The 69468-nt window shown below is 47.3% G+C and overlaps 2 protein-coding genes and 1 long non-coding RNA gene across 5 annotated transcripts in view; 1 reads left to right on the forward strand and 2 right to left on the reverse strand.

The window, feature by feature from the left end:
• Nucleotides 1–15205: 15205 nt before the first annotated feature.
• Nucleotides 15206–18465, reverse strand: FAM170B (family with sequence similarity 170 member B). The gene is made up of 2 exons (XM_040486946.1): nt 18143–18465; nt 15206–16410 (listed from the first exon to the last, which is right to left on the reverse strand). The coding sequence occupies exons 1-2, from the start codon at nt 18402–18404 to the stop codon at nt 15671–15673; spliced, it is 1002 nt and encodes a 333-aa protein (XP_040342880.1). The 5' UTR covers nt 18405–18465; the 3' UTR covers nt 15206–15670.
• LOC121037524 (uncharacterized) lies at nt 18415–20130 on the forward strand. Its single transcript, XR_005793805.1, has 3 exons — nt 18415–18495; nt 19121–19312; nt 19815–20130. It is a non-coding gene; the product is annotated as an uncharacterized LOC121037524 (long non-coding RNA).
• Nucleotides 20131–38745: 18615 nt separating this feature from the next.
• The window catches only part of TMEM273 (transmembrane protein 273), a 34975-nt gene continuing 4252 nt past the window's right edge, over nt 38746–69468 (reverse strand). The window contains exons 1-5 of one of the 3 annotated variants that reach the window (XM_040485705.1): nt 51805–51928; nt 50744–50788; nt 49740–49880; nt 48506–48536; nt 38746–39942 (exon numbers count right to left, since the gene is read on the reverse strand). In XM_040485705.1, the coding sequence (XP_040341639.1) occupies nt 39918–39942; nt 48506–48536; nt 49740–49880; nt 50744–50788; nt 51805–51835 (273 nt within the window). In that variant the 5' untranslated portion in view covers nt 51836–51928 and the 3' untranslated portion in view covers nt 38746–39917. Of the gene's footprint in view, nt 39943–48488; nt 48537–49739; nt 49881–50743; nt 50789–51804; nt 51929–69468 lie in introns of those variants that run through there. The other 2 variants (XM_040485706.1, XM_040485704.1) reach the window with 2 other exon arrangements.

The following is a 69468-nucleotide window of genomic DNA, read 5'->3' on the forward strand; positions in this document are numbered from 1 at the left end:
CCCCAGCCTGGCCCGCCCCTCCCGCGGCCCGCCCGCGCTGGCCCCGGGGCTGCTGGGTGCCGCGTGCCGCACAGGGCAAGGGTGGTGGGGGGCGGGGACCCCGCGATGGGCTCGCCCAGCGACCCGTGAGCGGCTCACGTCGCCACCCCCATTTCACAGATGGGAAAACTGAGGTTCTGAGAGGGGATCGCGGGACACCGGGAGTGCACGACCGCCGTGGGATTCACGGTCTTTTTGCTTCACAGAGGGTCATTGCTAGGGGGAAGGCCGCTTGGAGTTTGGGGCTGTTGGGGTGAGGGGGAACCACAGTGGGACCTGAGGCTAACCCGCTGCCCAGCAGAGCCCTGCCGTCTCTCCACAGGGAACTTTGTGAGCCAAGGAGCAGCTGAGGGAGAAAAAGCCCTCTCTGCCTGACCTGAACTGGGTACAGGGGATGTCAGGGGTGAGCTGGAAGGTCTTGGAAAACTGGGAGGGTCCACAGAGACAAGTTCAGTGTGTGTGTGGATTCCATTAACACCAAGGATCACTCAGGGTGCCCTCAGCCACAGCCTGGGCTAGGTACTTTGCACCACGTTACTGAATCCTGGCACTGTGAGACCCTGGGACAGTTCCTTAATCCCCCCCTACCTCAGTTTGCTCCATCTGTACAATGGGGAAGTAGGCACATCCATCATGGGGTGTTTAAGATTGAGACAGTTCCAGTGAATGCATGGACCCTGGCCCTATGAATGTCAGCTATCATTACGATTATATTATAAATAAGGAAGGGGAAGCAGGAACACGAAGGGGCTGACTGGGTCACACAGTGAGGGAGTGAGCCAAAGCCACTCATCCCAGGTCACTTTGAGCCAATACTGGCCTCTTCACCATGTTTCTAAACTTGGAGCCTGACTGATGTGTTAGTCCAGGATCTCTAGAGCAGAAACAGTATATGTTAGTGATGTTCGTGTGTGTCTGTCAGGAGAGGTCTTTATGGGGAAAAGGTGGGTCCTGCAAAAGGAGAAGAGCAGGGTCCCCACCTCTTTCCCATTAAGGGCAGAGGAGGGGTGGGGAAGGCATGGAGAGAGAGATGGTGGTGCCCCCTGGTGCTGAGTCACAGGGCCTCTCCAGGAGGGACCATCCGCCCCTGCAGCCCGCATCAGTGGATGCAAGCCTTCGTGATCTCTCCAAATCCCAGGTGTTTCCCAGGGTCCCTAGTCCCCATAGGGCATCTCTAAATGGGAGACCCATTTAGAGCAGGCCCGTGCAGTGACTGGGCTGACCATCAAGGCAGCCTGACTGGGGGGAGCAGCCTCATACCTCATCCAGGCTGCTGAAAGGACCCAAGGAGTCGGTGGGGAGCTGGCTGCTGGTGAGCTGGTAAGCCTCACACCCCAGCCCTGTGGGGACCCAGGCTCCAGTTTTTAGAATAGCAAACTCAGGTTCAAAGAGGACCCCGGACCTGTCCGGGTTCTGTGGGTCCCAGCGTGTCTGACCTGAAAACTTGGACTCAGGCCAGAAGAAGAGCATTGATTCTGGGCAGTGTAACCCCTCTGAACTTCATTCTCCAGAAGGTGAGATCTGTAAAATGGCATGTCAACATGACTGCACGTGGACAGGGAGCTAAGGAGTTGGCAGGACCGTTTGGTGTCTGCGATGACCTCACTTCACACTTTGTGCTTGCAATTTACTCTTCTAGTTGGTGGAAGGTAGAAGGGGCACATGCTGGCCACACTTAGGAGGAGCTAATTCCTTCTTTGATCATTGTATCTTTTCTAAATATCAGTCTCTCCCAGAAGGACCGAGCAGACATTCAACCCAGCATTAGGCCTCAATGCCCGCCCTTTGCTTTGCTTCCTCTGGTGCTGTGCTGGAGATTTGGGGCTGGAAAGTGCTTTTCTTGTGGTTCTGTGATACCGCACTTTGTTCTGTTTTCAGCTGTGTGTTCTCTCAGTAGTTTTCAGTTTCCCAAATAATCTACCAGACCATCTTGGTAAGACCTTTGCTGCATGACCCAGGAGTGGGGAAATACATCCACTCCCCAAAGGAGAAACAGCCAGTGGCCCAGATGAGACTCGATATTTAGTTTGCTCTGGACTGCGATCTCAAAGGCCTTCACCCTGCCACCTGCCCACTCACTCACAAGCTTAGGACCATTTGAAAATCCTCCACTGACTTATTTGTCCATCCGCTGGCTCTATCAGGTCTGACTGTGTTCTGAATTAGAAGAATAATACAAGCCGATTATTTTTTTTTTATTACTTCTTTTAAAGATCCCTGTCTGCAGTTTCTGGACAAGGGTTCAGACTGTTCTAAAGTTGATCCAGATCAACATGTGGACACTAAGCTATGTGGAAGTCCTGCTCAACTAATCTGGATTCCATCAGTCACCACTGAAAGAATCTAGAAATCTGAGTTCCCTCAAAATAACCGCATTCTGCGACGTTGTGGCAGGCTGGGGAGTAGAGGTCTCCTTTCCTCTTTCATTTTGCAGTTGTTTGCTAAAACCTGGGTCTGAGGTCAGAGTACAGGCAGGGTTCAGTAATCAGCTTGATTTTGTGTACAGCCAATATATCCCTAAACTAAAAATACCAAGGAAAAGTAAACCCTCTTCTAACGTGCTTGGCAGATTTCTAGGTTGCTTTTTCAGTCTGGATTTATACAAGCAATTGTTGAGATTTCTTCCATTCTGCTCACAAGCATTTTATCACCAAAAGCAGTCAGTTGCCCTCTTGAATTGTCACGGAAAGGGAGTGAACAAAGCATAAACTCTGGGTGCATCTGGGTGGCTCAGTCGGTTAAACTTCTGACTCTTCATTTTGGCTCAGGTCATGACCTCATGTTCGCGGGATCCAGCCTTGAATTGGGCTCTCCACTGACAGTCTCTCTCTCTCTCTCTCTCTCTCTCTCTCTCTCTCTGTCTCCCTCTCTCTGTCTCTCCACCAATGAAGCACACATTCGTGTGCACACTCTCTCTCTTTTCTCTCTCAAAATAAGTAAATAAACTTTAAAAAACTATAAAAAAGAGGGGACTCTGGGTAAAAAGGGTTTCAGCTCTCACTAATGGGGGGGAGGGGAGGATGTGAAGGCAGAGATCATGGTTACAGAGGCTATGTCCATCTAAGCAGAAGGAAAAGCCATGAGCTATCCATGGTGGAATTGCCATGAGGCCTGCAGCATCTGTCCCCTGCACAACTGGGGAAGGGGCGTGAAGTGCACTGCCCGAGAATAGTAGATCTAGAGAGAAATAGCTTCTCCAAACCAACCTCACCGGTGACCCTGATAAATTGGGATGATCCAGGCCCTTCACAGTGATCATGAGCTCTGTGCTAGGGACTCTGCAGCCTGGGTGGTTGCAGAAATATAAGGCCCCCAGATTCCAGAAAGCCCCAGAAGGAAAAGACTAGAGTGAGGGAAGGATAAGAAATTAGACAGGTTGTCTACATCACTCACCACAGTGCAGGCCGTGCCCACTTCCTCTTCCTAGTCATGTTGGAAACATGTACCGTGAAGGTAGCCCTTGAAGTCAACCTTAAAAGACACTGGGGCGTCCTGAACGAAGAGGGTGAGGGGCTTGTTCTAGGCCAGGGAGCAACGTGTGACAAAGCACAGAGGCTAAAGGACATAGGACTTCCAAGTTTCACAGGTGGCTTCTGGGGGCCTAGAAGACCAGTTTTGTCTGGGAAGTGAAATGTAATAGAGAAACAGGCAGGAACAAAGCCCTTAGAGCGCCCCGCCCCCCAGTGTCAGACCTAGGAGTTTGTGCTTCATCTCAACAATAGTGGGTGCTGCTGAAGGAAGAAGGATGTCACAAGGGTCCCCTAGAAATCACAGAGCAAGAGATGACTAAGGGAAAAGCAGGTTTGGAGGAAGAGGCTATATGGAGCCTAATATATCCAATACCATTGACCGAAGGTCTAATGTTGAGTTTTAGGGTCTGTAACTCACAGTGAAGGGAGAGCTAGAGAAAGAAAATCGATTCATTCTCAAGCCTAGGTGGGATGCCTTGGGAATGAATGCCACTGACCAGGATCAGTTCTCTGAGTTGAGGGGAGGGTTGAGTACTGAGTCCTTAGAAAGCCAGTCCTACGCATTGCCCAGCATATGGTAAGTCATCGATCAGTATGTCCGGGATGCATCAGTGAATCAGTAAATAGAAAGGAAGATAGATCCGTTTGCTTGGGCCACCATAAAAAGATACCACAGACTGGGTGGCTTTAAACAACAGACATCTATCCTCACAATTTTGAAGGCTAGAAGTCTGAGATCAAGGTGTGGACACAGTTTCTTCTGAGTCTTCTCTCCCTGGCTTGTCTGTCTCCAACTCCTCCCTGTGTCTTCCCGTGGTCTCCCTTCTGTGTGTGTCTGTGTCATAACCTCCTCTTATTATGACACCAGTCATATTGGATTGGGACCCACGCTAATGACCTTATTTTAACTTGACTACCTCCTTAGGACCCTATCTCCAAATACAGTCACTTTCTGAGGCACTTTCTGAGGACTTCAATTCAGCCCATAACAGAAAGGAAGGAGGAAGAGAGAGGAGGAGAGGGGAAAGCAGGTTATTCTTTGAGAGAGCAGCCAAAGAGGGAGCTGTGAGGGGGGCTTGCAAATAGAGTCAGGGAGGGGAGCCAGCAGACTATGTTGTCCCAGTCTCTGAGGTCAATTGTCAGAGAGGGAGAGGGGCAGCGAATTCCAAAACAGAAGGCAACGAGAGAACCAAGAAAAATCCCTAATCCTCTCCTCTTAACCTGAAATTGAAAAACAGTAGTTTGGAAAGAGACGCCTCGGGGGTACATCTGGCGTTTCTAAATAACAGGCTTTACTGGGCCAGGGGGATCTGGAGCTGGGAGCAGAGTTCGTGCCACAACCCTGCCAAGGGGTCTCCACCCAGCCCCTCACCCTCTCTCATACACCCCGCTGTTCACACCCATCCTGGTCTCCCTGCTCCATTGGCACTATGCACTCAGGTGCTCAGTACTTTGGGTTGATCAGTGAAGGAAGTTTCAGTGGATCTTGGTTGAGTCTACTCTTTGAGAGACAGCCGGTGGCTCCGGTCACTGGGCAGCAGGAACCCCCTAGAGGGCTTTGGGAATGTGCAGGGCATTTTCGATTGTTACAACGATCTTTTTTTTTTTTTTTTTTAATGTTTATTTATTTTTGAGAGACAGAGACAGAGCACGAGTGGGGAAGGGGCAGAGAGAGAGGGAGACACAGAATCTGAAGGAGGCCCCAGGCTCTGAGCTGTCAGCACAGAGCCCGATGCGGGGCTTGAATCCACGAACCGTGAGATCATGACCTGAGCTGAAGTCTGATGCTTGACTAACTGAGCCACCCAGGTACTCCCAATTGTTACAACCATCTTGGGGTGGGGTCACGACTGGCATTGGCGGACTGGGCTGTGATGCGGTATCGCACAATGCAGTGGGCAGTCCCGCTCCGGGAATAACAGTCAACACAAAATGCCAGTGGTGCACCCATTGAGAAACATCAAGAGACAGGATGAATGCAAGTCACTGATGCCGTACTCAGGGGCAACCGAGGGCTTCTGGGCTTTTGTGAGAAGGGGGTTTACAAGATTCAGAGTCATGTCCAAGTACAAAATGACTGCTGATTGTCTTACACCACCTCCAGGTCAGCACGCTGCTTGGCACCCACCTTGCATGCTGCTCTCAGATCAGGCATCTGCGAGCCGAGGCTCCTACTGTCAGCCCGGCTTTCCTCTCACACCTACTCTGCTTCTGCAGAGGGGTGCTAGTTCCCCTCTGGAGTCAGTGGGGCCAGCTGAGCGCTGCTCTTAGCTACCCTTGGTGGAGAGCAAACCAGGAAAATCAGAGCCAGACTGCTCAGGTCGTCCCAAACACTGGCTCCAGGGAGAAGCCAGGCTGATAGCTGCAGGAGCTAAAGCTCTGATCTCCATCTCAGGAGGGCCAGGTTGCTCCGTCCAGCCTTCCTGGCTGGAAGAGGGCAGGGTGCAAGGAGCTAGTCCTTTGTGCAGCACCTATAGTAACCTCCCTCGGAGGCAGAGAAAGCGGAGGCTACCCAGCGAGCGAGAAGACATCCTATCTTCCCCACCCTTTGGCTCCCCTACCTGCACACACACATGCACCCACCCCACACATAAGCGTCAACATCTGGCCCAACGTCTCTTCCACAGTCCCACCCAAATTCCATCTCCATTCCCACGGGGACTTTCTCCGAACCTGTCACAAACTAAGGAACTAATTCAGGCTGATATTCCCCTACTATATGAGCTTTCCAAGGATATCATTATTACACTACAAAAAAAATTTTTTTAACTCAAAGAATGGCTCTCTGATGGTGAAATTGCTGAACGGAACTGTTAACCACCCCTTCAGAAGAGATTGTGGGGACAAGAGGTGAGGTCTCTAGAGGGGAAAAACCCTCTTTCTCCTGTTCACTAAGGTAGCCTTTGTTCTAGAAATGCAGAGCGCCAGTTCTAGCTCAGCTTGGGATGTCTGGAATAATTGCCCCTCAAGGGCACAGCTGGACTTCTAATCTTCCAAGATGCTCAGCACATCCAGCTTCTCATTTTCCTCTCATTTGTGCTCAGCTCCTTTTCTGGGCATTCATCACCTCTTCCAGGAAGCTTTCCAAGCCCCAAAAGTCTGTTAGGTCTTCTCTCCCAAGCCCCCATGGTTTCCTATACAAGCTAGCATCATTGATACCTACGACATCATTGATACTCAAGTAAATGTCCCTGCTGGACTGTCTGGTCCCCAAGGCCAGACGCTGGCTCCCAATCATCCCTGTGTCCCTCTTGCTTGAGCCCAGGCCTCAGGTATGGGGGAAACAATGGGGGAATGTCTGTGGAATGAAGGATGTTCCACATGAGTGCTCTCAGGCTCTTTTTCTCCTAGGAAAGGAGAGAGCTTTCACTCCCTCACAGAATCCTAGAAACTTTAGGAAGATCGAGAAAAGATTTTAAAGCACATGAATAATTTCTAATACCTTATAAATCTCTTGTGGCACCTGGGGGCACCTTGTCTGCATTTAGTCTGGCAATCAGGGTGACCTCAAGAGGTATGACTTTACGCATCCATAGCGTCCATGCTGGGAGACCACGTCGTCTCGGCCCATGGCGGTGAGGACCCATCTCCCACAGTGCAATCTGCCTTCCACTGCGTCCCTTCCATACTCCAGAAGCAAGTGGGTTTTACAAACACTGAGCTCAACAGTCACATAAAATTAATGCTGCTAGATGGAGTTTTATGACTGGCGTAATGGTGTTTGTGTTTAATTTGTAAATTTGTGTTTATTTTATACTTATGAACAACTATCCATCTGATTGTTTACATTTGAGTAAAGTCATTGCAGCAGCAATCATGTCGGTCGACACAGGCCCGTAAGAATGTTTTGTGCTTGGGAGGGATGGGACTCAAGTCTGAGCAACGCTGCTGTGGGGTATCCTTACTCCCTTCTGCCAAGACTGAAGGTACCTCAGGCTAAAGTCCTGGGTGGGTACTCTTGGGCCCCAACAAGCCCTCCGGGGGGTCAGAATCACCCCTGGGCCTTCTCACCAGGTCCTTGTGCTCTGCCCCAAGCCAGGCACAGCACGGCCCAGTGCAGAGTGGCGCATGCTACACGCGCACACACATTCACATCCTCGTACCTGCACGCACACGTCAGGTACACACAGGGTCTGACTCCCGGTGTCAGGCTTTGAGCTCCAGAGGTAGCATTTGCACGAACTGCTTGTTCCACCTCCCCTACACCTCAGCACACCCAGGCCCCCATTTTCCCTCTGCCCAGCTCATCTGCTGCTGGGGCCTCAGCTAGGTCTCACAGGGAGAGGAAGCGTTAGAGGCTTAGAAGAAAATCCGAGAAAACGTACTGTGCTCTCTTAACTAATCCCCACGCCACTGTGCGCTCATACACCAGATTCCTCCTGCAAAACCCTCGGACGGGTGCCCAAAGCACTATGAGTCCTAGGGGCCAGTGGGCCACTTTGCGTTTGTCAGAAGTCAGCCGGTTTCTTCCCAAATGTATTTATGCCGTTCCGGGCATTCAAATGAACACACATTGATTGAGCGCTCACTGTGTGCTTGCTCTCCTAAGGACCTGGGACCTTGAAGCCTCCCCACTGAAAACATGGACCTGCTGGCTGCTGCCTTCCTGCCTCTGGCTCCTCCTCTTTAGCATCTATATTATCTCCTAGGGCTACCTGACAAGATACTGCAGAAGGGGGGTCGGGGTGCGAGCAACTGACATTTATTTTCTCACAATTCTAGAGGCCAGAAGTCTAAGATCGAGGTGCGTGCAGGACCAGTTTTTCTGAGGCTCTGTCCTTAGCTCGTGGATGGCCATCTTCTCCCTATGTCTTCTTCACATGGTCTTCCTTCTGTGTTTAACCTGCCCTTTTTATCAAGACACCAGTCATGTTGGGTTAGAGCCTACCCTAGTGACTTCATTTTACCTTAGTTACTTCCTTAAAGACCTTATCTCCAAATAAAGTCACATCCTGAGGTACTAGGGGTTAGGACTTCAACATACGAATTTGGGAGGTACACAATTTAGCCCATCCTAGTATCCATCACTGACCACCTCAGAGACTGCTGAGTCCTATCAGTCAGGGTTCCGCCATCTTTGATGGGACCTTCATCTTTCCCCACCAGCCTCCTACCTGGATCCCCTTTGTGATATCAAATTCCTCAGTCAAGGCATTCCTTATACTTGCCATTCCTCTCTTTCAACCCTTCCGGCTCCCTTCCCCAACTTCCTCTTTCCTTCATCCTCCTGCACTGCCTTTGGGCCTCCCTGCAGGGCCCTGTTTGCATGATCTTGTTTTCTTTCCCAGCTTCGCCATTTTTGCTCTTTCTCTCAACTGAGCTCCCACCTCAGTTCTCTCTCAAGATCTCCCTCTTACTTGCAGCTTTCATCAACTTTCGTAAGAAATGAGGGCACACCACAAAAAGGGCTCTGTAACGACTCTCTTGAGTTGGCTGGATCCTCATCCATTACAAAGTACTCTTAATATCAGAGCTACTTTGATTCACAAGGACCAAGAAGTACGATGTTAGAAGCTGGGGTTCTCCAAGCACGTAGACCACAAATGTGGACCTGGAAGGCCCCAAATGTCACTTCTAACCTGAGGTGAGGTGTGATTAAATGTTTGTCTTTTTATTGTAAAAGCCATACTTCCTCCCTTAGAAAACTTTAAAAATGGTGCGCATTACATTACAGAGAAAACAAAATTTATCAACACTTATCAACAAGAGATAATCACTCTGACATTTAATCCCACTTAACAATATTTCCACAAATGTCTGTTTCTCTAGTGAATGGAGTATTGTCCGTGTTATTTCCTAATTAGTCACATCTAATTCACAAGAAAGCTTTTGACATCCATCTTTTACCTCAACCCTTTGTTTACCTCTTCTTTTCAATAATTTTGAGTTAATTCATTAGAGCTTTCAAGGTAAGTACATTGTCATTTTGAAAATGGAGAGATTTTTCTATTATTTATAACACTTGTTTTGTGTTTTATTGAATTTGCTGTAACTTCCAGAACAATATTAAGTAAAAACTGTAATAGACATATTTTATCTGGTATCAGTGGAAAGACCTGCAGATTATTTTGCTACTTGGCTTGAGATACTTTATATCATCTGAAGAAAATTTCTATCCTTAATTTAAGAATAATATAGGAATAATTGTTGTATTACATGGCTTTTTAGATGGAGATATAATTCACATACCATAAAACGTGGCTTTTTAAAGCATATGACTAAGTGGTTTACAGTAGTTCACCAAGTTGTGTAACCATCAGTGCCATCTAATTCCAGAATGCTTCTGTCAGCCAAAGAAGAAACTTCATATCCATTAGCAAGCACTTCCCATTCCTCTTCTTCCCCTAAATCCCTGGCAACCACTAATCTATTTTCTGTCTCTATAATAATTTGCCTGTTTGGAAGTTTCATGTAAATAGAATCATGCATTGGGGCGCCTGGGTGGCTCAGTTGGTTGAGCGACCGACTTCAGCTTAGGTCATGATCTCGCAGTTTGTGAGTTCGACCCCCGCACCGGGCTCTGTGCTGACAGCTCAGAGCCTGGAGCCTGCTTCGGATTCTGTGTCTCCCCCTCTCTCTGCCCCTCCCCTGCTCATGTTCTGTCTCTCTCTCTTTCTCAATAATAAACATTTAAAAAATTTAAATAGAATCATGCATTAATATAGCCTTTGTGTCTGACTTAGCATACAGACTTTGTGTCTGACTTGTGATTTCCTTAGCATACTGTTTTCAAGGTTCATCCGTGTTGTAGCATGGGACCTTCATCTTTTTATTTTTTTTCCTTTCTATGACCGTAAAATATGCCATTGTATGGATATACGATGTTTTGTTTCTCCATGCATCATTTGATGGTCATGTAGGTTGTTTTTACTTTTTTGTATTAGAAATAATGTTGCTATGAATATTGAAGTGCAAGCTTTTGTGTGGGCCTGTTTTCAATTATCAGAATTGCTGGATCATATAGTAACTCCATTTTTGATCTTTTGAGGAACTGCCAGGATGTTTTCTAAAGTGGCTGCACCATTGTACATTCCTACAACCAAATGATGTTGACCATCTTTTCGTGTGCTTATTGGTCATGTGTATATCTGTTTTGAGGAAATATCGTTTAAGTCTTCTGCTCATCTTTTAATTGGAATGCTTGTATTTTATTATAAGAGTTCATGTGGGATGTGCAAGTATTCTCTCCCATTCTGTGGGTTGTTTCTCATTTTCTTGATAATGTTCTTTGAACACAAAAGTTTTCAATTTTGGTGAAATCCAACTTCTATTTTTCTGTTTCCTTGTGCTCTCAGTGTCATATCTAAGAGACCATTGCCTGATCCAACATCATGGAGATTTACATCTCTGTCTTCCTTTAAGAGTTTTATAGTTTTAACTGCTGCAGTAGGTCTTTTTCATTTTAATGTTTACATACGGTGTGAGGTAGGGATCCAACTTCACTCTTTTGCATATCGATACCCAGTTGTCCCAGCACTATTTGCTGACAAGGGTATTCTTTCCCCATTGAATTATCTTGGCACCCTAGTTGAAAAAAATTTAATTAGGTATTATTTTGCGTTTATAAGTAACATTGATATATTTACTTTTTTAGTGCCATTTTTGTCAGGCACTGTTTTCAGGTTTCTATAAGTGTCATAAAATGAATCGCATCTTTTTCTATGGTTTGGGAAAACAAAAGGTCTAAAGTGGTTCAAGATCTAAGTGGTTCAAGCCCCCTGGAGGGGTTCTCCTTACTCACTCTGATACTTACCTTATTTGGTGGCAGTCCCAGGCTTCTGCAAAGTGATGAGTTTAAACCGCAAATGAATACTTAACTCAGCTGAGTTTAAGCTGTATTTTAAGAACAAGTCACTACTTAAGAACAATTTTATCCCTTCCTTCCCCCGTCCATGTCAGCTTAAGTTATCCTCTACATTAAAAGTTTGCTTACCCAAGGTTCCTGTCATCTTTCATTTATTCTGAACGCCCATCATTTTCCCGGGATCTCCAGCTGCTGCTACTTAAATAGAACCTGTGGAGTTGACATGTTTGCTTTTCTAAATACCTTGCATCTGGCTTTACATTAAAATTTTCTTCTCCATGTGAAGATTAGAGCATAGAGCACACGCTGCCTGGGTGTGAAGCCTGACTCTGCTGTATGCCAGCTTGTACAACCTTGGTAAGGTCTTAGCCTACTCACCTATCAAGCTAATCACAGGACCCACCACAGTGGATTGCCGAGAGTGTTACATGACTTAACATCCAGAAGGCATTTAGAGCAATTCTTGGCCCTTAGAATACCAAGGCTATACATGTCTTTTAAAGGTTGAAATTCCAGAGCTTACATGCTATGCTTATTTTATTTCCCTGATTTCTAAATAGAAATGTTCTCCTCACTAGTGCTCTACTATTTCTGGTTCAGCTGCCTCTCCTTCTCTTAGACTGTCCTTTGATTCTACCTGCCTACTGAGCCTCCCTCAAATACCAGATAGCCCTTCCAAGAAGAGCTTGACAAAATTGGGCCATTGTCCCATCCCCTTTTCCTTTCTGAAGATCCTCCAGTGTGTTTCACAGTGAATTTAGGAAGTCCATGACTCTGCCACATCTTGAAAGTGGTGATAAGTCACTATCCCCATGGTCGATGTCCGTTCTAAGATGATCTCATGACTTCCTGTTGCACTGCGGCTAGCAGAGAGAATGCATCTCACTTAAGGCCCACATAAACCGCCATGGCCTTAGCTAACCATACGCTTGTAGATTTAATTTAGGTAGTGATTTGGTGAAATCCATTGCCATCCCTTGTAAGCTTTAGATCCTTCAAACTCCCTTCTGAATGTTTCTATCACAAGCTGAGCTTATTCGAGACTGGACTCATTGGTATCCCAGCAAATCTTCTCCTTTGGTATTCTACTATCTGGAAATGGCACCTTTACTCACCAGCCACCCAGTTAAAAATAAACCTGGAAGTCATTCTGGACGCCTTCCTCTCACCACCCTCATCAAACACTAGCCCAAATCATTTCCATCTCTCAAACATCTCTTGAACTCATCCTGCCTTCAGTGGTTTAACTGCAGTCCTTGTCGCCAGCAATGTTCTCTTTCATCCACTCTTGATCCTGTTCACCAGTAATCTTTTGTAAATGCAAACCTGACTTGCTGACAATTCCTCAAGAGCTCCCTGAAGTTTTCAGTGGGAGGTGGGGTGGGCTTCAAGTTTTATAATTCTCTCTCCTAAGCCCTACTTGACCTAACTGCCCATCTGGGTACAACGATGAACACAAAGATGTTCTTGTCAAGGGCCCACTTCTGCATATCTGTTCAGGATGCAGCCCTCTCTCACCTGCTCCACTGTTCTAGGATTTCCCCACTTTTCTTACATTCTGTCTCCTCCTCTCTACTGAATCATTCTCATTGGCATATAAACTTGCTCTCTCCCCTCTTCGTCTTTCCTTTTGTCCAGCTACAGCCATAGTTGCTTTCCCTTTAAAAAAAATTTTGCCAGTAAAGTTGTCTAATACTCATCCCCAGTGGTTGGCCTCATGTCCACTACTGGCCCATGCCCATCTGGCCTCTGCCCCACTTGGTCTGAGACTGCTCTCATCAGAGCCATCAGCAACCTCCATGTGCCAGATGAAATGAAAAATGTCTCATCCTCAACTCACTCCCACTCTCCCCCACATTTAACACTGCTCACCATTCCCAGAAACAATCTTAGTGTTTTGTTGACTTTGAGAAAAACTAAGACATGTATCCCACATCTGATTGCTCCTTCCTTCACATACCACACTTACAACGTAACTCTACCCCAATTCCCTACTTAACCTCATCCATCCACTGTTGTTGTTTTAAATATGGTACCATCCATGTGCTGTTACTTTCCTAATTTGTTTCTGATCCAGGCTTGTCTTCAGAATTCTAAATCATAAATCACTTCCTACTCAACATTTCTGCTTGGATGTGTCATTAGTATTTAGATTTGATTTTGTCCTAATTGACTTCTACAGCCACCAGCCCCAGCACTTAGGCATGTACATCCACACGCAGACACTTGTACATGTATACACATGTACACATGCACATTCTCACACACGCAAGCACACACATACAGCCGATTTTGCTCCAAAGTTCTTCATATCACTTACTGAACAACCATCTACCATTTGCTCCTGCTGTGATCCTGGGAATCTACCCTGACAAGCCCATTTTCCCCACCCCCACATCCACCCATCCCCAAGTGCTTTGGACCTATTCCCCAAATACATCTTGAATGCATCCATTCACTTCCTCTTGGCTTGTGACAAGCCTTGTCCAGACCACATTATCCCTTATATCTGGGTTTCTGCAACTGCCTCTTAAGTGATCTGGCTACTTGATCCTTTCTTCTTTTGCTACTGCACCAATCCATATTTCACATACAACCAGAATGACATAAGTCTGATCATGCCACTTCTTTTTTTAAAATCATCTGCACTTAGAATGAGGCATGCACCAGGTGGTATGATTGGAGAAGTCCCCTTTGAAAAAGTGACAAGGCTGAAGCGTCAAGGATGAACAAAGGGTCAGCAGTCAGCCAGAAGAATGACAGAGAAGGGTTTGCACTCCATTTAGAGGAGAGAGCAAGTGCAAAGGCCCTGAGGTATGAAAGCCTGGAGCTTTTAAGGAAAGAAGGAGGGCTAATGGAAATGGAGCATAGCAAGGGAAGCAGCAAATGCTAAGAAATGGTGATGAGAAGTTAGCAAAGCCCGGGCCATGGAGGGCCTTAAAGGTCATGAAATGAGTGCTTCTGTAATTATTTCTAAATATGTATACATACAGTCTATTTTTGCCAGCTTTCTGCAAGCTACACAGGGAACCATCCATGCCTGTTCACTGTTTGTTCCCTGTGCCCAGTACAGTGCCTGGCACATAGCAGGTGCTAAATTTCTATGGAGCACTGGAGAGGAGAAATGTCTCCAGCATTCCAGCCAGGCCAAGTGGCTGGCAATTGCCCAAACATATTGTGCCAATCCTTCTCTTAAGATCCTCATTCTTGTCTAGCTCAGTGGTTGTCAACCAAGCAGTGATTTTTGCCTCCAGGGAATGTTTGTTAATGTCTAGGACATTTTCAATTGTCACAGTTGCAGGGGAGGAGATGCTACTGGCATCTGGTGGGGAGAGACCAGGGATGCTGCCGAACCTCCTCCAGTAGACACATGAAGACAATTATTCAGTCTAAAATGTCAACAGCGCCAGGAGTGAGAAGGCCTGGTCTTACTAATTCTACCTGTCCTCTAAGCCTTTGTGAACATCACCTCTTTCGGAAAGTTTTGCTTCCTCATCAACCAGCCTGAGTTTGGGGCCCCTCCACTGAGCTCCCCAAACCTCCTTTATGTGATTCATTCCCTTGTCTTGCGACTGCCTGTCCTGCCTCTCACTGGAAGGTTGGGCTACATGTTTCATCAGTGTGCATTACACACAGGGAGCCATCCATGTATTTTCTTGAATCGGTGCAGCCCCCGGAGCTGGGGATAGGAGGGTGCAGATGAATATTGTAGAAACATTTTAAAACATAGTGTTGACCTATGAGCTCATAGGTAGCAGGACTTATCCAGACCCCATCTCTACCTCTGGGAACCTGCCTGTCTCCAGGTGTCTGTGCTGGTGTGTAACCTACAGAAATGGCAATTTCCTATGGCCCCAACCTCATAGCATGGCTCACCCCTTTAGCTATTGCCTTAAGTTTTGAGTTACTCAAGTTTAATCCCACTAAAATAAGACATAGAATTAGGGCATATAGCAGGTTCCTAACAATGAAAAATATAGGGCAGAAGCTTCATTTGCAGTCGGCTCTCCTGTGGGTCATGACCTGCTCCACCCACCAGCAAAAATTAAAAATCTCTGTGGCCACACGCTTGCGGGCTTCAGATCTTGTGCCCATCGTCAGAAACACTTGAAGCCCTCCCTCTTTGGATTCAGGTTCGAAATGGACTTTGGTTGAAACGCTGTGCCCCTTGGAAGGGTTCTCCCCCTTGTCACGGCCCTGCCAGCTCTGGCTCCCACTTGCTTTCTCCCCCCGGCTCTCCTCTTCTCTCCCCTGCGGGGGTAGTTCTGGTCCTGCTGGCTGGGGAAGGAGCCACCGAGGTGCCAGAGGTAAGGGCAGGGCTGGGCACATCACCTCCGGCTCACTGCTCCTGCTGCCGCTACGAGGGAAGCGCCCTGGCCTGGGGCCGCGAACATTCACTGCCCTCTGAAGGGCTCTGTTCCTCCTCCTCCTCCAGCTTCTGCTCCCGGACTTGGCCCCGGGCCCGCCTTCTCTCCAGCATCTCCTCAAAAAAGATCTGGCAGCTGAAGCCCTCTTGGATGCCATACTGGGCATGCTTGAGCAGAGCCTCCAACGTGGGGAAGACCCGACAGCAGGCCACGCAGCGCAGCCCGTAGTCCGTGGTGACCAGCCAGTCCGGGGTGTCCCGCAGCTCCTGCGGGCAGCACTCCAGAGGCCCCAGCAGCTCCGCGTCATCCTGCTCTGGGCAGCAGTGGCTCTTGCTGGCTTCCAGTTCCCAGCACAGGTCGCTGTTGGAAGCCATCTCAAAGGAGGAGCCTTTCCTCCTCTGCCTCTTGACGAACTCGGCCTCGTGAATGCGGGGCTTCTGGCTGACCGGCTCAAAGCCCGACTCGGTCTCCCAGGCCACGGCCACGCCCTGCACCGTCTGTACGTGGGTGTAGAAGGCACACACCCTTCGCTGGGCCGTGTCCTCGTCGTCATAAAGGCAGGAGTAGCAAGACTGGTACTGGGAGTAAGACTGATACTCGGAGGAGGACCGGGAGGACGAGGAGCCGCTCCAGCTCAGCATCGCAGGAGCCCTGTGGGCCAAGCACACGTTCTCCTCGTGGGGAACGGCCGGCCCCGACCGTGAAGGCGTCTTCTCTCTCTCCACCGTCCCTGGGAAATGGAAGGACATTTTCATCAGCGTTCCCTGCAGGGATCAGTGCCACAACCCACCTCCAGGGTTCCGGAAGGGCGCAGGCTCAGGAGTCCTTGGGCAGGTACCATCAGCTCCTGTGTTGTGTTTCCCCATAAAATGGGGATGAGGATGCTTACCTCCTGGGGGGTACGAGGTGAGGATCAAATAACGTATGAATGGAATCACCAAAACCTTGACTAAACCCCAAAAAGACCATCAACTGGTGAATACACAGATTAGGGTACATCCATACAGTGCAACCCTATTCATGGATAAAAAAAGGAATGATCTACTGATATATGTAAAACATGGATGAATCTCCAGGTGCCTGGGTGGCTGGCTCAGGGTTGAGCGCCCACTGTTGGTTTCGGCTTGGGTCATGATCTCATGGTTTTGTGAGTTTCAAGCCCTGCATCGGGCTCTGTACTGACAGTGCGGAGCCTGCTTGGGATTCTCTCTCGCCTTCTCTCTCTCTGTCTCTCCCCCATTGCGTTACCTCTGTCCCTCTCAAAATAAATAAATAAGAACTTTTAAAATATGCCTTTAAAACATGGATGAATCTCTAATGCATTACTCTAAATGAAAGCAGCCAGCGTAAAAAGGCCCTATACTGTAGGATTCCACTTAGATGACATTCTAGATGTCATTCTAGGAAAGGTAAAACTATAGGGAGGGGGAACAGATCAGGGGTTGCCAGGAGCTGAAGGTGGCAGAACTCACTGCAAAGGGTCACAAGGAAACTTTGGGATCATCAAAATGTTCCAGGTCATGACCATGGTGGTGGTTATGCAAATGTACATTAACAAAAAATTCTTCAAATTGTACACACTGATGACACTTTCATGTGTAAATTAACAGCTCAGTAAAGCCAGTTTAAAAAGCCACGCATGTGAGGGGCGAGATCCCCTGAGTGGCTCAGTCGGTTGAGCATCCAGCTCTTGGTTTGGGCTCACATCATGATCTCATGTTCATGAGTTTGAGCCCCACATCGGGTGCCTCACTGACAGTGCAGAGCCTGCTTGAGATTCTCTCTCTTCTTCTCTGTCTGTCCCTCCCCCATGTTCACTGTCTCTCAAAATAAATTTTTTTAAAGGCTTAATTTAAAAAAGCATGGAAAGTGCTTTGGCCAGGTCATCCAGCACCCCCTTCTAGAACCTTCAGCATTTGTGATGTATCTTGTTCTTACCTGGGGAACATCTCGCCCTCTCCTTACACATTCACTGTACCCCATCACCATATAAGTGCTTGCCATGTTTTAACTCCATTAATATTTTTTAAAAAAGCCCTACGAAATTACCTTGTAACAATTCCTCTTTGACAGATTAGGAAACTGAGGCACAGAGTTAACTAACCGTTGAGCTGGTGTTACCCTTAGGTGCTGCCCATGGTCACTTCGTAGTGGTCTTCAAATTGATGTTCTGAATTAACTTTAATCAATTTATTATAAGGGACTTTTTTATATTATTCTGAAATCACAGGGCTGACATGCCAATTCTACTTCTCCGACGTGTATTAAAATATATACTCACATTTTACGTTTTCATCCTTGTACCTCCTGAAATCACCTCGTGTACTCACGATGGCCTCAGGCATTGGTCCATTTTTATGGCCAATACACTTTTGCAACAGCACTGCAGGGTGACCCAGTGCCCATCCCTCACCCTCCAGGACCTCCCTCCCAGGGAACCAACCCTCTCTCTTTTTACCTACCTGAACCGCACACTTCCACACTCTCCCCCGTGGGCTCTGGGCTGGCGAGGCTGAGGCTGGTCCCATCTGTTGGTGATTGTTCTCCCCTGTGGTCTGTGAAGTGGCGTTTCATGACTGGACACCAGAGCCCAGGGGACTCGGCGCTCCAGCTGTTTAGTGAGGGTTGGCTTGGGCTGTGCCGAAGTCCTCCGCTGGCCCCAGCCCAAGTGGCTGCTGGGCTTCCTGTGGTTACTAGGATCCTGGCTTTATTCTGTGACCTCATCGATGACACTGGTCTGTTCTGTGACCCATGGCAAGGACTGAGACCCAGTCTAGAGGGGAGGAGAGGCTTCTCACCAAGATCTCATTTCTCGGTGGGACCCTTTCCTGTCTTGTTTATTGTCAGGATCGCAAACATAAAACACAAACGCACACACATAGAAACACTTACACACACATAGAGACACAAATACTTAAACATACCCACAAAGACACTTATACGTATATAAATACATATATCCTCACGCAGGCACGCACATAATACTCAGACACACATACACTTAAATGTACATAAACAGACACAAACACAGACACATACACATTCATGCACATATACACTAACACACACACCCAAATTCACACACACATTTACCTAATGACACGTTTCTGTTCACGCGCGCATACATACAATTCACACCATGTTCCCTTAACTACACACGTTTGCACACGCACCGCCGTCGCCCAACATCAAAATGGGCCTACTGGGGCACCTGGGTGGCTCAGTCAGCTAACCATCCGACTTCAGCTCAAGTCATGATCTCAGGATTCTTGGGTTCGGGCCCCGAGTCACTCTGGCATGCCTTCCTACCTGCCGCCTCTCTCTGCTCCTGGAGGTCTCGGTGTTGGAACACACTTCCTCCAAAACACTCCTCTCCATTTCCCTCCCACCTCTGCTCAGTGTCACTAACTCTACTCCTCTGCATCCCCGAATCTAAACAGCTCAAAAAGGTGACGGATATTCCAAAAGTAACCCCAACACTGTCCACACAGCCAGCACCTAGGAAAATATACTCCTCTCCAGAGTGAAAGGCCACTGCATGAAGGAAAACACCACAGAGCTTTACGGAGTGATGAAAGGTCACACTTGCACCTACAAAGAGACAATGTTCCGTGGTGGAGAGAGGAAAAACTGTAAGTTGTGCTCTCTCTTACCAAATAAATCCAGAGACCTGCCTTATAAAAAAAAAAGGGGGGGGGATACCAGCACACAAAAAAAATAAGTAGATCAATAGAAGATAAAAGTAGTCCAGAAAAACATCACATTATATATCTTAATTTTCAACAGATAACGTTAACAAAAGTCTGCTAGAAAAAGAAGACTCGGTCAATAAATGATGCTGAAAATTTTTATTCACATTTTTTTAAATCAACATTGGTCTCATCTCATATAAAACAACTTGGAATATTTTCATATGGTGCTAGGATTGTGTTTTAATTAAAAATGCACAGAAAGAAAATAGAAGTTAACACCCGAATTAATGATAGGGTGGTTTTCTGAACTTCTGTGCTATCAATCATCACAAGCATCAGGAATCTTTGTCACCTTTCTTTTTTAACTTCATCACTTAAAAAAACCAAAACAAAACAGAAAACAAAACCTCGCTGTTTCAATTTGCATTTCTTTGCTTTTTAGTGAAACTGCAATGAATAGTCCAGTAAAGGAAATGAACAGGCAATTCCCAGGAGAAGGACTACAGATGGCTGATAAACATATGAGATGTTCAGCCCAACTCAACCTAACTATAATGAGGAAACTACAAATTAAAAACACATGATGTGCAGTGTATTGCTTTTGCCCGTAAGACAAGCAAGGATGAAAAAGACTGATAGTACCCGGTGCTAGTGAGGGTGTAAGGAAGTGAGTACTTTTATACTCTCTTGGTCACAGAGCCTTTCTCTAAGGAAACTTGACAGTGTCCATTACAATAAAAAATGGACTTGCTCTTTCACTCAGCCTTTTACTCATCCGTCTCCTTCCCAGGAAACATTCACATTTTGTACTATGTGCATAAAATAACACACAGAGAAATGTTGGTTGCAGAACTATTTTTTTATTTGTTATTATTTTTTATTTGAGAGAGAGCATGAGCCTGTGTGTGAGTGGGGGAGAGGGGCAGAAGGAGAGAGGGAGAGAGAGAAAGAGGGAGACTCTTACTTAAGAAGGAAACTCTTAACTAGGATTCATGCCCAGGTTGGAGCCCAAAGTGGGGCTTGATCCCACGACCCTGGGATCATGACCTGAGCCTCAATCAAGAGTCAGACACTCAACCATCTGAGGTACCCAGGCATGCTGCAGTATTATTTATCATGGGGGGGGGGGCGGTGGAGGGGAAGGGAAACATTTCAAAGATCCATCAAAAGAAAGAGGTAGTTACATAAATTGCTACACAACCAAATTGTGGAATACTGGAGTATTCTGTGTGTTCATGTGTCTCTCTGTGTCTCTCTTTCTACTTTCCTTTGGACTCAGCCACCATGTTGTAAGGAAGCCCAGGCCACACAGAAAGGCCACATGGAGGTGTTCCAACCAACAGCCCTGGCAAAGGTCCCCAGCCAACCAGCCCGTACACGAGTGAATGAGCCTTTGGATGATTCCGCTTTCTAGTCTTTGAATCTTCCAGCTGGGGCCCCAAACATCTCAGAGCAGAGACTAGCTATCCCCTCCGAATTCAGCTATCTGCCCTGCCTGCATTCTTGACCCTCAGAAACTGTGAGTGTAGTGAAAGATCCAGCTCTCACTAGGTTTGGGGGCAATTTGTTATGCAGCCATAGTAATTCAACAGACTGATCTTACCTGTCATGTTTAAATATGTTCTAGTTCAACAGCTCATTGGCCAGTGTCTACACCGTAGTGCACAGTCCTGGTGGGGCCCTGTGGTTCCCCAAGGACAACATGGGGAGTTTGACTCCTTCTACCCGTCATCCCTTCCTGTGTTTGTTTGCTCAAAGTATTCACATACACCAGTTTCAGAATTGTCCATCTGTACCCCTCCAGGAAACTACCTTACTAACTACATTACAGTGTCCCTATACCCTTGCGTTTGTGTCTAGCCTTGCATTTTCTGGTCAAAACCCTGTTTTCCAAAGTCATGTGAGCTTGTTCCTTTATTCCTCCAGAATCTATGTATGCTCAACAATCCTGCCACATAGGCATCTTTAACCCTACTTTATAGGGGGAGGTTGAAGTTCAGAGGGGTGAGGTGAGGCACAGGTAGGAGGGATGAAGTGGGGTGCTTATACCCCAAACCCAGAGGCAGGGCTGTTTTCCATGCTGCCCAGATGCTCTTTCTTGTGGGTCACTTCCCAGCAAGTGGCTTAGAGCAAAGCCCCACCAAAGATGTGCAAATATCCTTCACCCTCATGTGGACTCTGGGTTGCTTCTGTCCATAAGAAGGTGCTCTTTCCCAGCCCCTCCCCTTGCTCCCTGCAGATATTTAGCTAAGTAAGGCCACCCATACAGGGTTCCTGCCCTCCCCTGCCCCCCGGGAAAAGGAGGGAAGAATGGTTAAGGCCCAGGCCCGCCCAGCCCACTGCGTCCCAGGCGCTGAAGTTTTCCAGCTGGTTCCCCAACTTTGCCAAGAACTTCCGTGCTCCACTGCTGTGGCCGACAGGGTTGGTGTGCAGAACTCCTAAAGGACCAACACAGCATTTTCTTGGAGCTCTGACTCCCGGCCAGCTCAGCTCAGCTCACACATCGCATGTAAACCCTAAACCTCATCAAGAAGGCCTGGGGTGCTTTCCAGCCTTAACTTCTCTGCCAAAGTTACCCTGCCCAGTCTCTGTGTTTCTCAGCCGGGAAGAGGCTAACAGGAAACAAGCCAGCCAGAGGCACGGTGGGAACCGGAGACGCCACTTCTGGCTTCCCTTCACTTCGAACTCCAGAGGTTGGCTCGTGCCACAAGCTATGCTACCGGGAGAGTCAGCTCATTCACCCTAGAGCCCATGAGCTTCCAGAAAGTGCCTGTCCACTCGGCCAAGAAGCCTGATGTTGCCTACAGGGGTGCATCAGTCCTGACATTTTTATGGCCGAGCTGCTATATAAAATGTCTTGGGGCGCCTGAGTGGCTCTAGTCAGTTAAGCATCTGACCCCTGATTCCATCTCAGGTCATGGTCTCACCGTTCAGGAGTTCAAGCCCCGCATCAGGCTCCAAGCTGACAGCGCGAAGCCTGCTTGGGATTCTCTGTCTTTCTCTCTCTCTCTCTCTCCCTTGCTCTCTGCCCCTCCCCAATTTGCGTGAGCGCGCGCGCTCTCTCTCTCTCCCTCTTTCCAAATAAATAAATAAACTTTAAAATGTCTTAGGTGGGCAATACTCTTCTTCTTCATACTAGAAAATAGGGCTCCTTGAGGTAGTACCAACCACCTTACCACTGCCCTGCAAAGAACTCCTGTAATCAGGGGCGCCTGGGTGGCGCAGTCGGTTGAGCGTCCGACTTCAGCCAGGTCACGATCTCGCCGTCCGTGGGTTCGAGCCCCGCGTCAGGCTCTGGGCTGATGGCTCAGAGCCTGGAGCCTGTTTCCGATTCTGTGTCTCCCTCTCTCTCTGCCCCTCCCCCGTTCATGCTCTGTCTCTCTCTGTCCCAAAAATAAATAAACGTTGAAAAAAAAATTAAAAAAAAAAAAAAATAACTCCTGTAATCAGACTCAACACCCGAGGGAGGGAGAAGAGTGGTGAGCTGCCTGGGTCGCTGCTGGCCAGGTGCAGGGTGGGCTCCAGAGTGGGGAGTTTCTCCCAGTGAAGGTCAGTCCCCAGGAATTCTTGATGACCTCAGCCTTGTGCCAATGCTGCAGAGAAAGTGCCAGAAGGTATCGGACAATTTAAGGATTAGAGTAAAGAAGCACTCTCTTTTTGGTCCATTTTCTGTTGCTTCTTGTAACTATTTAAAAAGAAGTGAGTCAGGGGACCATGTAAGGAAAAACTCAGCCACAGAGAAATGTAATATGAAGAACGCTTCCTCAGGCTCTCCAAGCAAGTGGGGAAGGAGCTTTGCTTTTTTTCCCTTCAGCCTTAATAACAGGCTGCTGCTTCTCCGTGGTTTGTTTGGAGCTGTCTCAGGGTTTTGACCTTAACCTCAGGGCGCCCACACAAATAGCGTAGGCTTCCTCTGTCATCAGAGAGCAGGGAGGGGGACACCCTTCGGGCTGGGTGCTGGGGTGTGTCTGTGGCTGTGCTCCAGGGCCCAGAGTCCTGCCTCCCTCCTGCCTAGCTCCGGTTCCGGGGATCTCGAATGTTCAGCGAGATTTCTGGATGCAGAAGTGTCTTCTTCCAACCTATGCTTCCTTGTAAGGGTGATTTCAGCTGGTAGGAAGGACAGCCCGGCTGGAGGCCATGTACATGATGACCCAGAAGTTCCCAGGATCCTGGCAGCTGGCCACTCCCGGTGCATGTTCTTAGACAGCCATACTGGGAGCTCTGGGGAAAGGGCTGGGTCTTCCCTCTCTCTTTGTCCAAAATATGCTGGCCATAGGCCACCCTGGACACAGCTCTCAGGCCACCAATTGCTAACCCATACTGAATGAACCTTCTAGAAGCATGGTTCCAACTTAAAAGGTGAGATCCCAGAACCCCAAAGGCCAACAGCAAGTTAACCACAATTTTTAAGCATGCTGGCTTACTCCCATTCAGCCTTCAGCTCACATCCAAGGCATTTGAAATCCCCACTGTATGTATGCTCACAGATAACTGGGATGATTTATTTCCAAACCCACAATTAGAAGCTCTACTGCAGGCCCTCATCTTAAGATTGGCTTCTTCCCCTCCAGTCCTTCAGAGAAAGTGTCTCTTCTGTGACATGATACAGTTGCATAATGCACGGTAAAGGTGTCCCAGGAGAGGCCAGCCACTGTCTCTTCCCCAGCACAACACCCACAGCCCTGTAGCTGATCCCAGGCCTGCCCGGAATGACTTCTGGGAAGGCTGAGTTAGGCTGTGTGAAAGCCCTACCGGAAATTTCCCTGGAAAGGAACCTGAGGGGTTAAGACTTAGGGGCCCAAATGTGAGGCAGAAGTTCAGCCACACCCACCAGCCACACCCCTGCTGGGCAGTGAGCCTGGCTCCAGCCCCCCTTCACATGGGGGTGGGGGGCTTTCAGTTTCACTCTTTTTGCCCTCTCTTGGTTAGATTTATTCTTAAATATTGCATTCTTTTTGAAGCTATGTAAATGCAACTGTTTCCTTAATATATTTTACAGATTGTTCCTATTGTACACAAATGCAACTTTGCTGACTTTTATTAATTCTAACCATTTTTCCCAAACTTCTTTGGATTTTTCTCTCTATAAGATCATGTCATCTGCAAATACAGTTTTACTTCTCCCCTTACAATCTGGATCTCTTTTGTTTCTTTCTCTTCCCAGATTGCCCTGGCAAGAATTTCAGTCTATGCTGAATCAAAGTGCTGAAGGCCAGCATCCTTGTCTTGTTCCTTATCTTCAGGGAAAGTGTCAGCCTTTCAGCATTGAGAATGTTGTTAGCTGTGGGCTTTTATAAATGGCCTTTTTCATCTTGAGGAAGTTCCCTCTGAATCCTAGTTTACAGAGTGCTCTCATCATGAAAGGATGTTGATTTTTGTCTAATGCTTTTTCGGCATCAATGGACATGATTGTGTGAGACGTTTTCCCTTCATTGTCTTAATGTCGTGTATTACATTCCTGGACTTCCAAAATAGTGAACTGCACTTTGCCCTCCCAGGACCCCATCTGGCTTTGCTCACATAGAGCTCCCCTTGCTCCACGTGACCATCGTGCTCGGATTGGTGAAATGGGAGGAGGTCACAGGCAGGGGACTGGCTGCGGTGAGGCGGAACTGGGTTCTAGCACACCCACAGCGCACGGGGAATGGACAGAAGGTAGCTGGCGCCGTGAGACGCTTGCCTGACCCCCTGTCGTGTGAACCAGCCAGGGTCATGGGCACTGTGAGCGCCCACTCCTGGAGAGGAGAGACGAGCCTGCCCCGTGTTGGTGAGAAGGAGGTCAGCCTCACTTGGTTCACTTCACAAGGGAAAGACCACTCTCCTCGGAAGCCATCCCAAGTTCACCCTGGCTGCAAGAAATTCAGCAACTATGATAAAGATCAGAGGCGAACACATATGAATTATTTATTATTTATAAGAGAACACTATGAGTATATGCGTATTATTTTAATTTTGATTTATAGTTTTAAAGCGACTCCCCAAAACTTGAAGATAACCCAGCAAAGTTATCATTTCATTGGATACGGCACCTAGTAAGCTATTTACATAGCATAAATTCACAGGCAGTGGCACATGATAGATTTTGAGATATCACTTTACAGGCAAAAAAAAAAAAAATTTATATTGTTTACCTGCCTTAATGAAAGAGATATGAAGGCTCGTATTTGAACCACAAAGTATACACAAATTCAAATTCGCTTATTGGAAAACTATGGGCCACGAACATCAGTAATGCGATAAGGGGCAGGCATACTGGAGGACTCAACATTCAACCCACAACAAATTAAACTGATCACAATAAAGCCCAACTAAGATAATTAAAAGGCGAGAATAGCAGCAATTGAAAATTGATCTCTCAAGACCTCACTGATGAGGTTCTGGAAACAAAGCACACTTGCCCCAAATTACTGGTTTTCTCTCTGCACAACACGTGTGCAGGGGGAGCTTGGCTGTGCTGCATGAGAGCCAGATAGGTGCCTTAGCGGGACCCCAAACTTCAATCCTTGCAAAACCCAGTACTGAACTATTTTTCCTATATAAATGCCAAACGTTTGGAACCAAAAAGTAATTCAGATTGCCAGGGTGTAGCCCTCAGTTGAATGTAAAAGATGAAGTCAGCATAAATATGCATTATTCCTCCATAAAGGTGAAAAAATGACTTACATTTTTAAGAAGTACTTGGCCAAGACAGGCATCAAATGTCTGCTGAAGCCACCTCGTACTGGCTAGTGAGAGCCAATTGTTAAATCTTTTAAGAACTTCTTGCAAGCCGGTTGTTAAGCATGGCCCTTATCAAAAATAAACTTACAAATAAATATAGGAAACACCAAAGTAATACTTAAAATTCATCAATTCCTATTTTATTACATCCTATGACACCCCGGCAGCTTGTAAGAGGGCTTGGAGGGAGTATTTACACCATGGTATTTGGCAAAGGCTAAAATCAAGGCCTTTCCTACCCCACCCCTCCGCCACCCCAGTCCGTGAGGGGCTTGTTGAACATTTACCATCATACTGCTGGGGGCAACTGCAGGCAACAGGTGGAAGTTCTGGCTGTAAAGACAAGCCCCTTAGGCAACTTTCCCCCAGTAACTCTAACTTTCCAGAAGTTTCCACAATACAGACTGTATCTTTTTAAAATGAATCAGTTAAGTAATTATTTATTGACGTATGGTTGACATAAAATATATTAAGTTTCAGATGTGCAACATAGCGATTCAATAATTATATACATTATACAATGCTCACAACAGGTATAGTTTCCATCTGCCACCATACAAAGTTATTACAATATTACCGGATTCCCTATGCTGTATTTTTCATCCACATAAGTTATTTATTTTATAACTGGAAGTTTGTACCTCTTAATCCCCTTCACCTATTTTGCCCATCTCCTGACTCCCTTCTCTCTGGTAACCACCAGTTTGTTCTCTGGTATATTACAACATGATTTACAACAGCCAAGATGTGAAAGCAATCTAAGTGTCCATTGATGGGTAAAGAAGATATGGTGTATATATGCAATGGAATACTACTCAGCAATAAAAGAGATCTTGCCATTCAAGATGGACAACATGGATATACCTAGAGGGTATAATGCTAAGTGAAAAAAGTCACAGAAAGACAAATATCATTTGATTTTACTTTATGTGGTATCTAAAAAAAAAAGAAAACAAAACAAAACAAATAAAAAACCGAAATAGACCCATATACATAGGATATACGTAGGTATCTTAATCCCCTTCAGGGAAGTGCTCAGGACCCTCCCACCTGCATGTGGGTCACAATTTAGAAAGGGCACTCCCATTCATCATTTTATGGTTCTCACAGCAACCCAGGAATGGGGCAAAAGAGTATTTTTTCCCCTTCAAATAGATGAAGAAACCAAGCCTCAGAGGAGTAAGGGAGGTTTTCTGGACTCACACAGTCTGTGGGATAGGAACCTAGCTTTCTTGAGTATATTAGCTACATGTGGTAGGCATATTTTATTTAGGAAAGGAGAGGGGAGAGGAGGAGGAGGGGAAGGAGGGCAAAGAGGAGGAGGGAGGAGGGAGAGGGAGGGGGAGGGGAAGAAGAGGAGGAGGAGGAATAATGCAAAGTCCCGAACCCGGTATACTCTGGTGGAAAAATAAATGAAACAAATTTGCTGGCAACATGTAGCAATAGCTTTAAGCCTGTGATACTGTCTGTATTAGCAAACCCTGCCTCTAGAGGTTTATCCTTCAGGAGGGATGTGCCCAGGATTTTGCTAGCCCGTTTTCAGTGCAGGGTTACTTACACTCAAAAACTCAGAAGAGACCTGTGTCCCAAGCCAGGAGTGTGGGCTAAACTGATTGGGTTGTGTCAGCCTCACCTGGGAACTTGTTAGAATTACAAATTCTTGGGCTCCACTCCAATGTGGGCCAGCAATCTGTGTTTTATTTTTTATTTTTTTTTTAGAGAGAGAGAGAGAGGGGGTGCGTGTGGGGCAAGGGCGGAGAGCTAGAGAAAGAGAGGGAACCTTAAGCAGGCTTCATGCTCAGCACAGAGTCCAATGTGGGACTCAATCCTACAACCCTGGGATCAAGACCTGAGCCAAAATCAAGAGTCAGATGCTCAACGAACTGAGCCACCCAGGCACCCCCAGAAATCTGTGTTTAAATAAGGCCTGCCTGTGGCTGATTTGGGCACCTAATAAGGTTTGAGAACCTTTGGATTAAATAAATTATGGGACAACTAAACAAAGAAATACAATGCAGTTCAAGAAGAATGCAAAATAATATGTTCACAAGGCAGTAAGTAAAAACATATACCATATGATACTAGTTATATAACACAGTACATGTATGTATATGTGCCCACACACATGTACAGTCTGGGATGATCCACACCACATGGGAGCAACATACATCTTTGGAAAAGCGGTTCCCTCATCCTTTTGTTCGCTATTTTCTAATTTGTGCACAATAAACATTTAAGAAAACAAGCAATTACTTCTACATTTATTTAAATACTAGTGAAATAAAAACAAAATGCAGGCCCACAAGCAAGATCTTGCAAACCCCATGCCTCCCACCCATCCATCCCTAGGACACTCCACACCAGGGCCAGTGGGCAAGTGCTGAGGCCTGGGGACAGCATCAGCCTCTGGGTCAGAGTAGCACTTGCCTCACTGGGTGCAGCGAACGGGACCGGGATGAAGAGCAAACACCCGCCCCTGTCTGCACGGGGTTAAAATACACTGGCTAGAGAGAAGCCCCGTGGGAAAGACATGACATTTGTTTGCAAGGAAACATAAACAGGGGCAAGTGAAGACAGAGAAATGTGGTGCAGTGAGAGCCTGATCAAAGCCAGCTGGGCAAGCTGGCTTGGCTGCAAGGAAGAGAGCAGGGTAGAAGGCTCCCTGGGCCAGCCTGGGGACAGGGCAGGGCAGCCTCTAGCTGTGGGGGCTGCCCAAGGGACTAGGGCCTGGAACACAAACACAGCTGGGGGAAGCTGGGTGTGATGGGCCCCAGGCACTGTGAGGCCTAACTTAGTGGTTCCAGTTGCCCCAAGGGGGAGTAGGTCCACCCAGATTTCTGTCTTCTGGACCCTAAGGTTGTAGAACAGTAAAGAGCCAGCATCTGTCACCAACAGGTGCACCAGGCATAGAGCAGGGCATTTCCTTTCATCATTTAATCCTTCTAGTGGTCCTGGAGCAATCCACTCACACTTTTGCCGTCTAACTTGCCCAAGGTCAAATAGCTGCTGAGCTGCAGAGCAGACATCTGAACCAGGTAGGGCCCACATCCATCTGCATAGCACGGCAAGCCGGGCCGTCACCAATGCCCCCGGAGTCCTCCCAGTGCCCTCCCCACAGCCCTCCCTGCCCCTCTGGACCCCAGCCCCAGCCCACAGCCCCTCCGCCCACTGCCATCCACCACTCCTGATCACCTGAGCCCCTTACAAAGCCAGCGTGAGTCCTGGGCTTGGCATTATCTCCACCCTGACAAGGCTAAGGCAGCTCTACGACGCTTGTTTAAAATTGTGCCAGGCAAACGCTAAGCACATGTTATAAATTATCATTAATTTAAAGAGACATTTCCCTTTGGGAGACACTGATTTCATGAACGACAGCTGAGGCTTAGAAGTTACGCTACACTTAAGGTTTCCCTCTTGGCCTTGGCCTTGGCCTTGGCCTAAATACGACCTTTTGTTTTTTGCCCTCATTGCTTTTAAAGCACAGACTCAGGCTCCCCACTGAGAACCGGGAGGCAGTGGAGGGGTCCCCTGCAAGCCCCAGATGATGTCTGAGAGCATGACTAACCCCCTCCCCGCTGCAGGTTCCAGGTGCGAGCTGCCTCGGGCACAGCCCTGGTGTCCTGTCTGTCCCTCCTCCCCTTTATTACTGTCACTTCCCTCATCCAGGAGAGCCATCACCATCCTCATGTTGGAAGCCACCCCAAAGGGGGTGAATTTAGCCCGCCTGAAGCCACATCGTGCCCTTCCCAGCTGGCCTTCATCTTCCCTTTTGTATATTTTTTCTTCTTTCTTTTTATTCCAGTATAATTATTATACAGGGTCATTTTAGTTTCTGGTATAAAATATCACGATCCAACAATTCTACGCATTTCTCAGTGCTCAAGATAAACGTGCTCTTAATCCCCCTTTGTCTGTTCCTCCCCATCATCTTTGCTCACGGGGACACCGGAGGCTTCTCCTAGCAAAACTTCTGAGAACTTCTTTTTAGACATCGTTTCCTCTCTCACAATTCTCACTTGTGGAAAATCTTCTCTCCCTTCTAGAGCGACTCCCCTTCCTGCCGCCCTGCTCTTCCTCCCACCTCCTCTCTGGGGAAGTGGAGTCAGCCCCCTCAACCTGGACTTATTGCCAGGGGAGGCACCCCCACCACTCAGGTGCACCAAATCCTCCACGTTGTCCTCTATGACTTCAATCCTTCTTTCAGGGTCAGGCCAGATCCATGGCCACAGGAAGAGGCGAGAGTGTCCGGATTCGGTGCCTGCCGTCACTCCTAGAGGTTCCCATACTGATTTAAGACTGTCCCAGATCGGCTCATCCGAGAATGAGCACCGCCTTGACCTGCTACTCACTCTGCCTCTCCTGATACCCACAGGTCCCCCTCATGTCCCTGTCTGCAGCTGTCCCCACAGCATCCCCACCCTTACCCTCCACCTCACCTAGGCCGGGCCTGTCCCAGCCCCCTAATCCTGTTTCTACCCGGTTATTGTCCTTCCTGTGATAGTAGCCCTATAGTTCATTCTGTCCCCCTCCCTACCTGGGGACTCTCTGGGCCAGTAGCACCTGAAGCCACCCCCTAAGGCTGGCAGAAGTGGTTCTTATCTCTCTCACTCCCTCCAAGGGCAGCATGGCATCAGAGCCAAAACTTGGACAACACAGCCAGAGAAGATGCTCCCATTCCAACATCAGGGTCAATCACCCAGGGATAAAACCCTAATACATAACACTATTACTCACACCATTTTCACAATGGCCATGCCATAGACACACTGTGGTTTTAGGAATAAAATTTCTACCACTCGGGAAAACAGTATGGGGGTTCCTCAAAAAACCAAAAACAGAACTACCCTACAACCCAGCAGTTGCACTACTAGGAGTTTATCCAAAAGATACAAAAATGCTGATTTAAAGCGGCACATGCACCCCCGTGTTTATAATAGCACTATCGACAATAGCCAAATTATGGAAAGAGCCCAAATGTTCCTTGACTGATGAATGGATAAAGAAGATGTGGTATATACATATACAATGGAATACCACTCGGTGATCAAAGGGAATGAAATCTTGTCATCTGTGACAACGTGGATGGAACTGGAGGGTATTATGCTAAGTGAAATAAGTCAGGCAGAGAAAGACAGATATCATATGATTTCACTCACATGTAGAATTTGAGAAACTCAACAGATGAACACAGGGGAAGGGAAGAAAAAATAAGATGCAAATCGTAAGAGACTCTTAAATAGAGAACAAACTGAAGGTTGCTGGAGAGGAGGTAGGGAGATGGGTAAAATGGGTGATGGGCATTAAGGAGGGCACTTGTTGGGATGAACACCGGGTGTCGTGTGTAACAGAGGAATCACTAAATTCTACTCTTGAGGCCAAGACCACACTGTATGTTAACTAACTTGAATATAAATAATTTAAAAAAGAATAAAATTTCTCCCTGCCCTAGAGAAACTCTCTTGTCTGTGCCAAAAGAGTATACACAAGAATTTTCATTATGTGCACTTTATAGTAATAAAAAATTACAAACGGCGCACATTAAAAAACAAAGTAAAGCGTCAGAAACAATTCCAATCGATACAAAAATAGCAAAATATTTGAAAGGCAAAAAGCGTTGGTGAGCCTGTGGGGAAAAGATACTGCTTGTACACTGTGAGTTGGAGACTTGATAGGGACTCATTGAAACAGATTTAAGTGGTAACTACAGTAACTACAACTTTTATTTTCAATTCCGCCCCCCCCATGGCAACTAGCCTATTCAGTTTTCCAACTTCTTTTCTAACCAAGCACAGTCATTTAAATTTTGTGGGAAAACCATCCGTTTTATCTAGACGTTCAAATTGAACAAATTTATTCTATAAAAATATTCATTGTTAATACTCTTTGATCAATGTCTGTGGGTCAATAACAACACATGTCTTAAGCACCGAGTAGGCACTTGGGTGTGCTCCCTGGGGACGGCTTTCTTCAGGAACATGTGTGGGCAGAGCTCTGAAAAGAGAGAGGAAGTGGTCTGCCTTTTGAGAATCTTTCAGGCAGTAGAAACGGCAATGCAAAGAGGCTAGATGGGACACGTTTCACATCTAGAAATTCCACATGGCTCTTTCTTAGCACTGCCACCTGCCAGCTGAGGATTTCCTTCTGTTCACCTTTCAACATCTGGATTATTATGGATCCACTTTTCGTTTTTTACCTTTTTTAAAAATTTGAATTCCAGCGCAGTTAACATACAGTGTAATGTTAGCTTCAGGTATACAATATAGTGGTTCAACAATTCCATACGTTACCCAATGCTCATGATGACCAGTGCACTCCTTAATCCCCATCACCTATTTCACCCATCCCCCACTCCCCACTCTGGCAAACATCAGTGTTACACACATCAGTGTGTTCTCTATAGTTAAGAGTCTGTTTCTTGCTGTGCCTCTGTCTCTATCTCTCTTTCCCTTTGCTCATTTGTTTTGTACCACAGATACATTGCTATTGTCCGCTTGTCTTGACTAAGAGCCAGGTTCTCTTGCTTCTTTGAATATCTGGTATTGTCCCCTTGAATAGTTGGCATTATGGAGACTCAGGATTCTGTTATATTCCTCTGAAGAATACTGGTTTCTAACTGCTTGTTTTTAGATTCCGTAGTTGTCTATTTAACATCCATTAATCATAGAGGCAAAGTAACAGCCACAATTGTTTATTCCTTCCCTGCAATCCAGCTTTTGTGGGCAAATGAAAATCATATTATAAATGCTCCAGCTAATCCTGAGTCCGTTTCCTTCTTTGTCTAACTCTTACACACCAACCAATATTGCCCCTGCCCTAAATCAATTCAGGGCTGGAGACCACACCTATAGCCCAGACCCCATCAACATCATTCAAACTAGCCAATCCTAAACTGATTTCTCTGCCCGGCCTTCTATGGAAAACACTGTAAAGGCTCTGGGTCATGTTTTCCCTCACTTCTCCTACCTTCTGACCAAAGTGGTGCTCCCCACTATGGCCCCACATGACATGGGATTTACATTCCCCTTTCTCTGTGGAAGTGTAAGCAATAAATTAATTTTAAATGGCATTGAGCTCTTTGTGTTGTCACTCATTCACCTTTATAAATTAAGGCCTGGGCAAAAATCATGAGTCTGTCAAGTTAAATGACTGCGACTCACCTTCATTCTGTAGAATTTTGGTCCTAGAGTCTGTTGAGTGGGCTTATCTGAGTTTTGTCTCTAGCCCTGATTTCCATGGGAAGCCAGATATGTTACCCAGGTGTATAAGGCATGGTTCTCCGGAGAACTATACCAATGTGTGTGTGTGTGTGTGTGTGTGTGTGTGTGTGTGTGTGTACATAGTATATATATACTATGTTTTGTAATTGGCTTATGCAATTATGGAGGCTGGTAAATCCTAAGCTGCAGGGTGGGCTGGCATGCTAAACACCAGGGAAGAACAAATGTTGTAGTTCATATCTGAAGGCTATTGGCTGGCAAAATGCCCTCTTGCTCAAGGGAGAACAGTCTTTTATTCCATTTAGGCTTTCAACTGATTGGGTAAAGCCCACCCACATCATGGTAAGCAATCTGCTTTTTCCAAAGTCCGTCTGTTTAAATGTTAATCTCATCCAAAAACACCCTCACAGAAACGTCCAGAATAATGTTTGCCCATATACCCAGGCACCATGGCCCAGTCAAGTTGACATGTAAAACGAACCATCATACCATGACCGTCTGATTTGGCAAGATGTGAATTTAGAACTGTCTCTCGACTGCAGGGCAGCTCCTGAAATCTTCACTCAGCTCCTTTTAGCCTTCCCACTATTAATTCCACTTGATCACCTTTGAATTTCACTCTGTTCATGTCCAGTTTAGAAGTTAGCCAAGGAGGGGCGGCTGGGTGGCTCAGTCGGTTAAGCACCTGACTTTAGCTCAGGTCATGATCTCATGGTTCGGCCCCGCGTCAGTCTCTATGCTGACAGCTTGGAGCCTGGAGCCTGCTCTGGATTCTGTGTCTCCCTCTCTCTCTGTCCCTCCCTTACTCACACTTTGTCTCTCTCTCTCTCTCTCTGTCTCTCTGTCTCTCTCTCTCTCAAAAATAAATAAACATTAAAAAAAAATTAGAAGTTAGCCAAGGATTTAAGGGAAATTCTAAAGCAGAGTTTGGGTCTCTCCCTCTAAGACTGCTTTCTCTCTAGGATTGTTCCCCAAAACTTCTAGGCACTGTGTAAGCCCCACCCTCTGTCTTCCAAGCCCAGTAAGACAGCCACTTTCTACTTACCCTGTGTGTGATCTAAACTGGATGTGTCCTTATGGGTAGAGCCAAATAAATGTGAGCTCACCTGACTTGTCTTCTTTCAAAAATCAACTTCCCTCTGGGCTGAGGCCCGCTTTGAGCAGCTCATCACTGCCTCAAATGGTTGTCTTACCGTATTTTGTACTGAGTTTAGTGGTGTTATTGGCAGAAGGGTTAGATACACTACTCTGTCATATCCAGCTTCAGAATCCCTGGAGTTATTTTTTGAAGTATTTTAAGATTTTGACGCTAAGAAATATTTTTGTGCTAGCATTAAAAACATTTTTTTTTCAGATTTCATTGGGGTCAGTAAATGTAAAGTGCTTGCTTTCAATCTTTGGTAATTTGAACCTAGATCAAGGCCTGTTAGGCGTGTAGGAGTCATCAACCCAACCCGACTCCTCCAGAAAGCTGACGAAGGGAGAGGAGGGTCCTCCACAATGGCAGGTAGCACCTTCTGGATGATGTGGCTGAAGCCACACAGTCTCCGCTTGGAGTGAGTTTCCTGGAGCCAAAGAGTGGAGTCTTTGCTGCGAGCTGTAAATGCCCCGTCAGAACACATTGGGGGCAACTCTTGGACACTGTTTTATTTCCTTTTTGGTCAACAGTTATACTTCACTCACAATCTGTTGCCACTACATAAGAACCACCTTCTGATTTAAACTCAGGAAAGGACAAAACATCAGAACCACATTGTAAGGCTTTTTGTCGGTCTCTGTTTTCACAAACATTATTTGTTTGCCCAAATAAGGGGCAGTTCTGAGCCACTTCCCTGAAGAGCTTAGGCCACACCACTAAGGACTCCTACCTGTCCACAGAATGACTGAAGGAGGGCTTACCTTTCCTTGGGGAAGAGAAGACAGCGGGGTCAAATCTGCACTTGCCCCAAACAAGGGGTTGAGTCCTCTTGGTCTCTGCTGCTGATCTAATGTGTGCAGTGGTTGTGAAATGTGAATCTGAGTGGTCCCACACTAACTAGAGACACCTGCTTTGCTTTGAAAAAGAAAAGTGTTCTGGGGCGCCTGGGTGGTTCAGTCGGTTAAGTATCCGACTTTGGCTCAGGTCGTGATCCTGTGGTTGGTGAGTTCCAGCCCCACGTCAGGCTCTGTGCTGACAGCTCAGGGCCTGGAGCCTACTTTGAATTCTGTGTCTCCCTCTCTGTCTGTCCCTCCCCTGCTTGGACGCTCTCTCTCTCTCTCTCTCTGTCTCTCTCTCAAAAATAAATAAACATTTAAAAAATGTTTTTTAAAAAAAGAAAGTGTAATTAAAAAAACAAAACACAAAGAAAAAGAGAATGTTCCTTTTTACCGAGCCTACCAGTTCAGACTTCAATGAGATTTGTCAGCAATCTGGCTAATTTTATTCATAGGAACAATGGGAAACATTAGCGAATGCTTGGTTTATTGTATGATTATCACCACTTGTGTGTTAAGATTAGCTTCGAAGAAATTTATCTTCATGAAAAGAAACCTCAGGCAAACTATCAGTTGAGGAACAGTCGATAGAATGCCTGACCAGGGCTCCTCAAAACTGTCAAGGAAAGTCTGAGAAACCGTCACAACCAAGAGCAGCCTAAGGAGACGTGATGACTAAATGTCATGTGCCATTGTGGATGGGGTCCTACTACAGAAAAGGGATATTAGGTAAAAAAAAAAAATTAAGATAATATGAATAAAATACAGACTTCAGGCAATCATACTATCAAATTGGCTCATTAATTATGATAAACCATACTAATGTAAGGTGTTAATAGGGGAAGCTGGGTGTGGGGCATATGGGAACTCTCTGACATAGCCTTGCAACTGTAAGGAAAATCTGACCCTATTCTAAAATAAAACTTTAAGGGCACCTGGGTGGCTCGGTCAGTTAAACATCTGACTTCGCCTCAGGTCATGATCTCATGGTTCGTGGGTTCGAGCTCTGTGTCGGGCTCTGTACTGACAGCTCAGAGCCTGCTTGGGATTCTTTCTTTCTCTCTCTCTCTCTCTCTCTCTCTCTCTCAAAATAAATAAATAAATAAACTTAAAGAAGAAAATAAAATAATAAAACTTTATTCAAAAATATGTGTAAAGAAATTAATGTCTAAAAATGAAAACTTCCTTAATCTCACCTTCCCTGAATTTTGGAGTTGACCAAAACTAATTATAAATAATAGGTCACATTTTCTGAGTGCCTCCTATATGTCAGTGTTCTAAGAACTTTCGTGTGTTACCTCCTTTTAGGGCTGACATAGATCCTATAGGGTAAGGACAACTATTAGCCCATTTTTACAGATGTGGAAACTGAGGCATGGCAAGGTGAAACAACTTGTCCAGCCCACAGAGCAGCATTTGGTGCCAGACTCTACATACTCTACTACATCCCTATGCTGTGCAGAGAGAAGATCACAAATGATGAGAAAATCATAGGTCAGTGGAAATTCCAGACCCATGAACACTCAGACCCCAACTATGCTGATAAGCGAGTCTGGGATGTTTGAGGCCTGAGCAACTTGCCTGCACTCTGTGTAGAGACGTGCCTCTCATTTGTCATCCGATGATAATGTACACGTGGAAAATAATATTCTTTGAAGGATGATTAATTTATCTGACAAGTCCAAGATTGTGACAAATGACTCGGAGGGAAAAGAATCAGTCAGCCTGTTGGGCCCTGAGCACAGCCTAGACCCGGCCCCTTTTAGACTTCACGTCACAGGCAACACCCCTCTGTTTGCATCTTTAGGCTCACTCTGTCTCAGCAAACCCTACGCATACTCTATCCACGGGAAAGGAGTCTTATGACTCCTCCAGGCTGACCCTCCCCTGCTTTCTCTAATGGATCCCAGAGCACATTCTGGAGCGATTTCCAGCATGTGTGTTTTTAATTCCAGTTCTCAAGCTTGAACACTTGTGGGGACATGGGGTTCGCTCTCCCCAAGCGCAGCTCATTCTTTGGTGCCCTGATAGTTGCTACGAGGGACCCGAGACCGGCTGCAGAGGCTTCCCGAGGCTAGCACTCCCCAGGTCCTCCACATTGCTATAGGCAACGCTGAATCATGTTCTCCCTCTCGATCAAATCTACCCACCAGTAAGTCTTAACATCTCCGCCTCTAAACCCCCTCCCCCTGCAACCACCTTCTGCGTCCTTGCCTCCAGCACCCCAGCCCAAGCCACACTCGCCTCTTACTTGGACTGGGACGAGAACACCAAGCCGCACTCTTGTGGCCCCAGCGCGATATTGACGTGTCATGACTCATTTGAAAATCATAATAACTCTCATATTGTAATCTCCGTCTGCTTGTCTGTCCACTCTCAGCTATTTCCAAACTTGGGTAATGAAAAGCAGTGTCACTTATTAACTTGGTCAAACCCCCATATATTTCTTAAAATTCTATGATATATACACCTTAGAACACACCTAGAGGAATATATATATATGTGTATATATATATATATATATATATATATATATATATGTGAGTTTGCTTTCTATGTATTGCTTTTAATTTATAGATTCAATGTAAACATATTTTTAATTTATAGAGATAGATAGAGACTGATGCACATTTTAAGTTTGTTTACCTTGCCAGATAACCCTCTGCTGTCTCACCTTCTCCTCCTCTGGGTACTGAGTCCTGGATGCAGTAAAACACAGGAGCCCATGTAAGGATGGCTCTTCCTCCTTGCTTTTGAGTGTCATTGGTCCCCTCTCTTTGGGCAGGTGTTCTACCTGCCAAGGTGGGCTTTCCAGGACCTGCATGTGTTCAGGGGGCCCTGGGGCCTACTGCGCTGGGAAGACAGAGGTTTCTCCTAACCCCTGGCCTCTGCTACCACATTTCCAAATCACTGGGTGAGGCAGTCAGAATGACCCTCACTCATGACATTGTACCTACACACACAGTGACTTCTTGTGGTTGCTTCCAAACACTTCCACAGGCTCCTGCCTATTGGAACCTCCATCACCAGGAACTGCTCCCAAGGAGAGGGGTTGTCAAGAGGGGCTTCACAGAGCTTCCAGGAGGACTGCCACAGAAGGAACCCGCTGAGCTTGAATTTGGGGTTTAAGCCAAAGGGACCCATTGCAAAGAGTCCCATTCTGCCTCCCACGGCATGTCAGCTTTTAAAACCCAAGGAGAGAGCACTGGCCTTCAGCATACTTCTCTGTGTTCTTCACCCGGGAAACTCTTGTGGGGCTAAAACAGGACCAGAGCCCAGGAATGGCACTGGGGAAATTCATCACGATGTGGGATGGAGGAGAGGACCCCACGGCTTTGTCGTATCTATAGAAAATGAAATGATTGCTGAGAATCCTGAAGCATTCCTCTTCAGTTTATAAGTGTTTCTGCCATTCACAAACCAGAAGTCTTAATTAAAATGCTGTTAAAAGACGCAAATCAATTAACAGATACCTTACAAGATGGTTTATTCTATCTTACACACAGAAAATTGCTTATGAGTATCATGTTACCGCTTTAGGTTATCAGTTAACAAAGGCTGCTAATGAACTACGTTGTTATCAAGTCAGATAAAAGACACCCTGGGAATCCAGGCAAATTATTACAACACAGTACTTTGTTTTGAAATATTGCTCATCTTTCATCACACACAAGGAGAGTAACCCAATCCAATGAGAACCCGTCGACACAACCACTCAGATTTCTGTTGAATTGGAAAGGCAGAGAGTATTCCATAGTGCAGCCCCAGAAATGCAATGTTAATATTATGGCGGAGAGAAATGTTAATGGGGCCTGTGTCACAGAACCTTAGGTTCATGGCAATAATAAAAAGACGGGGGGTTCCTAAGCCTCTGCCAGTCATGTCCTCCATGCAAAAGTCATTCACATTTGTACCACAAGATAATGCCATAAGCATAATGATAATCCCCTACATTTGTGTAGCTCCCTATAAGGCACACCATCAGCTTTTTCATTGTTGGTTCCAGCATTCAAAGAGCTGCAGAGCTGCAAGCCATCCCACAGTCACTGAGACACCTTCCTCTCCAGCCCAGCCCTCCATTTCTTCCTGTAGAAGGTCAGTCTTTCATTTATAAGACTGGAGATGGCCCCATGGTCTTCATGTTTCAGCACCCCTGAATTTTTGCAGAGGGACTCATGGCAACTGAGAAGTTGAGGCCAACAGTTCTAGAAAATGATGCATACCTGTTGATAGATGGAGGTGTTAAGGAGGCTGTGTCTTGACTTTGGTCCCCATTTCCATAAGCCATTTGCTATGGGTAGGTTCCATTGATATGGACACAATGCTATCATAGAAGCGTGAACAGCTCCTCCATGGAGAACCAGGATAGGCAGAATAGATTTATTGACTTCCATATTTCTTACTTCTGGATAAAGTGCTCGTGCCTCACTCTATGCAGTCAGCTTCTTGTGGAAGAGAATCGATATTTTCCCTCAAGACAGAGACACTATAGATCTATTACTTGCCCTGGGTATTGAGTTCCATATGAAGATCCTTCAAGAGCTTTGGAAGCTCAAATTCAAGACATCTTTGAGACCGATGCTGTGGGCAGCTGTCCAGACCTCCCAACCTCTTTTCCTGAAGAGGCCACTCATTTAGAGTTCAATCACTCGTGCATCTCTGGAAAGGAAGAGAACCATCTGGAAGACTTATTGACAAAGTGATTATGCTCTGACTAATCACGGCTTATGCTTACGCAGCGCACACAGTTAAGTAGGTATGAAAGAACTCATCAGCATATCTTAGCAAAGTGGGACATTTCCTCATGCAACATAGAAAAGTACCTGAAGACCAGTGGCTTCTAGGTAAAGGGACAGTTTTTCAGATAGAGCTCAACTGAGAGAATGTTTTCTGCCTGCCAAACCTCAAGCCACAAAACCTCACCCACTTTGGTGGCAAAAAGGGAAGAAGTCATTCCTCAAGGTTAAGAGGCATATCTGCAGGAAAATGCCACTTCATGTGCTTGAAGAGACTGCATGGGTCTGGGGAGATGTTACAAGGAGCAAGGTAGACAGACCTTTGCAAATGTAACTAGAAACTGATACCTTCAAGGCTGACCATGAGCTGTTACGGTGAGTGAGTCTTCTCCACACATAGCATATCTACTATACCGATCTATCTATATGTATATAAAATTAGGAACACAGAAGAAAAGATGAGGTCACCAAACCGGACCCCAGGATAATAGAGCTAAGGCTGAAAGTAGGACACAGACCGTGCTGTGGCCACTCTCAGCTAAAGGCCTCACCAACACTTCCACGCACAGAGATTGAGTTCATACCAACACTTCACTGTAGTTTCATATAATACTTGTAATTATAACGGAATGACATATTTATGTTTACGTTGAATGTTGCATACTTGTTTATGTCATTTGATCATTCATGCTCAGGTTTAATATCTTGATATCTAACATGGAGGAAGGGACAGCAGTAGCAGGAAGATCGGGCAGAGTTAAGCATCGATGGGATAAGCCAAGCCAAAGGCCATAAAAGAGGCAATACTACCTACCCCGTGTGTGAAGGACTAAGGACACAGGTTGAGGTCAGGCCTGCAGAGCTTGATGGCAGCAGAGCCAACATGGAAGACACACAAATTGGAAACGAGCAAGGATGGTGACAGAGAAGTCTGACGGGATTCCAAGAGAGTCTAACGGCTGTCCAATTTTTGTGTTTCTCTTTTAAAATATGGTGGGTCCAAAGTTTGAGTCGGATGGTCTAGAGGTCCATGGGCTCAAGAGAAGGTTCATCCCCTTCTGTTCGTCACCCCATTAACAAGTCCTGAGTTCAAAGGACCCTTTCTGGTGTTGTTAGGAAGAGGATCTGAAGTAGCTGGATATATGCAGCATTTGCCCTTGAGATACAGGTGTCTATAGAAGATGGGGGAAACCAGGAATGCAGGCTCCTCCTACTCCCGGTCACCCTGAGCTGGGGAAGTGGCACCTGTGAGCTACTCCATCTCCATGGAGGAAGTTATTCTCCAGCACAGCAGCCACTCCTCTGCATACAGCTGTGTCACCAGCCCCCAGAGAGCCAGGAAGAACGATAAGAACAGATAAGCTGGGCAGAGGCTGGGATAGCAGGTGAATCAGGCTGCAGACCTGGGTTGGGTATCTAGAGAACGAGAAAGAGACTTTTAGAGGCTGCACATGCACTGTTTCCGCTATTCCTTAACATTGGTGGTTTTAGGGGCGCCTGGGTGGCTCAGTCGGTTGATCGTCCGACTTCGGCTCAGGTCATGATCTCGCCGTCCGTGAGTTCGAGCCCCGCGTCGGGCTCTGTGCTGACGGCTCAGAGCCTGGAGCCTGTTTCAGATTCTGTGTCTCCCTCTCTCTGACCCTCCCCGGTTCATGCTCTGTCTCTCTCTGTCTCAAAAATAAATAAACGGTAAAAAAAAAAAAATTAAAAAAAAAACATTGGTGGCCTTAGCCAATGCAGTCAGAGAGGAGAAAACAATTAGGGACATAACAACTGGGAAAGGAGATCTGTTATGAAAACTCAAGGAAATCAAGAAGAAAAAAACCACACACACACAAGAAAAGCTTTCAATAAGGCTGCCCCTATAACATTAACATACCAAAAAGCAATCCATAAACAATCAATGACTAAGTTGAAGACATAATGGGAAACTCCATTTCTAAAAGTAACAAAAACATAAAACTATTTCGGAATAAACTTCACAAGAAATGTGGAAAATCCATAAGGTAAAAGCCAAAAACTCTCTTAAGACACACTAACACAGACTTGCAAATAAAGTCCCCTTCCACGAAGGACTGCTTAACGTCATAAAGAAGTCGATCGTCTTCAGTTTCATACACGTACATGATGCAACCCCAACAAAAAAAACCAAGGTGTTTGTTCTGTGGATAGGTCGTGGAGTTGGTTCTGAAGTTCACAGGGGAAGACAAATACGCAAGAATGGCTAACAGAGAATAGCAGAAACGTGCCCCTGAATAGGAAACACAATGGGAGCACGCCGGATGGTGGAACGAGCCATAAAGCCTGCACAAGTCGGAGTGTGGAGCCAGAACACCAATAATCACAAATACCACGGAAAGTAATACCAAGTCCAGAAATAGTCCAAATAAACCAGGATATTTATCATTTTTTTTTAATTTTCAATAGTTTCTGCTTTATCTCGCTGTGTTCCTTTTACAAAACTATATTTAATTAAAATTATCTGGGGGCGCCTGGGTGGCGCAGTCGGTTAAGCGTCCGACTTCAGCCAGGTCACGATCTCGCGGTCCGTGAGTTCGAGCCCCGCGTCAGGCTCTGGGCTGATGGCTCAGAGCCTGGAGCCTGTTTCCGATTCTGTGTCTCCCTCTCTCTCTGCCCCTCCTCCGTTCATGCTCTGTCTCTCTCTGTCCCAAAAATAAATAAACGTTGAAAAAAAAAATTTTTTTTTTAAAAAATTATCTGTATACAGTTTCTATAAAATTAAAACATATTTACATATGCACACACACATATTTTTTCTAGTTTTTATAAGTTTTGTTTTTTATTTATATCTCTGATCCATTCGACATGTATTGTGGTGCATAGTATGACATATGGATCTAATTTTTTCTTTTTCCCAAGTGGCAATCTCTCTCAGCATCATTATGGAAAATATTATTTTCCTCCGTTTTATTTGCCACCTTTATGGCTTTCTAAATATCCTTGTTTAGGAGCGCTTGTTTGGGTGCTTCAGTCAGTTAAGCGTTCAACTGCGGCTCAGGTCATGATCTCACGGTCCGTGAGTTTGAGCCCCGCGTCAGGCTCTGTGCTGACAGCTCAGAGCCTGGAGCCTGTTTCGGATTCTGTCTCCCTCTCTCTCTGCCCCTCCCCTGATCTCTCTCTCTCTCTCTCTCTCTCTCACACACACACACACACACATAAATGAATACACATTTAAAAATTTTTTAAATAAAAATTTTTTAAAAAGGAAAATAATACTCTTTATATACAGAGGGCTAAATTCTAAATAAAAAGAATTGCAAAGAAATCTTCAGGTTACTGCAAGTTTGTAGTTGTATAGTGTTATGATTCTGGAAGTATTTTTTGTGGTATTGGAGGATAGATAAAGGGTAAAAACATTTATGTGGAACACAGCTGTCACTTTGGAGGAGGCAAAACAGAAATATGGAGTGAGGAAAGCTTAAGAAGAGGCTTCTGGTATTGAGTTTGTGGCTCAAATATACATTTCCTGAGTCTGTGTGTTGAGAGAGTCTAGAAGCAATGATGTCTCCGGAGCCACCCGAGCACACACTGTGTCCAGATCTTGCCTTCTAAAAGCTATTTCACATCAAAAAAGAAAAAACAGGGGATCTCTAAGGGGTACATGGGTGATTCCAGGTCTGAGCAGGGACAGTACACAGTGAGCCGGGGATATTGTGTTGTGTCAGCCTAGGAAATGCCCAAGAGCCACCAAGAAGTGACTGGTACTGGACAAACTGAGGACAATTTGAACGTCACAAAGATCTATGATGGTAATGAATTATAATATGTTGAAATCCACAGTAATGATATTCAACAAGAAAGAGAAAGAGAAAAGGGGGAAGGAAAAAGTCCTTTTTTCTAGAAGAATAAGAAGGGATGCCAGCATTAGAAACTCCACATTTTGTAACTCCCAGTGCAATAACTGATTCAAACGTGGGTTGTGAACAAACGTAAAATCATCGGGCAAAGAATCAGTGGGGGTCAGGATGTTCACGTGGTCTCAAAGTACCACCCTTCAGATTATCGACTACTTACAAAGAGGAAAATTGGTCTCCCCAACACAGAGGTCTAGCGGTCGCTTCCTTAACCAAGTGATCAGACACAGCATTACCTACAGTGAGAGAACCTGGCATCATGTGCTTCCTGATGTAAGACAATAAACGATGCACAATGTCACCTCCGTAGTGTTGTTGACAAAATTCTCAATCTGCATCTACTCGGGAAGAAACCGTTAGCCAAATCCAGAAGATAAGACATCATACAAAAGTACTTCAATACTGACAGGGGAAGAAGGCAGAGTTGTCCAACACAAGAAGAGACTAAACAGAGACAAAATCACAATACCATGTATCCTGGTTTGGGAAGCTTGAGCTATAAAAGATATTTCTGAAACAATCAGAGAGATTTGAATTCGGGCTGTGTAATAGGTGAGATTATTGAATTTTCTCAGTCATTTCCTCAGATGTGGTCATCAAATTGTGATTATGCAGGAGACGCCTGGTTATGTATTTAGGGGTAAAATATCTCTGCTAATTTAGGGGTGATATTGCCACTAATTTTTAAGTGAATCAGAAAAAATGTATGTAGACAGAGTAAAGCAAATGGGGGAAAAGTCAACTTGTGAATCTAGGTGAAGGATGTGCATGTTTTTTTCACACGGTATTTTCAACTTTTTGGTGGATTTGAAGAGTTTTCCAGATGAAGGAAGGCGAGAGCACATCGATGGTGCATGAGATGTGGGCAAGAGGACCCAGGGAATACGAACTACGACCAATCCCACAAGCCCAGGTCTCGTCCACACTGAGACCTGAGAGCAACAGAGGAAGCAGACGCTTCAGCCAAACCAATAGCTTGATGACTCAAAGTTTAGGAGTTTTTTTTCATCGTGTGGACCAAGGTGGTTAGTTAATGGCTTGATTGGCCTTTCAAGGGAAAAAACTGATAAGTACGAGAAAGTTAACGATCTTATTTCTAAAATCCTGTTTTCTCAGCTCTGCTTAAGCAAATGTCCCACAGCTTCATTTTAAATCTTGCTGAAGTACCATTATATTGACTTTTTAGGGACAAAAAAAACCACCCTGCTGATTCCTGGTCTCCCAGCCATCCTGGCACAAGCAGTCGTGACTAGTAACTCCCTCCCATCCTGCAGGGGGGCCACCTCTGGAGAGCCACTGTCTCTCTCTCCCTTTCAGAGCAAGTGACCACTCTTACAACTCACCTTTCGGAGAAACTGAGGTGTGACTCACAAAACAGGAGAACCGGGTGTTCATTAACTCATCCCGACGTGACAAAAAGCACTTAACTCATCCCTACATGACAAAAAGCACATGCAAAGTTTTGCTCCAGGAGAACGGCTTGCCTGCCCTTAGCTTTTTCTTTCGGGTCTAACTTCTTCCTGACTCAGCCTGACTCCATCTAGTGTCAGTTTTGGATACTTAAATTGTGCCTCCTTTCTCTTCAAAAATCCCTGTTTGTGGAGGAGCTCTGGTCTGCTACGTGCCAAGAACACTTCCCTGAACTTGGTGCAGGGCTATATCCCCGGGGTGGGGGAGGACTCCCACCCAGCCGCCTGACTCTCCCCTGCCCTTCATGTGTTCCTTTCTTCATCCAGCCACCTGCTTTCCCCCTGCTTCCTTCACATTCCCTTCCCTGGACTTCACTTGTACCATGTTTATTTTTGAATGACTATTACAGTCACCTCTTCAGGATTATGAAAATGGCCTCCTCTAGTTCCGAGGTTTCAAAATAATTCAGAACTTCTAAATGCACACAAAACCGCGATGTTCTTCTGACAGGATCATACAGGGGAACAGAAAGCCACAGCGACTGCTGCTTCAACAAGGCTTTTGAAGTGGTTTGTTTGTACTGCACACAGCAGCGTCTTCATACAGGCACACACACACACACACACACACACACACACACGTGTCAGTCACTCGCTACGAGACATCAGAGCTTCTCCACCCCCTCACCCTCCAATGCACACACACCCATGTACCAGGACCGGAAATTAGGATTTGTGAAATCTGCCATTTTTGTGAATTCCATGATTAAGATATCCCTGAAACAGGGTCTTCAGAAACTTCCGGGAGGTACTGGAGTTTCCAATGCAAGGTACCCTAACTCAAAGTTCCCCCCCATGCGTGTGGGTGGTTTCGATGGCCAAGGTAGCACGCCCGATCCCGTGGGTGGGGAGCTCTCTAGGACCACTCCATCATGACATGGGGCCCGAGCTGGCCACAACAGTCTGTAGCCACATATCCAGGGTGTGTCAGCCACCCAGCAGAGGTCCCCAGAAGTCATGCTGTGGGCAGATTCTTCATCATTGCAGACATAGCCCATCTACCCCAAAACTGACTCCTACCTTGTACTCTCCATCACAGAGACCAGCTGGACCCCCAAAGGCAATGCACGTTCTATGCCTGGGGTTCATCTAGTCATTTCCTGGTCCCCTCTCCCCCTACTATCAGGAGCTAATCCTTCTCATCCTACTAGACTCAGTCCATGGCCTCCCATGCCTGAGTCTGCCCAAAGCCTTGTTCGAAGCCCTGATGAAGGTCTGTCTGCCCTGACTCTACAGTGGGAGAGCCTGAGTCAGCACAGAGCCCAGAGCAGTGGGAGTGCTGCCTCTGGCTGAGCCAGGACAAGGACGTCCTCCTGACAAGGGTCACAGCTGCACCTTCAGTGGAACCTATCACTGTGCCAATCTCCTGAGGGCTGAAAGAAGACAGAGCTGCCCCAGTGTGAAGGCCCCTTAGGGTGGGGAAGGACAGGGCAGCGAGAGCCAGCCAACTTGGAATTCTACTTTTCCTGCACGAGAGGTCTCAGGAATTTGGTGGCACTTGGGAGGTGTCTAACATGTGTTCTTTTCTAAAGAGGAATGTGCCAACCTCAGCCAGTGTGGGTCTGGGTGTGTACGAACATGTGTATGTGAGATGGGACACATGGCATGGTCTCCCAGCCCATAAATGCCCCTAATTCTACTATACATTTCCAAAAGCTCCCTGGGACTGCATGAGACCTCCCCTGCATGAGACTCCCAGATGCAGAGGAGGTGACATTGCCAGCAGGAGAACTGTGTGGCCACCCCAGGGCTTGGAGACCACTGCCTTATGGCCGCACTAAACGCAGGGTGAACCCCACTAAACACAGGCTCCAGTGTTCTAGAACCACCCAGGTTTACACCTATCACACACAGTCATTAGCAGTGCCTCTTCTCCACCCTCACAAAGTCCTGATTTGGATGATAAGGTAAATGGTCACCCTAATCACACTCAGCTCCCCCAGGGGAGGCCCCTGTAGGGTGGCCAAATGGAGGGGGAGACGATGGGACAGAGAGAGGGAGACAGAGAAACAGTGAGAGTCAGAGGAGGAGAGGGGTTAATGCTTGGAGGTAGAGTTGATGAAACGCACTGTAGGGCCCAGAAATGAGAACATCTGAAGGAGGGGAGATCCTTCAGGAAGTGAATGTCTTGAGAAAGTCCATTTGCAGCTCACCCCCTGGGCGTGACCCTGGTGACAGTGAGCCACGCGTCTGTCTCCTTCACACACAAATCCGTCATTCCTTCCATACTCACGACACAGCGCCCACTGAGTCCGAGGTCCCAGGGAAGAAGTGGAGGTGACCCCATGCTCCAGATCCCCTCTAAATCCCACCCCCCCCCCCACTCAGCCCAGACTCTGTCTGCATGCCAGCCCTCACGGAGCACCTCCTCTACTTGGAGCACCCACTCTGTTGCAGGCACTGTGCTAAGTGTTGGGGCTACAGAGATGAAAAGAAAGACCTCACCCTCAAGGACCTTACATCTCAGGGAGAAAACCATCAAAAGAAATATATCACATGATGTCAGTGAATGGAAAGTAATATGAAGAAAAATAAAGCTAGGGAAGGGGAAGACAATAATCAGGGGAAGGGGGTTCTATTTCAAACAGGCCATCTAAAATGAAATGATGGCACTGAAGCAGAGATATAAAGGAAGTGAAGGGCCAAGCGTGCAGCTATCTGGAAGAAAAGCATTCCAGATGACAGAAAAGAGCATATGCAAAGGTCCTGAGGCAGGGTTGTCCTCAGAGGACATAGTCTCTATGTGGAAGAACAGTGTGGCTCATTGCCAGTGGGGAAGCCAGTTAACCTGGAGTAGGCCACATGGGCTTCCCAAGTGGGTCAAGGCAAGGGCTAGGGACCTCTCTCTGAGTGTTGGGGGGATGCACTGGGGGATTCTGTGTGGGAGGTAGGGCAGGTAACTGAGGGTATGCAGAGGCCAACCCAAGTCCCCTTTGGCTACTGTACCCTGTGCGCCACCCCCCCCCACTCTCATGACTCTTACCCACTGAACCATAGAAGGGAAGAGGAGACTTGGGGTGCATTCTGGCCTCCTTGGAAGCACTTTGGAGTAGAGAGAAGGGCTAGGAGGACAGGCAAGGAAGCACAATGGATAAAACAGGAGGAAAAATGATACCCTCACTTACCACGGTAGTGACCTTACCTTGGGACTCTCTTCTTTAGTGTGACCGAATCTAAACAGAGAAAGAAAAGCATTAGGAAGGAGACACTGTGACCTGTGGTGCAGCTCACTCAGTGCCAGGCAAGCAGGAGCGAGTCAGAGCCAGCCTGACTCAGGCAGCTCTGAAGGGCTCCCTGGGTTGGGGTCAGTGGGGGTGGTGGTCTTGGGCTGAGTGTTCTTCATCCTTCCCCTTTGGCTCTGTTGGAGTTTGTCCATCCAGGTCTCATCTAGACCCCCCTTAGTTGGGCACATAAGTAGAACCGAGCCTTTCCTAGGGCCCTCCTACCCTCATCATTACCCATTATCCCCCTTCACTTGCAACTCCTGGACCCCTTTGCCCTAAAGGGATCCAGCACGTCTCCCATTCTGTGATGGAGAGGGTTTTTCCTCTCCCCGCCTATTCCTAAGGATACAAAAGCAATGGTAAGCAAACTCCTGTGACCAATTAAACCCCTTGTTCAGTTGGACATGCTGGCATCTCAGGAAGCCCCCAAAGGCTGTGTCTCCTCTCCCTGGCCCAGACTTCCCCCTCTACCTCTCTTCGCAGATAGTAATTGCACTTTGCAGAGACACAGTGAGGCTCCTTCCTCCTCGTCCCCGGGAGAACCTCATGGAAAACTGCATCGTCATCTCATGAAGCGGACTGGGAATGAGTTTTGCGAGTCCCAACTTGGGAGAAAGGGGATGCGAATCACTGTTGTATTTTGCTATCAAAACTCACGAACTGTCTGCCCTGTGTCTGTGAGTTTCACTTCCCCGCAGATGCTGTGGGACACCGAGAACCTGCCAGAGTTCATGTACGCCCAGCTCTGTTTGGATCAAGAGGACCCAGCACAGCTCCAAGCAAGACCAAGTTATGAGCAACTCGGCCCATATCAACTGAGCTCACAGCACCACCCAGCCTCATCACCTCCTGGGATCAATTTTATCTGGTCACATTTTTGGATATGAGAATAGACGTTTCTGTCTGAAGCCAACTCAGCCCCCTTCCCCTTCCACCTTTTTCCAAGAAATCTGATTCTTAGGAATGGAAAAGTACAGAGAGAGAAAAAGAAGAGGGGAGAAAGAGAAATCAACAGAGACACAGCTCACTGCGTTTCTTTTCTACCCAGGTTTTCAGTCTTTCTCCAACCAAGTTTCCGAGCTCCCCGGGGCCTCAGGCTGCCCTCACCATCCTGGGCTGGGCTGGGCTGGGCGGAGGTCACTGCTCCCTTACCGTTGAAGCCCAGGTTTGAGTTTCTCAGGTCCGAGGAGTCATTATCAAACAAGTGCTTCTTGATCATGCAGATCTTCAGGGCCAAGAAGCCAGCCGATATGGCAACACCCACAGCCGTCCCGATGATGGCGTACTTGATATCTGCAGGGTAGGGAGGAATTGAACAACGGGCATCAACCAGCCACCATCCTGCAGAGGTCTTCTGCAGCTCCCTTCACATTCTGGGTGAAGTCCAAAGTCGTGTGCAGGACCCTAAAATTCCACATTCCGATCCGCTGAAGCCCAGGGGCACACTCGTTCCCTGCCCCTCACCCACACCCTAACCCCTCCTCCTAGAACTCCATCCTGCTCTCTTCAGCTGAGGGAATCGTTCCCCAGCAGCGGATGGTTCACTTCTCTGGCCTCCCGTATTCCTTCCTCACTTATCTTTTCACTGATTCATTTATCACATACGTGTTCATTGCCTGCTCTGTGGTGAGCAGGAAGGCAAAGGAAGAGAAAAGATCAGACTCCATCTTGAGGGGAGTCAGCTGGGGCAGTTGGGAGCTCACCCTAATGCCAGGTAACAGGGGTGGGCTGGGCTGGCGTGGGAGCCGGGAGCCTTCCCGGAGGAGGCAGACTGTACCGTGCCTGCTGAGGCAAGCCCCTGAGGTGGAAAGGAGCTGGGACCAACCATGCAGGTGCGGGGCAGGGCAGGGAAGCATGGCAGAATGCAGGGCCCTGTGGGTGCCGGAGCTGCTCAGCTTACAGAGAACAGACAAGGGCGACACTGGTGACTCATACCCCTCTGAGGACAGGCTCTCCAGCAGGCCCATGCCCCTGGGGTAAAGCTGTGTTAGCTCCTCAGGCAGGTCTGGAGGTGAGTGCGGCCCCTGTTCCGGGATGACAGGCAGGAAACCAGCCACACACACACCCCCTGCACGCCCCACCTGCCCAGGCCTTCTGGAGTGTCTCCCTCCTGCCCCCTCAGCCCTGCACGCAGAGGAAGCAGGACAGCCACCTACCAATTTCGGCCCCAGCAGACTTGCCCGTTGCTAACACTCCAACATCTGTAAAGAAAGAAAACCCAGACTCTGGTTAGAACCAAACTGCTGGCTGTGATCAGGCCAGGGGTGGAGGGCCGAGCCCCTGTCCCCAGCCACTCCCTCCCCCACATCCGGGAAGGTCCTCCTGCTTGGCCCCCAGCCTCAGGAACACAGAGGCGGGCTGCTGGTTGCCACGGGGTGTCCTGGAACCTTGCAGGGATGTTAGAGCCCTCCCCCGAACCCACACAGGGAGCGGGGTTCCCTCGAGTGGCCCTCGGGCTTCAGCCAGCTCTCTAATATGGTCTCCAAGATCCAAACTCTGACCCTTGCTGCCGCTTCAGCTTCTTCTGTCATTCCCACAAACCCTCTCACCCCAGCCATACTGCACTGCGTCCGGTCCCCACCCAGGCCGCAGGCTCTGCTGTCCCCGGGCCACCCCCTCTGCCTGGCCCCGTCTTCTCGCTTCTCCTCCTTCTCCTCACCTCGGTTCCATGTTACTTCCTCCCGAGCCCCCACGCCTGGCTCAGCTGCCCCACGACCTGCTCCCCCTCCTGTGAAGCCTTCATACCCGACCACAGCATTTATTTAACAATGTTACAGAGTGCTGCCGAGCTCCAGGCACCCTGCGGCCTGAGAGCCTCTCAGCTATTAATCCACGGACTGCATCTTCTGGCCAGTCTCCCCACTGTGCTCTCCGTGCCCTGTGGGGGGTTCTGCCCCCCAGTATTTGACCCAGCGTCGGGTACGAAGGACGTATTAACAGACGTTCTGCGAATGGGTGAATAACGGTGACAGAGCACGCGGCAGGGGTGCCTCACTCTTCGAGCCAGGAGGACTCCTGCCATCAGGAGACGCGGCTTCCAGGTGGGGGCCGTTGTCCCTGCAGACGGGCCCAGAAGATCTAAGGCAGAGTGGTAGGCCTTGCAGAGGAAGGCGTACATTAATTGGCCACTTACTTTGAGGCAATACTGGGTGAGGCACTTGCATTAACACATTTAATACTCGCAGCAACAACTGTGGGAGATAGGAGCTGTTCTCACCTGCCTTTGATGAATGAGGAACCAAAGGCATTGAAGACTTGACAATGGGCCCAAAGGCCAAGGGAAGTGGAACGCAGGGTCTGAGCCACGCGACTTGCACTGAGAGGCCCCGGACGTCCTGCAAGGTCGAATCCAAGGGAGCTAAAAGAATGACCCCACACCCATTAAGGCCAAGGACTGGAGGGGTTTGGGGGTTGGGGGGGGGTGATGAGACCCAAGCCTGGTTCTAGGTACAAGCTTCCAGGCAAAGGTAGAGAAGCCGAAGTACCACACCTGTGGGGTTTGGGGCTGGATCTTCCCCAGTTAAGCTCCAAGACAAATCCACCTCCCAACCCCCCACCTCTGGGAGGCTGAAAGATGGCAGAGGCACTTGCTCAGTAAAGACATTCCCCACAGGACCACATCTGCTGACTACAGTCAGTGATGCCTGGGGTGATGTGTTGGGTTGACCTCTTGCTCTGTGTGTGTTTGGAGGGGAAATGATCATCATAACGGAGGTGAGGATTTTTCCGCTGGCCTCACTTAGCAGATGGATAAAGCTGGGAAGTTGTGAAGCAAAGGTACACAGCCTTGCTCTAACCACAGGTTGTCTTGGAAATTCAACGACTTCTGCCTTTCTTCTGAAATGCGTGCCCCTACGTGAGGCCCATCCACGCACACACATCACAGACACCCCCACGTACGATATGACCTTGGTCTCGTCCGTTCTCTGAAACTCTTACTGAGCTTCATTGTTTCTTTACATTCCTTACATTAATCCTGCCATTCCAGCTAGGTTGAAAACTATTCCAGGGATGGGACAAAATCTTATATTTTGCACATGGCTGGGTTGGGCTGTTTTGAGGGGCTGGGCTAGGAGCTGACTTCCAGATTGATGCCCAAACTTCAGAGCTGCATATGCTGTGTGCTCACCTTGGCTCCCTTCCTGACATCGGTCTGGCCCCCCTCTGCCATAAATGGACAGGAGGCAGGGGACAGGGCAGGGCAGAGCAGGGCATCAGCAAGCGAGGCCAGCGCACAAAGGGGACAGTCTCTCCCCTACCCCCTTGACACATGAACATCTTTCCTGGGTCCTCCCCTGGTGACCATCCCTCTCCACGTGGAGCATGCAGCGTAAAAACTTTATATGAGCCCGAGATGAAACTTGAATAGAGAAGGAAGAAAGAACACAGAGTGAGATGGAAAAAGTCAGAGAGCCAGAGAGAAAGAAACACAGAGACATGGTCACGCATGGGCACCCGGAGCCTATGCCACAGGAGCTCAGACCTCTGGCAGCAGGGCTGAGAAGGAAAAAGGAGAAAGAACATTTAATGTCACAAAAGGCCAGGTGCTGCCCTGGCTCTCTGGGCTTCAGGCTCTTCTACCACGTCCAAGGTCAGGGACTGAGGTCAGGGACTGAGGTCAGGGACTGAGAGAATGCCTTCCGTGGGGCCACTGCTTTTCCACCTGCAGGCACAGGAACCCGGGCGGTGGACACATCCGGTCCCAGGAATTCCTGCTAGCCAGCCAGATGGCCACTCGGCGGCAGCCTTTCCCCTCCTTGGGGAGGGAACTCCCTCCCTGCAGCCTTCCCCCTGCACGCTCCGCTCGGTGTCTCTGCCCCGCTCTCTAACAAGCCCCTGGGTGAGGATCTGTCATAAACACACTAGCCCAGCTGACCCCACCACCCGCCTCCTGCCAGGGTCTTGAGCTAGAGGAGTCCCTCCTGGGCCATAGACCCCCGGTGAGCCCCCAGTGCTAATTTCCCCTGACTCTGCAAAGCAGCTGGAGGATGGATGGGCCTAGCAGCACAGCCAGAGGCTTCCAGTGTGCCCCTGCGTTGAGACCTGTGCGAGCCCCAGGAGGAAGCTGCCGGGCACATTCTCTGCTGGAATTCTCTGGGTTCTCTTGCAAGCAGGAAGAGGAAGGTTAGCATCCAGAGGACCGACTCTCCAACCCAGGGGAGAGTCCAAGGGGACTGAGCAGGGGCTGGCCGTACCAAGGCCAGTCTCCCTGGAGGCACGCAGGGGCTGTGCTGACCGGTTTGCCAGGCGGTAGTGGGCACAGTGCTGGCCACATCTGAATTGACTGCCAGCACTCCTGGGACTGCCCACACTGAAGCAGGCGCAGGGGTCGGGAGCAGAGGTCCCAGAGCCCAGCCCTTGCTGCCACCTAGCACAGAGAGCAGGGGGCTGCCTCTAGATGGGTCTCCACCCTCACAGTCTTCCTGTGTACCCAGGTGCTCTTGCCAAGCCACACACGTGAGGCTACACTTGTCCAGGTCCCTGCTTCCTCCTCCTGCCCCATTTGAATATGCCTCTGGAGGACGATATCCCTCCCCGCCGAAGTAGCCAGCCTCCAGCCCTCTTCTCTGCATCTCCTCCCACCTCAGTCATGCAGAGCACGGTCTGCTTCTGCAAGTGGTTTCCAAACGGGAAGGAAATGGTCCTGAGACCTTGAGGCTCCCTGGGTCCCCTCCCCTGGGACGTGAGAGGGGAGCCTTCAGGGGAAGGCAGCAAGAGGGCTGCTCTCTGAGAGTGAGCTAAGGGCACAGCAAGGCTCTGCCCCATTCAGTTGGAATCTGACCCACTGAGAGCCCGTCCCTGACGTCCAGACCTCCTGCGCTGTCCATGACACCTGTTGGGCCCGCCCTCAGTGGGGACTGGCACTCTTCACCACCCTTATTTGGGCAGGATCAGGCTATGTGGTTCCCGTTGTGGAGTAGTGGGCATGCGAGAACTCAGATGTTGTTCTATAAGTAACTAAACTAAAAATAGAGAGAAGCTGCCCTCAGTGTTTGTCAGTGGATGCCTGGTCATTTTCATCCTGGAACTTAAATATTGCAGAATGGCTCCTAACTTTAGATCTCATTCTAACATCCCCAGCCAGGGGAAGGGGTTTCAAATGTCGAGACAGGCATCCATCATCTCCTAACACAGTCTACACATAGGCATGAAGTGCCTGCAGTGTGCTCTGGGTAGGGCATCCAAGAGCAACCCAAGACACCTATGCCCTGTAAAGGAGCTCACAGAGTGACAAGACAAAATGAAAAATCGGAGTGTCACAGGCGATGTCCAGCACTTCCTGCAAACCTCCGTCTCCACTAGCTAGAAGTCTAAATGGAGATGTGCAGAATGGACACCTGCTGTGTCGCCTGCACACCCCCGCTCCGACCCCTCAGCTGCTGGCAGTACCTTGTCATTCCTTTGGGAACCACCTCCACGTGATTCGCCCAGGGCTGGCCCCAGGATGGATGCATGAACCCTACCTGATTAGCATATTCCATCTTCCTGTCAGCAGTGATTGGCTGAGGGGTGGAGCAGGCCAGTAAGACTCAACTCTGGGACTTGGAGGGAAATATGGAGAAACAGGAGTACCTTCTGGAATTGGTAACTGTGGGGCTGAGGGGGGCCCACTGGATCGAGAGAATCTGCTAGGATTGAAGCCCCCACAGAAGAGGGTCAAGCTGAGACCAAGTCTTAAAGACACCTTTTGAGGGCCTGAATCCAACTGTGCCTGAAACACCTCTTCTTGACTTTTCAGTCCCCTCAGTAAGGAAACACTTTCTTTATCTTAATCTAATCCAAGCTAAGTAACTGTCACCTGCATCAGAAGACTCCTGATGACTGGGGTGGCAGGTCCTTCATAGAGCATCATTGGAAATCAGGTTGGCAAGGCAGGGAGGCGAGTAGAGGAGGCTGGCGGTGAACAAGTTGCTCACACCCCAGCCTCTAATAAACCCAACCAGGATCAGCAAGCAAAGCAGCCACTGCACATGCTGCTGTCTTTGATGCAACACCTTCCTTGTTCCCATGGAATGCTCTTACTTATCCTTCAAGACTTAGCACAGGGGCGCCTGGGTGGTTCAGTCGGCTGAGCGTCCGACTTTGGCTCAGGTCATCACCTCACAGTTTGTGGGTTCAAGCCCCATGTCGGGCTTTGCACTGACGGTGTGGAGCCTGGAGCCTGCTTGGGATTCTCTCTCTCCCCCTCTCTCTCTGCCCCTCTCCCACTCACTCGCACGTGTGTTCTCTCTCTCTCTCTCTCTCAAATAAATAAACATTAAAAAAAAAGACGTAGCACAAAGCCACCTCTTCAGGTAGTCCCCATTCTCTTCATTTGTTCAGGATCACCTCTGCCACCTTGTCACACCTCTGCACCTGCTCCACTCACACTGCCCGGCAGGTTGTTCTGTGGCAACAAAGGACCCCCTTCAGGATGATATGTGAGATTCCTCAGAACTCAGATTCTCTTCCTGTGAGATGCAGAGAGAAGATGGAAGGAGAGAACTCTGAGCTCTCTGGGAAGTGACCCTCAAAACCACTGAGCATGAAACCAGAAGTGGCTTCAAGTGATAAGACTGAGTATCTGGGACTAAGTGATAATGACGGCTCAGAGGGAAGAAACGCTCAGCCAAGGATAAACAAGTGACTTTTGCTCCTGCAACCCTGAGACGGGAAACCCTCATGGAACAGACACGAAACACACAGATCGTATGTGGAACACACATGGAACACACATGGCTGCTGTTGCTGTGGATGCCTCTGTCTTTCCTGCCCGAGATCCCAGACCAAGTAAAGTGCAGCCAGGATCCCACTGGGAGAAAGGGTCAGAACGGGAATGGGAAGTGCAAATGGAAAGGGAACAGTCCAAATATTTCTCACACACAGTTTGAACCTGGGCCTCCCTTTTCTCATCCAAAAATGGGGACATAAGACCCGAATGTGTAGAAAGGACTCAGTGAGACAGCGTCTTTCTTTCTGCCCGTTTGTCCTGAGCCTCCCTGAAATGTAAGCTGATCTCGGGGGCCCCCACAGAATACAAGGTGTGTTTCTCTAGCTGAGCTGGTTCGGTGCTTGTGGGTGTTTGGTACCCCTTGTCTTCCACAGAGCTCGTGGATGGGTGCACTTTTCAGAAAGACCAGGCAGGTGGTCCTGGCCCTTTCACTCCTCCAGGGGGCCGTTTGATGCTACGAATTAAGCACATGTGGTCTGAATGTGGGAGGAAGGCTTCTGTCCTCTCCCAAACGGAACACCGGAGAAGCTCTGGGTTAGCCTGGGTGTGGAGCGCTCCAGCTACAGGCGGCGGCTGGGTGTGTGCTGGGGTCTAGAGCCTTCCTCTGACGCAGCTCTGGATTTGCAGAAACCTTAGGCTCCCTGTTCACAAGCCCAGGAACCACCGGAAACTGCTCTTCCTCGATACTCTTTCCCCATCTTGTTAGACTGACTGCAGCTACCAGCTCCAAGTAATCAGGACTCGGCCGCTCCTCTCCCAGGACTGAGGAGTTCCTCCCTTCCCATGAAGGCTCCCAGACCCAGGGCAGAGCCCACACCTGCCACAGCCTGCAGGTTCCAGAGATAGAAAGTAAAAGGGAAGCTGAGGAGAGAGGACAGCTGAGCACAGACAGCTCCAAAGGGGGGCCTCTGACCATGACCAGAGGGCACAGGAGTCAGACCACCAGCTCGGCAAACCCAGATCAGCACTGAGGCTGCAGCCATGTGCCCTGGCGCCTGCAGAGTGGGGAATTCCTCGTGTGGGTTCCCAGGAACACAAGGAAGCAAGCAGCCACAACCATCCAGGCAGATCACAGGGGCGTGGGGGGTGGGGGGGATAAAGGGGGGGAGTACCCCAGCCCAGGGGAGTCCGAGAAGGTCCTTGGAGGACGCATTATTTAAATTAAAAACGAAAGGACAAGTAGGACCTAGTGAAGACAGGGGCTGGGGGTGGGGGCGGCCGTGTAGTGGAACCAGGCAAGGGGAAGGTGTCCAGGCAGAGGAAAAGGCACCAGCAAAGGCCAAGAGGCCGGAGGGGGAGCCAGGGCTTGGGAATGGAGAAGGCAGCTCAGCGAGTCGGAGCAGCAAGGGGGTAAACTGAGGCTCTCGGGGTTCTCCAGAGGATGAGAATGGGACAGGACAAAGCCACCATGAGCAGGAACTAGAGTCTGGAGGCCAACAGGAAGAAAGAGGGGCTGACCCAAGGCTACAAAACACAAGGGAAAATACCTCCAGCTTCTAGAAATAGCATCCTAATTAAGAGGAAAATAATACTGGTGGGTGACCAGACAGTATCGAAACTTGTGCCTACTTTGTTTTTCCTGAACAATCTTTGCTAATTAATTCTTAAAGATTCACACACGGGGATTAAAACACTCAGCTAAAGAAGCCAAACTGATCAATACCTTTCCAGGCTAATGGAGGGACTGGAGGCCGGGAGCCGGCTTCGGCCCAAGGTAGAACCAAGGACAAGGGCACTCCAGGAATGAGAAGCACTCCCAAAGGGGCAAGCCCCCCAGGGTGTCCCAAGTCCATGCTGGCCAGCAGGCGGTGACATCAAACGCTATCACACCAGGCAGGGTTGCTGCTGAAACATTGAAGGAGCCAGAAGTGCTGGAAGCCAGGAGGAGCTTCAGGCTGCCCTGGTGGGGTGGGTGGTGTTGTCCAGGGAAGGCGGGCCCAGCGGGCCCGCTATGGGAACACCCGGCTAACCCTACACATGCTGGTTGAGGGGGTTGGTCCATCTTTGAATGTCTCTGTGGGAGCATGAAAGCTTCATATGACTGAATGCATGGTGGGTGGAAAGGAATGATACTTGGAACCAGAAAATCGGAGTTTCCATTCTGCTACTGCTCAGCCAGTGGCCTTGGGCCAGGCGTGACTTGACTCCCAGCTCGGTGGCCCCTCTGCAACAGGGCTGACCATAGGAAGCCTGCCGAACAACACAGAGGGCGTTGCAGGGATCCCCTGAAGGTGTATGGGCACCAACCGAGGTGCAGGAGGGAACCTTCCTGCACAGGCCCTCAGCCACCCACTTGAGATGGGGTTCTCGACTTTCCTAGAGGCTGTGGGAGATGGGGGGGGGGGGGGCAGAGCGTACCAGAAAGCAGCTCTAGGCAGAAACTCAGGTCAGAAAGGAGACTGTCGTCCCCATCAAAGTTATCAGAAGTGGCAGAGCCGAGCAGAAGCCTCCAGAAGGCTGTATGATTCCAGGTGGGGGACCGCCCACCCACTCAACCTTGGGGCTTCAGACCAGAGAAGGCCCGTTTGCAAGAGTGCCTTTTCAGAGAGCGCGGGGAGGCTGGAAGCAGTGCAGAATAACTAATTAATGATGGTAAAGTATTGTGGACGGGGAAAACGCTGCATAACCGCTAAGTGGTGGGGTTATTATTATTCATGCAATATTCATACTGTGCTCTTCAGCCTCTGAGAAGCTCCGCTCCGCAGTCCTCAGGGACCCGGCGGAGGGAAGCGTGTGCCCAGGGGGCGGGGTGTGGGACGACAGCTGGCCTGGTCCACAGGGAAAGGGCCATGACACTGCAGCAGAAACAGCAACATCCAAGCAACACAGGAGCCACAGGAGCTTAGCAATACCACAGCACCTGCCTCCATCCACCAGGACAGAGGTTCTCTGAGCCCTATTGTGTGCCAGGGTCTGTGCTGGGCATTTGTTTTTCAAGAAAACTCCTTAAAATTTGCAGGGCCGAGGGCATGCCACAAGTCTAAATAATTAAGAGTTCAAGATCCATCCACGCATGGCCCAGCCCACATGCTCCTGAGGGTCCTGCTGTCCACTCCCCTGGGTTACCTTTCCCAGGGGAAAGCGCTTCCCTGCTGAGGGCCTGAAGGCTAGCTGGTCTTCTGGGCAGAACAGAAGGATGTGGGGCCGGGCCTGGGCCTCCTGCAATGCCAGGACCCTGCAGGACTCATGACAGGGCCTGGCCCAGTCAGCCTTCCCAGCGGCCTCCTCCCCAACACCTTGCTTTCCTTCCTGGACTTCTGGCCAGAGCTGAGGCATGCCTCCCAAACTAGCTTGCCAAGTGGAGGAAGGAAGTGAGATTTCCTGGTTATCCGCCAAGGAGTGCCTGTTGGTCACTGAAATAAAAGCAGCCCCTCCCTTGCTGTCTAGTTTCCAGGCCCCCACAAGGCTAGGTTTCCTCTCTGGACACACCACCCCCCCTTTGGGCCGCCTGGTGCACACACAAGTCCCCCTCCCATATGAATGTGTGCTGAACTTTGAAAACACTTTATAACACCAAAAAGAAAAAAAAAAGGCTTTGTATCTGGATATATGTGTGATATGGGGGCCCTTTCCAGCCAGAGTGGGGACAGGGACCTCTCTCCTGGGGTCCATGGCCCTCATTTCTCCAGGAAGCCCCAGCAGGTCAGGGGCCATCTCAGGGTCACATGACTGAATAGAAGAGCCTTAGGGTTTGAGTCTGGGTCAGCCTGGCTCCAGGAAAGGGACTCACACCAGCACACAGGCTGGACAGTTTCTCAACGTGTCATGTGTGGCTCAATGAGTAGGGCTCATCCGCGGTATGGGGGGATCTCTGTTCTCTGAGTATCCCCAGAGCCTTCTCTGGGTCAGCTCCCACCAACACTGTCTTCTGTGAGGCTCGTCATGGGCCAGCCACAAGCCATGACGGATGCCAACACCTCAAGTCACATGCCGCTTCCAATGGGGAAGTGGGTATGAGGCGTGCAATGTGGCCTACAAGCCGGCAGACCCTGCTGGTGTGGCCCTAGACAAATCCAGCCTGTCTTCTCTCTCCCAGGAGGGTTGCCTGCAGCCGACCCACCCGCTGCACCGCAGCCGACAGGCTCTTCCTCCAGCTGCAGCAAATGCCCTGCGAGATAAGCCTCACCTTCCTCCCCGTGGCTCACCAAGCCCTCCTCCACTAGCCTGTGCTCACTGCTCAGCCTCACCCAGTTTTCCCCTCCAGGCCAAGCTGCCCTCCCCCTCCTGCCTCAGCAGGGGCTTCCCTCTCTTCTCAGAGCTCCATCCTTCCTGTCCCAACCAGATTGGTTCCCGTACCCCGTTCCTGCACCCAGTTCCTGCAGACTGGCTCCTGGAAGCTGAAGTTTCGCTTCATGCACCAATCAACTCACCAACAAGTGCTGGTGCGGGGCGTGTGCTGGGCGGTGGCCTGGAGAGACCAGATCCTTGCCCCCAAAGAAGTCAGAGCACCGCGGGGAACGAGATCCCAAACAGGCACATAGGAAGGCAGATATGCGATTAGGATTGTGAGGAGATCTATGAGGGAGCATCTCCAGGGCTCTAGGAGCAGCAGCACGAATCCCACACAGAGCAGGTGACTCATGAGGAGGCTTCAAGAACGGAACTTGACAGATATCCCAGGGGGCTGGGGCGCAAAAGCATGGGGTGATGCACATGATGGGGCTGAGGAGGGCCTGTGGACACAGTAAACGCTTGGGCCTGTCCTGGCAGCAGGGGGAATCTGTTAAAGGATTTTAGCCAGGCAGGCACGTACAAGATCAACTCTCACTCAGCAAGTCTCCTCCTCCAGGAAGACCTCCCAACACCCCAGTTCGGAACAGAGGTTTCTTCTCTGGTTTCCTCCGTGTTTCCTTCATCTCAGCACTTAACATACCACATTGCGACTGTCCTTCCTATAGACTGTCAGTTCCTTCAGATAGGGGCCTGACGTTGTATTGCAGCAGAGCCTGACAGAAATCAATATTTGCTTAATGAAAGAGAAAGCCCCAGTGTCCATGTGTCCCAGGACAGCACGGTGGCCCAGGAGCCCAGCTCCACACCTTTCACCTCTTCCCCTGGACAGCAGCTTGTTGACAACACGGCCCAAAGGTTTGCCTAGGTTTCTGAGGGGGTACAGCCAGATTCCAGGCAGAAATTCCCCAGCTGCTCATCCGTTTTGTTCAGATGAGCAGGAGAGAGAAAGCCAGTTCATCTTACTGAGAACCATTAGCCCCTTATTTAATGGAATCAAATTTAATAAAAGGAGCAGTTCAAGCAATTCTGGAGGATAAATGAGGGTCTGGATGTGACAGAGATGCTTACAGTGACTTTAAGGAGGAAGCACAAGTGGTTTAATTTGGAAGTGAGTGAAAAAGTCTGCTGATCTGTGTGCCAGCCGGGCCAGCTTCCGTCCAGGGTGCAAGGACCACGGGCAATTCCCAGCAGGCACTGTGCTGAGGTCACCCCAACTGCCCTTACCCCATGAGGCGTGTTTCTCCCCTCAGGATCCCCTACCTAGATCAGTGCCGTATGTTTGAGAGATGTTAAGTATCCCAGGCCCCTCCCCAAGGAGCTTCCTCCAAATCACCCATCTGCCAGGCCTCTTAAAAACTCATTTCAGGCCCCCATCTCTGGAATGCAAACTAGAATAGGCTCACTTTTCCCTATTCCTCTCATTAAGTATAGCTTAAAGCCTAGATGTTACACGAAAACAAACATAAGAAAATCCTAAAAGGTGTAGAGAAGAAGGCAAAGTGGCTGAGGACCTTGGGAGCCCCGCTGGACACAGCCTGTGGCCTGAGGTCATAGTGTGGCTGCCACAGCTCCTAAAAATATGAGTCAATAAAACAGACTTTCGCTCTCCTCTAAGATTTCTAAATTATGTGTGACAGTTCAGGCTAAAAAATAACACGTCTATTGTAGTTCTCAGTGTCTGTAGAGGAAATATTGAAGAAAGGGACAGAGAAACAATTGCCTCTTTTCACTTGAACTGTGAAAATGTTGACAACAATAGATGGTGATACGTTATGTATACATAATGTAATACCTACAGCAACCACTAAAAAGGCTATGAAAAGCAATATGTTCAAAAACACTACAGACAAATCAAATAGAATTCTAAAAGATGTTCCAGTAACATACAGGAAGGTAGGGAAAAGAGAAATGAAACAAAGAGAACAAGGAGAAATCGAAATATAAAGTGGCAGACTGAAGGCTATAACATAACAATGTAAATTGTAAATGTGTACCAGTTAAAAACATAAAGTCTAAATAAAAAATGATTGAGCCATATTCTGTCTACAAGAAACTCACCCCAAACATGATATAGATAGGTTGAAAGTAAAAGAATGGCAGAAGAAATGCAGGCGTTAGCAAAAAGAAAAGAGACATCAGTTATATGAAAATCAGATAAATTTCAGAGCAAAGGAAATTATTAGGGCCAGAGATATTACATGACATTTTATTACATTACATAATTATAAAAGAGTCGATCCACCAAATAGACATAGTAATCCTAAATATCTATAAACAAACAGCAGAGCTACAAAATATGTGAAACAAAAACTTATAACACTGAAAGGAAAAATAGACAGAGGCACAATTAGACTTAAAGGCTTCAATCGGGGCACCTGGGTGGCTCAGTTGGTTGCATACAGCTTCGGCTCAGGTCATGATGTCATGGTTCGTGGGTCGGAGCCCCGCATCGGGCTCTGTGCGGACAGCTCAGAGCCCGGAGACTGCTTTGGATTCTGATCTCCCTCTCTCTCTGCCCCTCCCCTGCTCACACTCTGTCTCTCTCTCTCTCTTAAAAATAAACATTAAAAATCAATCAATCAATCAATCAATCAATCAAGGCTTCGATAACCCTCTCTCAACAAGTGGTAGAACAACTAGACAAAAAATTAATGATGATATGAAAAGAATTCAATGACACTATCAAACAATAGGACCCAACACCAGCAGAATAGGCATTCTTTCAAGCCCTTATGTAAGATACACCAAGATATCTAGACTATATTCTGCATCAAACCTCAACTAAATTAGAATAATTTAAATGATACAAAGTGTGATTACAATGAACTCAACTAGAAATTGACAGTAGAAAGATAACAGGAAATTTTCCAAATGCTTGGAAACCAACAATACTTTAAATAATTCATGGGTCAAAAAGCAAGTCCCAAGGGAAATCAAAATATTTATTTACCAGGGCGCCTGGGTGGCTCAGTCGGTTGAGCGTCCGGCTTCAGCTCAGGTCATGATCTCAAGGTTTGTGAGTTCAAGCCCCGCGTTGGGCTCTGTGCTGACAGCTCAGAACCTGGAGCCTGCTTCATATTCTGTGTCTCCCTCTCTGTCTGCCCCTCCCCTGCTCATGCTCTGTCTCTCTCTCACTCTCAAAAATAAATAAACATTAAAAAAATATTTATTTATCAAATGAAAATGAAGACACACATATCGGGGTTTGTAAGTTGCAGCTAAATCAGTGCTGAGAGGGCAATTTATATCATAAATGTTTACATGAGAAAAGAGGAAAAGTCTTCAAACAATAATCTAATATCCCAGTTGAAGAAACCAGAAGAACATCAAAATAAAGCTAGAAGAAGCAGAAGGAAGTAAATAATAAAGATAAGAGCAGAAATCAATGAGATTGAGGAGCACCTGGGTGGCTCAGTTAGTTAAATGTCTGATTTTGGCTCAAGTCATGATATCACAGTTCACTAGTTCGAGCCCCACATCAGACTCTGTGCTGATAGCTCAGAGCCTGGAGCCTGCTTCAGATTCTGTGTCTCCCCCTCTCTCTGTTCCTCCCCTGCTTACACACACACACTCTCTCTCTCTCTCAAGAATAAACACTAAAAAAATTTTTAGGGGCGCCTGGGTGGCGCAGTCGGTTAAGTGTCCGACTTCAGCTCAGGTCACGATCTCGCGGTCCGTGAGTTCGAGCCCCGCGTCAGGCTCTGGGCTGATGGCTCAGAGCCTGGAGCCTGTTTCCGATTCTGTGTCTCCCTCTCTCTCTGCCCCTCCCCCGTTCATGCTCTGTCTCTCTCTGTCCCCAAAATAAATAAACGTTGAAAAAAAAAATTAAAAAAAAAATTTTTAGAAAAATAGATCAGTGAAATTGAAAACATAAAAATAATAGAGAAAATCAATGGGGGAAAAAAACCAAAAACAGTTCTCTGACAAACTGACAAACCTCCAGCAAGGCTGACAAAGGAAAAAGGAGGGATGACGCTAATTACCGGTATCAGAAGTTAAACAGGGATATCACTGCAGACCATGTAGACATCAGAAGGATAGTAAGGAAATATTGTGAACAACTCTACACACAAAAACTAGGTGACTTAAATAAAATGGACTAATTCCTCAAAAAGTACAAGCTGTCACAACTCACCCAATATGAAACAGATACTGTGAACAGCCCTGTAACTATTAAGGAAATTGAATTCATAACCTGCAACCCCCCAAAAAGAAATCTGCAGGCCCAGACAGTTTCAGGGGAGAACCCTAGCAAACATTTAAAGAAACACATACATCATTTATACACAAATCCCATCCAGAAAATAGAAGAGGAGGGAACACTTCCTAATTCATTTTATGAAACAACATTACTTAAACATTAAAACCAGAGAAAAAATGGTGCAGGGGAAAAAAAAAAAAAAACTACAGACCAGTATCCCGCATGAATATAGATTCAAACAGCCTTTCCAAAATGTTATCAAGTAGAATTCAGCAAAATGAAGGAACTACATCGTGACCAAATGGAGTCTATTCAGGGATGCAAGGCTAGTTGGATATTCCAAAATCCACCAATGTAATCCACCATATTAACAAGCTGAAGAATAAAATCACATGATCATGTCAAGCGATGTGGGAAATGTATTTGATAGAGTTCTACAGCCACTCATGAAAGAATATTTGGAAGACTAGGAAGAGAAGGAAACGTCTTCAACTTAACTAAGAAACTATAAAAAAACAACAACAACAAAAACAACAACAACAACAAAACAACACCCTGCAAGTAACATCTTACTTAATAGTGAGAAGCAAGACGCTTTCCCACTAACATCAAGAACAAACAATCTGCCATCACCCCACCTGTTCAATAAAGGACTGGAAATTCCAGCCGTCCAATAAGGCAAGAAACAGAAACAAAAAGCATACCTTTCAGAAAGGCAGAAATAAGACCATTTGCAGATCTTGATCTATATACAGAATTGCAAGGGATCTAAAAACTAACACCTAGAATTAATAAGAGATTTCGTTAAAGTGGCAGAATACGAGATCGACATACATGAATCAATTACACGTCTACATATCGACAATTACACATAGAAAGAGCAAATTCACATACAACACAACTTACTATCACTCCCCCCCAAAATACTTAGGTATAAGTCTAATAATGCATGTACAGGTCTCACATACTAGAAATTCCACAACAGGGGTGACTGGGTGGCTCAGGAGGCTACGCGTCCAACTCTTGATTTCAACTCAAGTCACGGTCTCATGGTTAGTGAGTTTGGGCCCCACGTCAGGCTCCTTGATGTCAGCAAAGAGCCTGCTTGGGATTTTCTCTTTCTCTCCCTCTTTCTGTGCCCCTCCCCAGCTCTCTCTCTCTCTCTCTTTCTCAAAATAAATAAATAAACATTTTTTAAAAATCCACAACAGTAATGAGAGAAATAAAGAATCTTAACGAATGGAAATACAAACCCAATTCATGGAAAACACAACATAATAAAAATGTCCAATCTCCCCAAATTGATTTATAGATTTAACGTAATTCTTATCAAAATCCTGGCAAGATTCTTTTGTCGAAATAGATAAGATTATTCTAAAATTTACATGGAAAGGTAAAAGAAATAGAATTGCTAAAAAACTTTTTTTTTGAAAAGTAAGGGTACCATCTTGAAATATATATACCTACAGAAATCAAGACTGTGTGGTACTGGCAGAGGGACAGACGCATATACCAATGGAAAAGAAAATACGACCCAGAAATAGTCCATAGAAGTATGATCAACCGATTTCTGACAAGGGAGCAAAATCAATGCAACAGAGGAAGGATTGTTTTTCCCACCAATAGTTCTGGGGCGATTGAATATCTACAGGCAGCAATAACAACACCAATTAAGCATCCTGAGCTAAATTCACAAATAACTCTAGACGGCCCATAGATTTAAATATAAAATATAAAACTATATAATTTTGTGAAAGGTGAAGTGGAAATGGGGTGATTTATGTCAAGGGATTTTTAAAGGGAACCAGGAGGCCATGAAGGAGATGGGACTTATGTACATCCTCACCGGGTAGAACCATGAACTTTTGAATTGGGCCAAGCTGCAAATATTGCAAGGACTCAGCCTGAACACCTACCTACCTGCTTTATACGGTAAGAGATTGCTCAGCGATAGCCTTAGTAACCAATTATATTCAGTCAAGATTACTTTTCTATTGCCGACAGCAATGGAAATTCTTTGTAAACAACATATAAGCATTCCCTTTGTCTTTAGACACCCTTGACTTCTGTCCCCTGGAGGGGAGCTATTTGGATTGCTGCCCAAACCTGTGTTTCCTGAATTGCAATTCTGAGGCCCCAGTCAAGGCCTTTTTGTTTTTATTTTCATTCTATTCTATTCTATTCTATTCTATTCTATTCTATTCTATTCTATTTTTTAGTTGACAACTTTTAAAAGAAAATGTAAAATAAAGTCTTGGAGACTTAGGGTGTGCATGGTGAAAGCTTCTCAAATGGGATATCAAAAGCATGATCCATAAGAGAAAAAATATCAGTAAATTAGACTTACTTAAAATTAAGTACTTTTGCTGTGTGAAGAACTCTGTGGAGAGGATGAAGAGATCAGCTAGAGACTGGGAGAAAATATTTGCAGGTTGCATGTTTGACGAAGGACTCATGTTCAGACAAATTAAGAACTCTTAAAATTCAATAGAAAAGGAAAAACCAAGCAAACCAGTTAGAAAATGGGCAAAAGTCATGCAGAGAATTCTTGCTTGATCAAGACATTTTGCCTCCCCTTTCTGGGGTCATGACTTCTTCCTTCACCTTCTGCAGCCTTTCTGAGTGACCCTAGTGTATCGTTTTCTTTTGTTACATTTGTTGTAAACTGTTACACAGCAAAAGAAACCCAGCAGTGAAGAATTCTTTCGACCTGGAATCCACACACTGCTCGACTCTGAAACATTGTGTTGGCAGGAATCTGAAACAGGGGAAAAGCTGTCAGGAAAGATTTTTACAAAGATCTCAGGGACTAAGAGCCAAGGAATAAAGTGATGACTTTGACTTGTAAGATAAAAACGAATTTAATTCTCTTTACCCAGGCCTCTGCCATCTTTTCATTATAAATTAAGGGGGGGAAAAGCCTCTGCTCTCTTCAATAACTCTGGCTCTTTCAGTGAAGAATGTTTTAGCCACTGGAACATAATTAAAGTGATATTGTATTTCTTTTATTATCATGATTATAATAATACATAGATTTCAGCGGGTGCTTTCCAACAGAATTAAAACAGAGACAGATGGCTGACGTTTTGGTTGGAATTAGAGACCATAGGAATATTTTATATGGCAGCCTTTTAAAGAGGAAGGTGCAAACCTCTGAGAAAATGCCTTAGAAATTTCACCAGACCTTATCAATAGCTATTCTTAGAACAGTATTTTAGCAAAATTTAACAATATGGATCAGTTAGTAATTAAGTGGCAAATAATTTATTTAGAATTGTGACAAACATAATCCAAAATCTAGTTGTAAGTCTTTTATTATTATGTACATGAGCCTTTCTCAGATAGGTATCTTAATGCTTCCAAATGCAAAACCCTGAGAAGGACCCAAGAGCAGTTATGCTTTTCCTAGCATGAAATGGATAACTGAAATCATTAGACTATCAAGCAAACTCAAAAATGAGGAATGTTCTATGAAAAAAAAAAAAAAGGAGATGGAAGCTTCGAAAATATCAACCATAAAAGACAAAGGTTGTGCCGATGTTCCAGATAAAGAAGGCTAAAGAAACAAGGTTATCAAATGTAACACCTTCCCCTGCACTGGGTCCTTTGCTGAGTTCAGTGAAAACTACAAAGGGCATTGGTGGGTGCGCTGAAATACTAACTGAGACAGTGAAAGGACTTGTCAATGTTAACTTTCCTGTCGTTGATAACTATGCTGTGGTTATGCAAGAGATGGTCTCTATTTTTAAGAAATACACACTGACAGGGTGCCTGGGTGGCTCAATCCGTTGGACATCAGACCTTGGCTCAGGTCATGATCTCACAGTTCCTGGGTTCCAGCCCAACATCGGGCTCTGTGCAGACAGCTCAAAGCCTAGAGCCCGCCTCGGATTCTGTGTTTCCTTCTGTTTCTGTCCCTCCCCTGCTCGTGTTGTCTCTCTCTCAAAAATAAATAAAATATAAAAAAAAAAGAAATACACACTAATGTATTTAGAAGTTAAAAAAAATATGATATATACAACTTACTCTCAAATGGCTCTGAGAAAAAGATCTGTCTCTCTCTAAATATGTGTGTGTGCGTATATACATATATATGTGTGTGTATATATACATACACATAAACATATATAATATATATTAATTTGTTTTATATAAACATATCTCTCTATAGACAGCACATAAGATAAAGCAAATCGTAATTTGATTAAGAAGTCAGCAAATCATATAGGTGTTCTTTGTATGATTTATTCTTACAACTTTTCTTTAAGTTTGAAACTATCTTGAAATAGAAGACTGAAAGAACAGTTTTAAAAGTCATGTCAGTTTTCCATGATGACACTACTACTTTCTATTCTCAGCTGGGAGGCAGTTTGGTATTAGAGCTAAAAATACAGCTTTTTGGCATCAAAATATTTGCATTTGAATTCCAGCAGTCCCACTCACCTGCTGTGGTGACCTCTGGTAAGCTACTTTATCACTCTGCGCCTCAGTTCCCTCATCTGTGAAATAGGCATGCTGATAAGAGCATCTGCTTTGTGGGCTATTTGTGAGAAACAAATGAAACCTACATAGACGTGCTGGGCGAGGCACCATGCTGAGAATCAGCTTTCAGGAAGTGGGTCGTTATGATGCTTTCCAGAAAAGCATTCTACATGCAAGGGAGAAGACATAGTAAGAGCTGAGTTTAATGCCAAAGAAGGAGGGGGAAAGGGCCAGGGAGAGGGAAAGGGAGAAAA

Source organism: Herpailurus yagouaroundi, unplaced genomic scaffold (genome assembly GCF_014898765.1).
Source record: "Herpailurus yagouaroundi ecotype Mexico unplaced genomic scaffold, PumYag 163, whole genome shotgun sequence".
Classification (NCBI taxonomy): Eukaryota; Metazoa; Chordata; class Mammalia; order Carnivora; family Felidae; genus Herpailurus; species Herpailurus yagouaroundi.

Excerpts from the sequence above, each read along its gene's own strand:
- FAM170B (XM_040486946.1), bottom strand. The coding sequence starts at position 18,404 with ATGAGGTCACAGAATAAAGCCAGGATCCTAGTAACCACAGGAAGCCCA. Across the intron at positions 16,411-18,142 it reads TGTGGAAGTGTGCGGTTCAG|GGACGGTGGAGAGAGAGAAG; the intron begins GTAGGTAAAAAG and ends TCCATTTCCCAG.